The sequence below is a fragment of the Myodes glareolus genome, chromosome 15 (assembly GCF_982192425.1).
Source record: "Myodes glareolus chromosome 15, mMyoGla1.1, whole genome shotgun sequence".
In the NCBI taxonomy this organism is placed as follows: Eukaryota; Metazoa; Chordata; class Mammalia; order Rodentia; family Cricetidae; genus Myodes; species Myodes glareolus.
Window position 1 is genome coordinate 77354343 of NC_142040.1, and position 71279 is coordinate 77425621.

Here is a 71279-nt window from a genome sequence, read left to right on the forward strand (position 1 = left end):
GGCCCTGCAGATGTGGGTGATCCTGGGTGCTATGGATGCAGATGCCTTGCAGAGTCAGTGGGAACCAAAACATCAGACCTGACTGGGAATCCTTTTTGAGTAAAAGCAACAGAGTTTCCCACAGGGATGTACTGGCCACGTGTGAGCAGCTGAACAGAGGGACATATTCACCCTGCATTCAGACACATCTGCTAAGAATACACCACCTTCGAGTCCGGCTGAGGGCCTCAGAAATGTTAGTGGGAGCCTGGGAGGAATTCCATGTGTCTGAGGAATGGCTTCAAAGTTGCTTCTTGGCAAGAAGGCCACGGCTTGTCTTAGGCTTGGCGTCCCGTTGCACTGTGATCAGAGCCTTCCCCCATGATGCCCCCAGAGCCCACGTTGGCTGACTCTTCCTAAAGCCGCAGAAATGGGGCAATAAATTAAACCATGGAAAAGTGGTGGGGAGAATTCTGCCTCTTTTTTACATCAGCTTGCTGGCAGACACACTGAGGAATATTTCTCCAGTGAGGTGCTTACCAAAAAAAAAACCAGTTCTGAGTACCATAAAAATCAATTGTTTAGACGAGAACGCTTGCAATTCCAAGGAACTTTGCTACGAACTCGCAAGGGAAGAGCTTCAGCAAGCCGCAGAGGGAAGGAAAGTCCACAGTGAGCCATTCGTAAGCGAGTACCCCAGCCCTACCTAGGAGGTGGGTTTAAGGTTCTCATGGTATGCCTTTAAGGGAGGTAAATAGTTACAGACAGACAGAATGTCTTCTAATGAACACTGCCCTGCGCCTTTGGAAACACCTGGAACTCAGTAGAAGATCTGCCTTCCTCTGTTAAACACCACCTCTCTGCCAACCAGCCTCTCTCCTGCAACAGACCACCCGCACAGGCTCTCTTCTTCCAGAGATTCCCTAACAAGGACCAGGAACAATGAAGGGGACACCAGAAGACTTGCAGCCTCGAGACACAGGTAGCCCATGTTGACTAACCTCAGCTGCAGTGACCCAGCCTGACCTTATTCTGGTCCACAGCACAAAGTTGCCCCGGCACTCAGCTCCTTCTGTAGTGCTGGGGTTGCACTTCAGGTACATGCCTGCTGGGATGTTTGGGGTTGTACTTCGGGCAGCCTTGGCCTTGTGCAACCCTCATCGTGAGCAAGGGTTGGAGCTGTGAATTACTCAGAATGAACAGAAGGCAGAAAGATGATCAGGGTTTCTCTAGCTATCACAGCAGAATGCTGGGGTGCATTGCCAGGGTGTCCTAAACAGAGTTCTTTAGATTTTTAGTTTCCCTTTATGCTACTGTATCCCCTTTGTGCCCTTCAAACCGCAGACCACGTCTGCCCTTGCATCCACCTCCGCAGCACAGCAAGCCCCACATTCGTGCATGAAAACTGCAACACCTTTCCGTGTGCTCCAAAGTATGCCCAAGGCACTGTGGTGATTTGTTCCATTTTTAAAGAAAGCTGTGCCAGACTTGTGAAGTAATCATAAGAATAAAACTCTACCGGCCTCATTCAGATGGTGGCAATAGAATTCACTTTGAGAAAAAGGGAAGGCGTATTTTCTCAGTCACTGCCTTGAAATGATCTCCAATTCATTAGCACCACAGTGTCTCCGTTGATTACAAAGGTATCCAAGATAAGTCCAGAGAATCTTGTTCTCAAAAGTAGATACTATCAGGACCCCAAGGGCCTTCTTGTCAGAAGAAACCAGCAAACAGAGTGGCAAGGCTTCTAGTCCCCCAAGAAGGTGCTGCCGAAGCTTCTGTAAGAATAGGAATAGATGGATCAAATGTGTATACCATTTGGATCATATTAAAGTCAAAGAAGGGACAGAGTCTCAGCAATCTCTGACCATGGAACCCAAAACTGCTCCAACTAGCAGAAGAGATGTTGTTAAATGACACTAGATTCTCTGAGCCCTACACTCCATTTTCCAGACAGAATCCAAGTTACAGTTAATGTGAGAGCCCTCCTCGCCCTCTGAAGTCTTCTCTCAGCAGCTTGGTCTCACGGGGTGGATCTTCTAGGAAAACCCTGAGTTGCTATGACAATCCCTGGAGCCCCATGGTACAGGGCAGGGGTCATAGTTCATCTGCCTATCAAATGTTGTTCTGCCTTCTCCTTTGTGAGTTGTGTAGCCCAGCCACTCAAGAGACACAAGACCAAGATACAACACATGCAGACTTCCTGGCCAGTTCCCTGACTCTCCAGGCTGCCTGTAATGTTAGCCTCTTGTCCACAGGAAGCTCACTATGAGGGAGGGTATCCAAATAAAGCGGAGTCAAAGGTGAGCACTGGATGGATACAGTCTTTCTCTGTGCAGGTAGCACTCTGAGACAGCCTGGTGCTCACGAACCTCACTCCGCCACTTAATGCCAAGGAGATGCGAGAATCCGCCATTTGGAACTGAGAAATGAGAGTTTGAACTAAAGCCATAATCCAGAGACAAAAGCAGACTGTGAAGATGACCAAAAAACACACATCAGAAGATGAGACTCCTGGAGGCAGTGAGGCCAGGAAGATGTGCATTGATTTCCTGTTGGGCACAGGCTTCAGGGATCCGCAGCCAATAAAGAGATCTTGCTTCTACTATGTGACAATAATCCAAGCTGTCCAGGACTCACAATATTGAACCGAGCTGCCATGACTTACAGGTGAGCTTAGAGCCATCATCAAATTGAACAGTCTTTTATTTCTGGGCTTCCTGTGGAAACTGCCCCTCCCCCATTCTACCTGCTTGCTGTTCCCAGGACATAAGCCCCATGTGGCTGCTTCTGCTCCTCTCTGGGCTTCTGTCTTGTCCCAGCCACAAAATGATATTAGGGCAAAAATCCATGTCTGCAAACCAAATACTCTGTGCTTCTCAGCATGTCATCCACAGAAATCTCTTTGGCTCATCCAGTGCTCAGTTGGTACAATAGCTCTCAGGACTGAAGAAAAGGGAAAACACCCAATGTTTCTGAATGCTTTGAGGAGGCAGCTCCAAGTGATGAAGCTCTAGGACCTCAAATAAAGTCATTTCTATACCAATGGATAGGGTAGCCAGGGTTTGAACAAAATGACAGACCCATTTACCTACACAAATGCCAAGTGAGCTTGAGCGAACAAGAGAAAGAGAGAAAGAAGTCTCTTTCTGCTGTTACTACCAAGGCATCCCCTGACAGGACAGGAGTGCCAGCAAGTGGGTGGGTAAAGGGCATGGAGATAAACCACTCTGGAGACAGTTTCGGGGAACAGTGTCTACTTTACATAAACAGATCCCTGCATAGTGGAAGCCTATCGGCTGTGTTTGGTTAGCCCATTGTCTCAGATTGGACAGTGAGCACCCATACCACCAGGGTCTCTATGTGCTCACATGAAAGAAGACATGGAGAGTATAGACTCGTCTGCAGGCCAGTACCAGCTACCCACACTACTTCTGGAACCAGTGTGCCAAAGAGGCTGGCCGCCAGGTTACACCTGCGTTTTCTCCTTCCTCTCTCAAGGACCCTCGAGCGAGTGTCATTGTGACAAATGAAGAATAGGTCTGAGGGACAGTGTGAGGCCAGGTGGAGTGCCCAAAAAGAATAGACCAAGGACGCCTAGTAAACAGCTCCTTCCGTACAGCACAGCCAGAAGGTGCAGCCCTTGTCCCACCAGCGTCTGAGCCAGTAGACCCAGGACCCCAAGATCTCTGGGAAACTCAGGAAACTGACAGCCTACCATGAAACTTCAGCTAGCTCACCAACCAGAGTCATTAGTTACCTCGTCTCTCACAGCCTCCTTGGATGTTAGATGCCTCAAAATGCCAAGCAATTTCTTTGTCTTAAAGCAAGAGGCAACAGTGTAGCTAAGTTGGAAGGGGTCTCTTCTCAGGAGCCAGCCCAGAGCTAGACATTGTTTCTTTGTTTCTTTGTTTGCCTCCATCCTGTTGTCAGGCCTGCCCCGTGTCCTGGGCATAGGTGGGAAGTCTCTTGCTAGCCAGAGCTTATCTAATCTTCAACACGTAACTTGTCAACCTGATTGAACCCATTTGTTGGAACTGGAGCCGGCCACTAACGCAAACCTTGTGTCAGCACTTTGGTTAGTCAGTGTCTGACATCTGCAGAGGGAGCCACTGGCCTCCTTAGCCCTTGTGTCCTTCTCCCCAAGGAAAAGAGGATGAGCTTCCCATACCAAGCTACCACATTGATGTCTCCTGGAATGCGGTCCCACACTCAAAGCCCATCTAACCAAGTGGTGTCGGGGGTGTATGTCCCAGAAAGTTACGTGTCCTCGCCATACACAGTTAACAAATGTATATTGTGCAGCATTGCCACGCAGAGGCAGACTCAAAGGACTGAGATTAAGGGGAGTACCTCACCGAATTCAGCCACCTTAGCAAGTTCTTTACTCTTTCCCCCAAGTAGTGTGGCCACCAGCACCTTTCCGTGTACATTCCATATACAGGCAGTTCCTGTCACAGAATGTGTGATATTGGAAAGTCAGGGGGAGCCTCACCTGATACTCTCAGACCCACCAGCCCTTCATCTGTTAACCCTGGGAAAAGTCTCACATCTGTACAGGTACACCCACCCCGGATGCTGTCCCTGGCCAGTTGCACTAGCTATGGATGATGTTTCTGTCCAAGTACGCCTGCTCTGCAGGCTACTTCTGCACCTGTACACCCACCCTGCATACTGCTCCTACCCATGTACGTACATCATGCATGTAGCTCCTACTCAGGTACACAAACCCTGCATGCTGCTTCTGCCCAGGTATACACACCCTGCATGCCACTCCTGCCCAGGTACACACACCCTCGTGCTACTCCTGCACATGTATACCTACCCTGCATCCATCTCCTACCCAGGTGCAAACACTCTGCATGTAGCTTCTACCCAGGTACACACACCCTTCATTCTGCTCCTGCCCAGGTACACACACTCTGCATGCCACTCCTGCCCAGGTACACACACTCTGCCTGCTGCTCCTGCCCAGGTACACCAGCTGTCGATGCTGCTTTCTTATTCCCTTTCTAAGTACCCACATCAGCCTCTCTTATCATTTAAAGCATCTTACCTGCTATAAGACAGGTACCACATGTGAGGCTGCAGAGAAAAGCATGTCACTCCTCTTGTAAATGAGAGCAGGCACAGGGGTCAGAGTTCATCCAGAACACCAGCTAGGCTTGCTCAGCAGATGGACCTCAACCCTTATGATTTGAATGTGAAATTTCACTCCCATATGTCCATGTATTTGAACACCGCATCCCCAGTTAATGGCACTGTTTTTGGAAAACAAGGCATAGTTGATTAAAAGAAAAAAGACCACTAGGGGGGAGGTCTTGAGAGCTATGCTGAGCCTCCAGCTCTCTAGTTCCAGTTCTTTGCTGAGATTTAGCAAGCCACACTCTCAGTTCTTATTGCCGTAGACAGTCATTTTGGCTTTCCAGCTATTGTGGTGGACAATATACTCTAAACCAAAGTGAATTTAGCCTGCCTTAAGTTGATTTTGGTGGGAATTCATGACATTAAGAGAAATGTAATTGGTACACTAGAGGAGCAGCAAAATGCTCAGTGAGGAGAGGCACTTGTGCACAGGACTAATGACCTGAGTTTGGTCCCCAGATCCCACAAAGGAAAAGAGAAGAATTGATTCTTGAAAGTTATTTTCTTATCTCCATGTGTGTCATGGCATGCCCACATCTTCACAACACATACACACAAAATAAAAAAAATAAAATTAATACATCAGCCAAAGGGTAAGTCGGAATAAACAGTGAACTACTTTCTTTCTTTGAAGTCATATCCATGTAAAAATGCAATCATCACTTCCCCCCACATCTCAGTGGTGAGCTTCACTTCAGAAGCACACGTAGCTTCGAGAGGCTAAACAATGCAGTCCCTCAGCTTTCTCCTTATAAAGAAGAACATGGGGACACATAGCAGTGAACACAGTGGCTGGCTTACTAGAGAACCTCTGGATCTCTCTAATGCCATCGCTTCCTTCTGGGGTCATTAATCTCCCCCACACTCCATACAGAGCATCTGTTATTGAATCAATATACCGTGTGGACAACTGAGAGGTGACAGGGTTTACAAGCTCCTACAGTTGGACCAATCACTTTATACATTATAACAAATTTCATTGTAAAAGATTTGTTCTTGAATAATATAAACAGGAATGTCAGATTTATGTGATAAGAACAATGCCTTTAGTGGTGATCAGAGGATCAGTCATAAACAAAGAGATTCTGAGTCCTGCCTTACACCATGTCCCCAAAGCAGAAACATCACAGATATCAAAGACCTGCGTGTACAAACTGAAATTAAAAAAAAAATTAAAAAGTAACAGGGAGCAGATAACTTAACAGGAGGTAATGGATTTGGTCACATTAAAGCAAAACATTTCTGTTAAACTATTAATGTGAACGATTGTTATTAAAGCTATCAAATATTAAATGTTTTTACTTGCCTTAAACTACAAAACAGAGGCTTGGAATTTGGGGATCATATTAAAACATCTCTGGTCTTCTACACATTGAACCAGCATCCTGAGTTTTACTGGTGTTTTCCTAGACACACTGAAGAATCCTTCAGTGCACACAATTTGCTCACAATTGTGATCCTAGAATAGCCTCCTGTGGAGAAGGTCAAAAGAGATAAAAACAACCTTGAAAATGATGTTCAAGGTTCCTGTGAGAACAAAAGACTAACTTTTGGTTTTTCAGTCTTCAATTAGCATGCCGTGTGTGTTTTCATACAAATGTGTTGTTGTTATTGTTATTTTACAGTGTTGACGATCAAACTCAAGACTTTGCGCATGCTGAATGAGAATCCTACTATTGAGCTATGTCTTTGACAATGAATATGTTGTCTTTGCATTCTACTTCTCCTTTAAGATAGTGTATGTGGTTGGACAGAGGTCCCAGACTAAAGTACTCACATGTGCCTTGTACTGTGACCTTCGTGTATGTGTGTGTGTGTGTGTGTGTGTGTGTGAGAGAGAGAGAGAGAGAGAGAGAGAGAGAGAGAGAGAGAGAGAGAGAGAATAGTCTGAGCTGAATGTGGTGGCATGTACCTGTGATTCTAGGTAAGTAGAGACAGGAGGATCACAAGGTCAAGGCTACCCTGAGCTACATGGCAGATAGAGCAAACCTTCCCGTGCCCTGCTGCAGGACCTGCTTGATAAATATCCTCACCACTCCTCATCAAGGAAACTTCTCTTTGAAACAGGAGGAGACCATTACAGAAAACCATAGCCAACCAAAACGCAGAGCTGTGGAGCCCATTTCCAATGGCTGCATCTAGAAAACAACTCCCGCACCTAAGACCAAGGAAACGTGCGAGATGTCCCAGGATTGTAAGAGCCAGAGTGAACCATGATAAATAAAAACTCAGGGAGAGAAAGGGAGTTTGCCGTGAGATGTTTGTCTTCTGGTAATGTCGGAAGCTGCACTCATGGAGTCTCACGGACATGACTACCCAAACATGAGCTGAGCAAGGACAGTAACAATATGAATCCAAAATGGGCAGAGGAAAGCCCACAAGGCCTCCACCCTGCACAAAGAACTGCAGAAAATTAAGGAATGCTGAAAGCAGAAGAAACAGTCTTTCCCGGGGAAGAGGACATTGGTTGGTTATGCAAAACCAAACTGTCTTCCTTGATCTGAAAACATATACGTACAAGTAACATTATGCAGACTAATCAGGTTATAGTTAAGAATATACGTGTATTCATACATACACATGCATATACATTTATGCATGTGATAGCAATGAAAACAGAGATCATGAATTTGAAAGCAAGCAAGGAGGAGTATATGGAAGGATTTGAAGAGAAGAAATGGGAGGGAGAAATGATATAATTATAATCTTAAGAATAAGAAAAAATATTTTAAGAAAGGAAAAAACAACAATAAGAACTTAGAGTATAGCTTAGTCATTGAGAACTTGACTAGCAAGCTCAAAGCCCTGGGTTCCAGACCCAGAACCACAAAATACATATAATACCTCTGCCCAGTTGTTTCCTCCATGGTAGAGCCATAATATACAGTAGTCACATAATCTACAATTGCACTATAATGTATAATTATACAATTCACAACTTTATAATAGTATAATCCCGCAATGATATATCACTTTGTGATCGTTATTTATCTAGCTTGTATCGGTGGGGTGGAGCAGGCTGTGCTACTGTAACCAGCTGGCCCTGTGTCACAGAGGCGGGCAGAGGCTCTGCCCCATGTCACTGTATCAGGGAGGCAGACTGCAGGGTTCCCGCTGTTTGGAACACTGCTTGTCCCAATAGGGGAAAGGGCTGGGGTGTACTGTTCAGTGGCTCTTAAAGGCTTCTTCGTGGGAGGATCAGACATCATCCACCTTCATCCCTCCAGCCAGGGACATTCTGAGGCCGTGGAGAACGAAACATGGTGAGCTGCACTAGGGCCTCACACAGCTCCCTGGCATAACAAGCATGGGGCAGGCCTGGCAGGGAAAGCCCAGTGTTGCCCAGCACGGGGGAACGTACCAGAATCATCTCTACTCTTGTACCTGTCCTTCTTTGCTGCCTCTGTCCTCAGTGGCACCCTAGATCTCTGCTTCTTGGTTCTCTCCATCACTCCCTGTGAGCCACTGTCTCTGGCTAAGCCACGCCTGCTACAGCATGGAAGACTGGGAGCCTGCTTTGCATTTATTTTCCTGGTCACCTTTGCGCATTTATCCACAATGTGGTGAGTGCCGTGGCCTCTCTCTGGGTGCTCGTACACCACAGAATCTACCTTCTCCTGCTGCGTGCATGGAGTACATCTGGAGTCTTTTTCACATCAGGAGGTGGCGGGCACTCAGTATACAGCCAATGCATAGGTAAAATCTTAGGCCCCATCCAGAATGACCATGTGTTTCCTTGTCTAAGCCCCTGCTAAATGTGCTCTTTGCTCTCCTTTCCTGGAGGGTATCAGTTGTGTTTCTTTGTGTATCTACATCATCAAATGCCTACCACATCCTCTGCGCCAGGAGAAAATCGGAAAACAACAAACACAGATTTTGAGGAGCATCTATTCTAGCCTAACAGGGAGAAAACAGATGGGGCTGGAGAGCTGGCTCAGAGGTCAAGAGCACTGACTGCTCTTCCAGAGGTCCTGAGTTCAATTCCCAGCAACCACATGGTGGCTCACGACCCTCTGTAATGAGATCTGGTGCCCTCTTCTGGTGTACATGCAGACAGAACACAGTATGCAAAATAAATAAGCCAGTGGGGGGGGGGGGAGAGAGAGAGAGAGAGAGAGAGAGAGAGAGAGAGAGAGAGAGAGAGAGAAAGGTACTCGGAATGAATGTCAGGCAATGGTCAAGTAAGTGCTGAGTCTTGCTTCCTACGGTGTTGTCAAAAAGCTCAGTGGTCGACTTCATGAAGCTAGAGACCAAGAATACAATGGTGTCTGCCCTAAAGGACACTGGGAAGAGATGGGGAGTGACAGAGAGAAGCTCACCCTCCTGAAAGCCGTCATGCGGTAACTGAGGCTGGGATGGTCAACCTGAAGAAATAAAACGAGTCTAAGGGGTGGCACTACGAGGCACCCATCCATTGTGAGTCTGTTTGTGTTCCTAATGTCCAGCATATCAGAATGTGACCTTATTTGGAAGCAGGATGGTAGCAGACACAGTCGTGGTGATGTCATGCTGGGGCGGGATGGGCCTGACCAATGTGACCACAGTCTTTAAAAAGCACAAGTGCAGAGAGTGCTCCACAGACAGAAAGGGCAGAGAGACGGGCAAAGTGCACAGATGACCCCAAAGCTTGCCAGCAACCGAGGGAGAAGAACCCTGATGTCAACTCCCTATGCTCACGCCTGCAGTCTCCAAAACTGCGAGACACAGTGGTCCTGCTGTCTGAGGCTGAGGCTCAGCCTTCTGCCTGTGTTTCAGCAAAGGCACATGCAGCGCCCTGGCCAAAGACCCTGGAGTCTAAAGCCCAGGCCAGTTCCAACCTGGTGTCAGCCACAGTTTCCTCTCAGGAGACTGAATCGTGGACAAAAAGCGCATAGCCTCACCTTTTCCAGACTGAAAATGAAAAGGTTGCTAAATGCGCAAGTAATTTTAACTGATTCACTCATTGATCTGACGACTTTTAAAGGAAGACAGTAAGTATTTCTGTCATGCTTTGAAGTTGAGCTCCACAGCTCCGTCTCCCCCCTCAGGTTATTTTATAGCCATTAAGAATGTGTTCCTTTTATCTGGGGCCTTCAATTAATTGAATTTCAAGGAAAATGCTACGAAACATTGTGTGTGTGTGTGTGTGTGTGTGAGAGAGAGAGAGAGAGAGAGAGAGAGAGAGAGAGAGAGAGAGAGAGAGAGCGCATTCCTTGGGGACAGCCCTGTGTGATCTACTGCCACAGTCATTAGAGGTGGCCATTACACTGGTCACTGCCTCCAGCTATCCTGGAGTTTTAACTGGGAATCTGTGATGTCCCCTCCACTGGAAAGAAGAGCACTTATCTTTTCAGAGCTGCCTTGGGTCACTGGCACTCTTCCCTAAAGGACCACTTAAAGGAGGCACACCAATAAGAACGGGACAGTCCCCTGCAAACCCAGACCAATCCATAGATGTTCCCTAACGGTAGAGGCTTTTCCCGGGTGTTGATGATTTGGTCCCTAGCTTCCTAGGGAAGCCCTGGAAAAGAGTACAAAAGACCAGTTCCAAATGACAAACTAAAGTGGAAAGTACACTGAGAAATCAGACCTCAGAACGGCAAGGAGAGGCCAACCTCACCTGCCCACCTGTCCGCCCACTCTTCTTATCTCTACACTGGCCCGTGAAAACATCACTGGGTGTCTTGACACCTTCCTTTTACTGAGGTGTTTTCTGCCTGCAATCACATGTATGTATGCAGTAAGAGGCTTTGGAGAACAGTCGTGTAACTTTTTATTTTATCATTGGATGCTGTCTTAGTCAGGGTTCTTTTGCTATAACCAAGCATTTAATTGTGGCTTGCTCACAGTTTCAGAGTTTTAACCCTTTATTATCCTTGTAGAGCACAGGACAGCACGCAGGCCGACATGGTCCTGGAGAAGCAGCCAAGAGTTCTGCATCCGGATCTGCAGGCAGCAGGAAAAGAGAGAGTCGCTGGGCCTGGTTTGAGCTTCTGAAGCTTCAAAGTCTTCTCCCAGTGACACATTTCCTCCAAGAAGGCCACACCTCTAACCTTTTCAAACAGTGCCATTCCCTGGTGCCCGAACATTCAAACTGGTGAGAGTGTGAGAGTCATTTCTATTCGAACCTCCATAGGTAACATTCTTTCTCCTGAAAACCCCAGACAAGAAACCTATGAGGTCCTTGTGTTCAGGCCCCTTATCCAGCTGCTGTTTAATTTCTCTGAGATTCCTTCCACAAATACTGGCTCACTAACATAGGATAACTTTGTACATTTCTTCTCTGACCACTTAAGTTCTTCGATTTTGTGCTAAGTCAACGGTTCATGTGGTATTCACATGCTCCTATATGTGCTGGCATCTTCCTGAAAGATTCAAAGTCAACCTCATGTGACTGGGTCTTTATAATCTGAGGCTCTGCTTGGCAAACGCTCCAAGCTCAAACATCTAGAAGGACAGATGATGTTTGAGTTAACAGCCTTTTGTTGTTAAATTTGCACTGGGAAATGCAGTGATGCATTCTGGTTCTGAGAGCCAGTCTGATGGGCCAGAACAGAGGAGGGGAAATCTAGATTTTCCTCTCTGGTCCTTTTTCCTGTGCTACAAGGAACAGAGGGAAGAAATGAAATTCTGGGCTAGAAGTTGCCTTCACTAATGTCCCAGGTGCAGTCACTCTCAGTGTTGACCACACTCTACAAATCCTGGTCCAGGTCATTGTTACCGTGTCTCCCCAGATGCCACCTTACTCTTCTGCGGGAGGACAACATCCAAGGACAGCTGTGCTCAGTGATCCTTCCAGCCAAGGATGTCTCTGGGCCCGATCAAAAACTTTTCTCCAGAGTCCCCAGAGAGAGCTGGGCAGGAGGACAAAACCCTGGACCCCATAGGGATGCTGGACGCTGGGCAGCTTTGGGGCCAGCCTTTTGTAAGTTCCAGCTGGAGTCTCAGCCCCAGATGCCTGTGCATGTTGTAGCAAAGTCCAGGTGAGGAGGAGGCAGCCACGTGGCCAAGCCCCAAGGGCACAGAGACTTTCATTCCAGAACACACTCTGGCAGCTGCACCAGGAGAAGAGACAAAAGCAGAATTGAAAGAGGATCTAAGGGGCACAACAATGTGGGCAGCGGCAGCCCCATCAGCTGCCAGAACCGCCCACCTGCTCGTCCCCAGGACTGTTCCCTAGAGCCACACCTAGAGCTGTATACCCACTTTCCAGATTGACCACCCACTCTGAAGCCAGAAAAGGGACTTTCCCTCACAGGCTCGCTGGCCAAAACCTGGGGTATTTCCATCATTTCTACAGGATGCCGGTCCAGGAGGGCTCTAGCAAGAAGGCTCGGGGAAGCTGCCCTGCCACTGCAAGCGGAGGGCTGAGGGCAGTAGGTAGTGGCTGATATCTGTAACCACTTCATCTTGTAATCACGGCAAGGTCAGGCCTGGCAGCATTCAGCCAACTGAACTCTAAATTAGGAGACGACACCTGCTCTTTCCTCCCATGAAAGGCACCAGTCACAATTCAGCTCCCATGGTGTTGTGTGTGTCCCACGTGGACTTGAAGATAAAACAGCCCTGTAAAGTGTTAGTGACCATGATTTGTGTGCCCTGATGTTTCTCAACTGTTGCTGGCACTTTGGAAAACCTCGGTGAGCATGAAATGAGTCAAGTCGGCTACGGTTGTAACACTCATGAACACAAGCACCTTGCTTGTATTGGCTGTAAAAAGAGCCTAAGACTTGCAGGAGAAGTGCCCATCAGCCATTCTCTGCCTATACCCAACAAAGTGCAGCCTAAAAGGAGCCCCAGAAGAAGGTAAAACCCAGGGTAATGCCCACTTCTTCCCTGGAGGCAGACATATCCTTCCTCTACTTCCTTCCGGTTGGAATTATGGAAGCTTTCCCACCTTGCAAAGTGGATGCTTCCATCTGTCCCCGTTTGCCTCCCAGGCTTAGAACCAAACAGAAGGGACAAGACCAAGACCCAGAATCCAATAGCTCATTTGGGTCATACTGGAGACCTAGCTCCCTTCGGGTTTCCAAAACAGGCAGAGATTAAAGCCATGTTGCACACAGCAGCACCTGGATCTCCGCTGGCTTTCTCTCTCCCAGTGGGGAAGACAGATGGGTGAGGTTTGCAGTCACAGACCAGCTCCATGCGGCCAGGCAAGCAAGCAGCTTGGAATTACCTCTCCAGCAGCTGCAAAAGGACAAGGAGTAAGGGGGGGGGGGATAACTTTCTCCGAGATTATCTAAATCAACAAATCTCAACTGTCACTGCCTGGCTGCGGATGATGAAGAGAATTAAGTTTGTTCTTTGAAGTGAAAACTATGGGAGGAGGAAGGGGTGTCCTGCGGAAGCCCAGGGGCTCTACAGGCCACAGCCCCTTCCTGCTCTAACCTCTGCAAGTGGGGCTCACCACCCTGCAAAAGGAGTCTGCAGGGAAGCAAAGAAAGGTTCTGCTGCTGAGGAGGAGGTGTGAGGGGGTTTGGGCCTGGACCTTCCTCTCCTGCCCTGGGCTCTAGCCTCAGGTTGAAGAAAACAAAGGCCTTCTGTCCTCTTGTTAGTTCCCAGGGTAGAAGCCCAGTTAACTGCCTCTGGACAGACAGTCCTGAGCAAGCTCCCTCCCTCCCAGAGAGGTCACAGATCCACTGATCCCCTAAGCAGTTCCCAGTAAACTGAACTATTCCGTTCCTCTTGCTCAAGTCTGTGAGGAAGGCCTGCTGTACAATAGTCCCAATCATGGTTGGGACTATTGTGGACACCACGGAGGGGACCAGAACGGCTGCATTACTGTACATGGTGTGTGGAGTACTGGACAGGAAAAGAAGGGGTGGGATTAAGAGCCTGTTCTACTCACAAGGACAGCGTTGTGCAGGGTAAATATGGTCTGGGGAGGGGAATCTCTGTCCTAAAAGGAGAGGAGCTATCTCCCAGCCAGACAGTGGGAGTGCAGAAGGGGGAACCATTTAGAGACAGTCCCACAAGCCCAAAGTCGTTGGATTCACACAGCAAGCCAAGCATTTGGCCAACTCAAGGCCCAGTGTCGCCTGCTGTCCTGGTAGGGTATGGGTGTCCTCTCAGAGCTCAGACGCCCTCGCCCAACCTTCCTGAGGAGGCCAAACCTGAACCCTCACCTTCAGGAACCCCTCATCCCAGCCCCTACACCCGCGCACCCGGTGCGCGGCCAGGGCGGAGGGGAAAGTTGGCAAGCGCTGGGCGCCCGCGGGGGGAAAGCGTTAATGGGCGGCCGGGTGGGAGCAGCTCTCTCGCTCGCCCACGTCACGCCGGTGCGGGCTAGGCTGACGACCGCTGCGCCTGGGGACGCCGGCGCGCTCCACTCTCCAGGTGCTCCGCCTGGAAATGTCTCCATTAGTTGTCGCTTGCTCCCCGCCGGAGCGCGCGCGCCCAGCGGCCGCGCAGAGCCCTAGCGGGCGGCCAGGAGTGGCCCGGCGCCACCTCAGGTAGGCAAGGTCCCCGCGCCCGCCCCCGCCCCAGGGTTCCCAGACCCCTCCCCCCCGTTTCGAAGAGGCGGAGGAGGCAGAGGCTCCGCGCGGCCGCCGAGGGGCGCGGGCGGCGGCGGCGGCAGCGGCGGCGGCGGCTAAGGCGACTCCCCGGTGCGTCCCGGGCTGCGCGCTGCTCCCGGAGGCCCTGGCGTCAGAGCGGCTCGGGCTGGCTCTTTCCCAGCTCAGGTAAGGAACGGGCTCTGCCGCGCAAACTTTGCGATGATCGCTCAGGCGCTGGAGGGGACAAAGTTTGCTTCTAGCGGATAGGGTCTTCGGAGGCCGCTGTATTTGCTGCAAGTTTTAGGAAGCGCAATAGGAAGGATCGGGCATCCAGGTGCAGAATGCAGGGGTCCCCGCGGACCGTGGTGGCTTGCGTGGGATAAGCACAGGTTGTGCCCTTGGACGCTCTGAGTGCGCTCTTTCCTTCCTCGGGCAGCGCCGAATGGACGGTCGGGGCGTGGGGGGGGGGGTGTGCAGTAGAAAAAGAGAGCCAGAAAGGAGGGCATTGGGGGGGGGAGCAAACGGGAAATTCAATGCATGTCCCAGCAGCTCACCACCACTGGCTGGGTAAGGGGAACAGGGACTGAGTGTGAAAGAATGAACTGAGGCAAGGAGGCAGGTGTCTGCACCACCTAGCATCTCTGGCACCTGAAGTGTCTCTCTGAGCCTACACCAGCTGCATGTCCAAAGTAGACCCAGGCATCCCAAGCTCTGGCCTACCCGCAGACAAAAAAAGGTCCTTCCCTAGTATCTGACTTCTGTGTTGACCTTGGGTTGTAGTTAACTTCTCTGTGGACTGGAATGAGCTCCTATGGAGTTCATGGTGTGGTTAAGAAGGTGTTCAAGAATTATTGGAGAGCCAGGATTTAGCTAGTAGCAGGAATATCAAGACTAGGCCTGACCTCCCAGAAGCTCTCACCAGTTCTATGGCCATCATCAACCTCAGAAAAGACCAGCTGTCTCTAGGCTTCTAATTCTTGGGACTAACTGTTCCCTGCTCCATCCCTTTGGGATCTAATCGGTCTCTGATCTTTTGAAGCCCTCTCGGAAGGTGATCAGCTACCCAACCTTCAGGGAGTCAAGTGGTTCTGGCCATCCTGCTGAACGGTGTATTTATATCTAGGGGCCCTTTGAGTTTCTGGGTACAACATGACCATCTATGCAAGTTCTGTTAGCTGGTGGTGCCTGAGGTTCTGGGACTCCTGTCTGCTCTTGGAGAACCCTGTGCCTCGACTGGAGGCTTCGTCTTTAAGGAAGGCACCCTTTTATCAGTCAGAAGCAAGGATGACCTAGGGAGTATCTCATTTGGGCGGGAGAGCTTTGACCAGGTAGCAGATTGTCACCAGGATGTCTGGTGTGGGTGCTGGCAGGTTACAAGACTGAACAGTGTGGCTTGAGTGAGGACAGAGCAGACCCATAAGGGTCCCGGCTGTCCCCTGCACACAGCAGGCAGGGTGCAGAGCGTGAGTCTTCATCTTCCAGCATAGTGAAGTGCAATCAATGTTCCTGATTTCTAGACCCAGGGAAAGGGTCACTAGAGAGCGCAACAGCACCTGGGGCCTGGAAGCTCTGACTGGAAGGCAAACCAGAATCTCACGTTGAGGATCCAAGGAAAACCCTTGAAACCCCTTCCCCAGACACCAGAGACCCTAGGGGTCTCCAACTTACCCTACCCCAGTACCGAATCCACTCAGGAGATAAATGGAAGTCCTCAGGTACAGCATTCCAACCCTGGCCCTACCAGGGCTGAAGTCCCCAGAAGGCCACACAGGGGCAACAGCCTGGTCTTCATTCGCCTTCCCAACCGGCCTGTGCTTACCATAGTCCCCAAGGCCTGCACTTCAGGAATGAGGCGACAAAAAGACCTGAGGAACACTAGTCTACGCTGGATTCCTGTCCCTGCGCCTCCACCGTCCCATCCAGAGCCCTCCCTTGCTAGCATCTCATTATCGGAAGAAAGAGAGTTGTTTGTAAACAATAAATAACGAAAGTAGGAGGATGTTCCACAAAAGCCTCAGTAAAGCCTGAAAACGGAAAGAGGCTAGGAGAAGGGAGTTGGGGGAGGGGAAGAAACAGGAAGAAAGAAAGGCTGAGATTCATTTCTACTCGAGAAGCCCCGGTGGCTAGTTTCTTATTATTTACAGGAAGGTGGTATTAGCAATTCTGGTGAGAAAGAAATAAACACAGCTTGCCATGAAATCAATACAGAATTCAAAAACAATTATTAATGTCATTCGACTCCTGTTCCTTATATATGTATATATCTCTCCCGGCTACCAACGCTAAACTGTTTGAATAATTTGCATGGGGCGACTATTCATTATTTCCGATGGTTTCTCCCTTTGCAAGCAGTTCGGACGTGGCCGGCTGCGGTCCAGCGCGATCGGAGAACTCGTATTTTCATCTGTAAATTAAAGCAATTACGCAGCAGATATTATATGATGTGTACTGCGGTCTCCAGATAGTCATCCATCACCTTCAACCAAGCTGTCAGGGCCGGCAGATTTCGTTTCTGGGAGGCAGCCTTGCAGCTGGGGAGAGGGTGCGAACGTCATCATTAATTAGAGGGTGGCCCTGGGGCGATTCACAGGTCTGAACCCAGGAATCTTTCGGAGCAAGTCTGCACAGCTCCGTGATGAGCGGCTCTGCTGCCGGCGCGAGAGGCTGGCCTGGTGGGCCAAAAGAAGTAGGGGCGAGCTTAACCCCGGGAAGATCAGTGTGAAAGGCGGCCTGATAGCCCAAGCTCCCTGCTCGCTCCACTCAGAGCAGCTTTGAACACCCGGGCAATATTACAGGGCCCAGATTAGCTCAGGAAGTCCTGAGTGGACACTGGGCCTCTCGAGAGAGAGAGTTCCTTACACTCCAGGCAGGAAGCTGTGTGAAGCAGACCATAGGGTACCAGGTCTAGGCCCCCGACGCCCCTTCCCTCTACCCAGCCCTGTGACTGGCTAGGATCAGCGAGCCTTCGGAAAGACCCCTGGGGCCAAGTTGGGAAATCTGCTCTTCCCAGCAAGCTGCGCCGTCTGACGGTCTCTGTCTTGCCTTGGGATGCGGAAGGAGACCACGAAGGGAGACCAGAAGAGGGAGGGGAGAGGAAATGAAGCGAAACCAGGCTGAGCAGTGGGCTGACCTGGAGCGTGGGGGGGGGGGGGGAAGGGCCGTTTCCAGGGACAGCCGTTGTCCAAAATGCCACAGTCAACCTGTGCTAGACCCAGGAAGCTCCGCAGTACCTGGTCCCCACCGATCCTGAAAGTGTGGGACTCTGGGGAGGCCCCGGGAGACAAGCACAGGTCGCCATCAGAATGTGGGCTTTCCTGTGGAGTCAGTTGGTTTTAAAACTCTGCTTGGTGCAGAGTTGGAATTGAAACTGATGAGAGTCGTTGCTGAGATGCTCCTAAACCTACGTGGTGAAGAAGTGTGTGGAGCGCCCAGGCACGCTGTCCTCGCCTCGGCACGAGGGACCTGCGGGGTCTGCAGGGCCTGCGTCCTTCCACCCTACGCTGCATGGGCAACGGGCGGCTGCAGCCTGCGCCCGGCTAATTTAACTGTTGATTACATCTTCACTGAAGACTCACTCGTGTGTCCCTTCATAGGTCTCATTTGTAATTGAGACTAATGATTACAGTGGGGTGTGAAGGAGCAGCTGCTCGTTAATTAATTTCTAATTAAAAGTGCCTTCCGTCCTCCGTGACTAAGGAGAAACACCGTTCGTCGGGGGCGATATTGACTCCTTAGATGGAGTTCATTTGTTAAAGCTCGACGGCCCTCCACCCTGCTGGCGCAGACGCGGACTGTCTCCGCCCCGCCCGGTCAGCAGCCGAGTGAATGACCCTCAGGTCTGCAGCCAGGCCAAGCTGCGGTGTCAACTGACGTCAGCGCTTCTGCCGCTTAAAACCTTGCACGACTGACTTGACAGTCCGCAAGACCAGGGATTTTTTTTGTTTGCTTGTTTTATCTTTCTTCCTTCCTTCTTTCTTTCCTTCCTTCCTTTCTTTCGTTTTGTAAAATATGTATTTCTGTCCTCGTGGTGAGGCCAGCCGGTCCCAGAGGCCTCTAAAGGGTTCAGATTTTAAAACTAAAAGGACCACTACGAGCAAGGCCACTCACTTTCTTGCCCGGTTAGGAAAGTTTGCGCTGCACGTGGGTGAACTGACCTCCTCTCGCTTCGCCTTCCCAGAGCCTAGACGCCTGAAGCCCCGGAGGAGTGGCCACACCGTGCACAGGACCCTAACGGCCCCTCCAACCTTCCTAGGCGGTACCGGCCATGTCCTACCCGCAGTTTGGATACCCTTATTCCTCCGCTCCCCAGGTAAAGGGACTCCTGCAAGGGTCTGACAGCAGGAGTGGGAGAGAAAAGAGCCACCCCTGGCTGCCATTTCCCAGACAGCAGGGACCTTGCCTGGTGGCCCCTTGTATTAGCCAAACGAGGTTAGGAGATGCTTAGGGGTGCTAGGAAAATCCTGTAGGTGGGTCTGAATTCCCTTTTCTTTAATCCATCAGACTGTGCCCTGGGAGACCCTAGGAAGCACTTGAGTCAGACACTTGGTGAGAAGGCATGCAGGGCCTTGGAACCCAGTGGAGGATTTGAACAGCTGGCTGGGCCCCACGTGGCCAGAGAAGGCAAGGCCTCTGTTGGCTGTTGAGGGAAGAACTCAAGTCGGAGGCCCTTAGGGACACTTGAGGCCCTTGAGGGTCCATCCCACTAGCCTCTGTCCGGGTGTCCATGCTTCTTTGTGGTCCCTCTTTCTCCAGTTCCTGATGACCACCAACTCCCTGAGCACGTGTTGCGAGTCAGGCGGCCGCACACTGGCTGACTCCGGGCCTTCGGCCTCAGCCCAGGCACCTGTCTACTGCCCTGTCTACGAGAGCCGGCTGCTGGCCACCGCACGCCACGAACTCAATTCAGCCGCTGCGCTCGGCGTCTACGGGAGTCCCTACGGCAGCTCGCAGGGCTATGGAAACTACGTGACTTACGGCTCCGAGGCGTCTGCATTCTACTCGCTGGTAAGGGGACAAATCCCCTCCCACCGCCCCGCGCCCCGCCCTGAACCCTCGGTTTGCCAAGTCTACTTCCGCTGCGGGCGCGAGAGCCCTGGGTCCCCTACAGGTTAGGATGAGAGGAAAAGAAATTCAACGGTGCATCCGGGCCCGAAGCCGCAGAACACCCCTACCCTGGTTCAGATTCAGGGTGACCTGCGAGGCCCAGTGCCTAAGATGTTGCTGTGATTTAAGTTTGCCATTGAATTCTGATCAGGTTTCCGGTTCCCGAGGCGGGGGGGGGGGGGCGGGGGGGGTGTCCTCACAGACTCTGCCAACCTCTCTCTTCTCACCCAGCACTCTCTTCTCCTTCCCTCTCCCCTTCCCCTTCGGACCTCATACCCTAGCTCCTCACTGCTCAGCCCCTTCCCTCCCATTCAAGGCCTCTTCTCTAAGACTTCTTTATCCCCTGGCCTGGCGGCCTCTTTGGAGTCCTTACCAGTCTGCCCTCTTTCTCCCGTCCAGGCTGGGGAACTGAGTATTGAATGAGACCAGCAAGAGATGGGTGGGAGTTTGTGAGCCTTCGGGGAGCTTGGGGGAAAATTCGGGGCTCTGAGCTAAGTTAAGAAGACTTAACGGAGGGTTTCTAGCTGGATCCCCAGAAGCTGTGATCTCAGACACCTTGGTTTTTACAGAACAGTTTCGAGTCCAAGGACGGCACCGGGTCTTCACACACCGGCCTAGCGCCCACTGCTGCTGCAGCCTACTACCCTTATGAGTCAGCTCTGGGCCAGTACCCATATGACAGGTGAGGGATGAGACCTCCCTCCCCCACTACCAGCCACTTCACTCTTCATCACCACCACCAGCCCCTCCCCCCCGCCCCAGGTGGGGTGACCAGCAGAGTGGGCAGTTCCCTCAGGCAGGTGTTCTATCCTAAATTCTCCCATTGCTGTCACTTTCAAGCAAATGGATTCTAGAAAACTCAGTCCACTAGGCTGCTTCCTTGAAGAGCCTGAGACACCTCCATGCACCCCAAGAAGCTCAGCCCAGATAGGTGTCTGAGCCAAGGCCACCAGCCCTACAGTGGGCATCAAAAGTCCTTAGCTCTCGGTGCCCGTGCTGGGAACAGCCCATCACTCTGTCTTCTGGAACTAGTTCAACCAAAAGCCCTGAGCCTGGTTCCCGGGTTGCTCCTCCCCTCTGTCTCTGGGTTCAGGTTCCCAGGTGCTGGTTCACAGGTCCGTGATATCTTTTCATGGTTTGCGGATCAAGGTGATAAGAGGGAAACCCCACAGTGGAAATCAAAGAAATCTGTCTACAGAGTGGCAGAGGCGTGACCTACTCCCTGTCATTTTAATGACATTATCTTTGCCCTTGGCCCACAAAAGGCAAGCCAAAGTGCAACCCAGCCCAGGGAGACACAGCCTGTCCCTATGTCCCGCACCTGCTCGCTCCACGTGATGGGGGGGGGGGCGGGGAGCGACTGGTACCCCATTGCAGAGTCTGTCTCCAGGTACGGGACCGTGGACAGCGGCACGCGGCGCAAGAACGCCACCCGGGAGACCACCAGCACGCTGAAGGCCTGGCTGCAGGAGCACCGCAAGAACCCTTACCCCACCAAGGGAGAGAAGATCATGCTGGCCATCATCACCAAGATGACCCTCACACAGGTCTCCACTTGGTTCGCCAATGCGCGCCGGCGCCTCAAAAAGGAAAATAAGATGACCTGGCCTCCTCGAAATAAGTGCTCAGATGAGAAGCGGCCCTATGGGGAGGGTGAGGAGGAGGATGCTGTCGAGGAGGAGTCAAGGGAGGAGCCTCTCAAGAGTGCCAAGAGCGAAGGTGGGTTGGAGATTCTGTAACGTTTGGGTGGGTGGGTGGGGTTCTCTGGAAACTTTTGGGTAGCAAATGGAAAGCCCTTAGGGCCTGCGCAGCAAATAAGTGAACTGGTTTCCAGTCAGATCTTGTGCCTGGGAAGTGGAGAGGGAAGTGGTACCATATGAGCTTGCTTAAAGTCAAGTTAAAAAGCATTCCATACACCGGTGAGTCCCGATCTGCCCAGCTGGTGTTAATGTTACTAGTTCAAGCAAGATTTGTGGTCTCTAGTGATAGAGGAAAACAAAGAAAGGCCTGGACTACAGGATTAAAGGAAGGTAGTTGTACCATCCTGTCTCCCTCCACTAGCCACGTGTTGTCTCCTGACAGGTCCCGTTGGCAAAGACGACAAGGAGTTAGAACTCAGTGACCTGGAAGATTTCGACCCTCTAGATGCAGAGACCTCAGAGTGCGATCTGAAGACGCCCTTCCAACCCCTAGACAGCGGACCAGAGAGGATTCCTGCCTCTTCTGACGGGCCTGGACCAGGCAAGGAGGCCTCCACCACACTCCGGATGCCTCTGGGCACCGCTGGTGGAGCTGCCTTGGATGAGGACCTGGAGAGGGGCCGGAGCTGCCTCCGGAGCACAGTGATTGCGCCAGACTCTGGTGCTGAGGGCGGCCCACAGGCCTGCGAAGCCAAACTGAGCTTTGCCCCAGCGGGGGCGCCGCAGAGCCTCGAGACCAAGCCGCGCATCTGGTCTTTGGCTCACACAGCCACCGCTGCCGCAGCCACAGCTCTGAACCAGACTGAGTTTCCCTCTTGCATGCTGAAACGCCAAGGTCCGGCGGGTGCTTCCTCAGCGCCGCCGGCGTCCTCGCCTGCAGTCCCAGCCCCCTCGGGAGCCCTAGAAAGGCACCAGGACTCCCCAGTAACTAGTCTTAGAAACTGGGTGGACGGGGTGTTTCACGATCCCATTCTTAGGCACAGCACTTTGAACCCGGCCTGGGCCACCGCTAAAGGCGCACTTCTGGATCCCGGCCCTTTAGGACGCTCTCTGGGGGCGGGCACCAACGTACTGACTACGCCCCTGGCCTGCTCCTTCCCGCCCACGGTACACCAAGATGCCCCACCTGTGGGGGCTCCCCGGGAGCTGCTGGCTACGCCCAAAGCCGGTGGCAAACCCTTCTGCACTTAACACCCACTTGCACAGTGGAGAAGGGAACTGGCGCTCAGGCTGCGGGCGCTGACTATGAACTGTTTTTAATGGGTTTCCAAAGGAAGGGGCATTTCCAAGCCAAGGATGCTATTTCATCTAAGGCAGAAGATCTGAACTCAGGCTCTGGGGCAATGGAAGAACCCTCCTGCATTCTATCACCAGGTTTCACCTGATTTTGCGTCCACCTGAACCATCCCTGAACTCCGGAAGACAAGAGAACACTCTCAGAGCAGAGGGGAGCCCCCCTGAAGAGTAAAGTTTACATCCAACGTTTACATGGAGAAGGCATTTGGGTTCTGAGGTTTGTTTTGTGTCGCTGTCTCCTTCTGGGTTTGAGGCATGCCGGTGTTCGTTAGGAAGACTCCTCAACCTGCTTTTCTGCAGACTTCATCCTCAGCACATAAAGCTCACCAACAACACTCCCACCGTGTTTACACTGTTGCACACTCTTGACTCAACAAAATTATGTTTTCTAAGATGTATATCCACACCAGTAATTGCCTGTTTCAGAGAAAGGCTAATACAACAAAACTAATAAATCCCTGTGACGGTGTTTGCATTGCAGAAAGACTGCACTTCACAGCTGGGGGCCACAGGTGTGGTTGGAAGGGTGATTCGTACCCACTAGGGGAAGGAAGAATGGGTGGGCTGACCCAGGCACCGCCCTGCCAATAATGTAGTTGCCAATCCAACTCTAATTAAGCAAACCATTTTTGAGGTGTTAAAGGCACAAGAGGGACACTCTTTTGAGTGTCTCATCATTGGATGTGAGACCCCAAGCTTTAAACTTTCCCCCTGCTGCCAGACACCAGAATTTTGAGGAGATAGGGGTGTCTTTGACTGGATTAAAGTAACGTTTAGGCTTTCTAAATCCCCTGGAGTTTTGCTGTGGGGAAGGGAACATTGCCCGGAGGCCACCATTCTCTGAGCCAAGAGGCTCTTAACAGCAGCTTACCCCATCCAGAGATGCTTGTCTCCATCCAGAGACATAGCCTGAGCCCTGATTACTTTAAATTTAGCTTCTACATCACTCAAGTTCTGAAGGCTCCAGAGGAGAGACCTTAGTAGCAGAAGTCAGGAGCAGAGCTAAAGAAATGTGGGATGAGGACCTAAGGGCTTGGGGCTTGGGTTGGGGGCAGGCCTGACCCCTCACACTCTTCTCAGCAAAGTCATTATTGGAAGCTACTTTGGACTCGGGTCCTCTGTGGCTCTTCTTTACAAGATTCTCTGCATCTCCAGGAGGCACCTGCCCAACATCCATTCCTGGCTCTCTGCTGACCTGCAAGTCGTTGCTCTGGCCTTTATGGACTTCATAAAAGTCCCCAATGCTCCTAGGGAGGTGGCTGTGGCAAGCAGAAAGGTTGTAAAACAGGAAACCCAGGGCAAGCTGCTATGAGACTAAGGGGGTGGTGGGCCAGGGACTAGAATAAATCCTAATAGCCACAGACTCCAGCTGCTATGATACACCACTTTTCATCTCAGAGACTGGCCATTGAGAGACACCAAACCTTTAATAGATGCCAGGTCTTTCTTCTGCAAACCTAGGGGTGGGACTAAGCTGGAGTCTAGTCACACTAATGAGCCTGTAGGGCCAGCTTTAGGGACAGTTTACAGACCCTAAAGAAAGAAACTTAGTCTTGCTGGAACCAGACCCCTAGGATTGGTGGAGTTCCCTGAGTTATGATCCTCACCCTGAATCCTGGTTGCCAGCACTGGGCCCTTGCACACTGAGTGGCCAACTGCCCCACAAGCCGCAGGCCTGCCCTGGCCAGCACTCAGTAATTGGATTGTCCCGGCCTGCGCTGTCACCGCATTGACTTTCGCTCTCCTGGATGATATTATCGGGACGCGGAAGCTTGCCGCTGATGTGCCTGTCAAAAGGCTGCGGCAGGAGCCCCCGGCCTAGCAAGCGAGCATCAGCCAAGATAATTTGAAGTGAAATTTTCATTTTGACAGTAAACCCCTCAATTTCTAAAGGCTCCGCGCTTTGAGAGAGCGCTGGCAGGGGAGGCTTTGCGGAAAGCCCACGTCTTAGACTGAAAAGGGCAAAAGAACTCGAATTAGTTGTAATAGATAAAAGGGCAAAAATAAAGAGTCAAGGGTACTTGACAGTAATAGCGAAAGTGGAGTCTCAGGGGAGACACGTTGCTGCCCAAGCTGGGGCGCGAGGAATTTTAATGCGGCCGCCAAGCGCGCCCCCACACAACCCTAGACAAAGCCAAGTATTTTCAGCAAAAAAATTAGGCTTCACAGATGCAGGCGAGGAGTAGGTGAGATAAAGACGGGAGTCAGAAATTCAAGCTTTGGCCTAAGCCTGTGTCCTAAAAGCAGACAGATTTGCCTTGGGCGCACACACCCTAGGCTCTGATCAGTGCTCACCTCCACACGCCGGCCCTGGCCCCCAAATTTCTCCTCGGAGGCCAGAGGATAGTCGGTTTCTGCACTTGCCCAAGTTTGTAGCTCTTGGAACCTCTGGGCGTGGTCTCTGGCGCCTGCACCAGCTCTGGGAGTCCAAATAACAAGCTTCTAGAGCCCCAGCCCTTAGTGATCCTAGCGACTAAAGGAGTTTATTTGAGTAATCTGTACTACATTATGAATAAAGATATCAAGGGGGAAGGGGCGTTCAGCCACATTTCAGGGCGCCCAAAGACACATCTGACTTAGGGGAACAATCTGAAGGATGTGTGTGCTATTAGGTTCACCCAATCTTGGGGGCGCTGGTCAGGAGCCCCCGTGATGCCCAAGACAAGTGAGGATGAGGGCGCTGGAAAGGGGAAAGGTCTGGATTCCCCACCCCACCCCCGCGCAAGTGGAGCGCTGCGGGGGAGGATTTCTAGCCGCGACTTCCCCTGCGGGATGCTGTCAGCCTGCCCTGGGCGGCCGCGCGAGGCGGCAGCACAGGGACGCGCTCAGTCGCTCAGGCGTGGCGATCGCAAACACACTGAGAGGAGAGGCTAAATTAACGGCGCTCTTTACATAGAGCCAAATAAAACTGTAATCAGCGGCGCGTTACTTTTCATTAAGCGAGTCTGACAGCAGCATATTCAGACTCGACAAGGGAACAGGCGCGGGAAATATACGGCTCCCGGCCGGCCCAGTCTAAGATAATTCCTTAAGCTCCATTAACAACACGTAGCCGCAGGAAACTGGCTCCGGAAACCGTCTCCAAATCTAAAAGCTTTATCGACCCCTCAAACGCGGCTGACGGCTCCATTTTTTTTTTCTTTTTCTCTCCCTTTCCAAAAAATAAAAAAAATAAAAATAAAAAAAGAGTAAGGGAGAGACATACTGCAAGGTAATAGAGTTTGACACGACACCTTCTTAACTAGAGAAAGGCAGAGAAACCGGCCCTTAAATGATATTTAAAAGGCAACCAATTAAGATTTAAAGTGGTCGTCTCCTGAGATTATGCATGCGATTTATGCCACCTACTTCTCCCCGGGCATGCACGCCAGAGAGCTGTGGCAGAGCAGACAGCAAGGTATTCTCCCCACCCCCACTCCTCCCCTCTTCTCTCCACTAGGAGAGCAGGGGAGGCCACTGATTTTCCTCCTCTGAGCAAGGCTCTCCAGGTCCACCAGGAGATAGGGAAACTGTCTCCTAGGATAGGTCCACACACAGCTAATGAAGAGAGACTAAATTGCCTCTGCCCTCCTCACAGACATCTAGCGGCCAGAGCGAACTGGATGTCCTCAGCAGCCCAGAGTGGTCTTTCTCCTACAGGCCTCCATCACCGGAGCAGAGCTGGTGAAAAATATCAGACAGGACCTTCAAGTTGTCACCAAACAGCAGACTTCCACCAGGAGTGGCTGAGGCAGGGGTGTCCCACTTATTCTCCCCTTTCCACACCCAAGTGTCTCTCTTTTCTCTTCCCTTTCCAAAGTTCCAGCAGGATGAGTGGCTTCTCCGTACCCCCGGAAGTCACAAGACAGCTGCCTTCCTCCATACTTTGTTGACCTGACCTTTGTTCCCTCTGGTCTCCCAAGTGACAAAACTTAGGTCAGCACATAAGAAGTCAGCAAGGATCAAGGGCTGAGAAGAGGCTCTGTGACCTTTTAAAGGACCCTGGTGCAAAGCCCAGCTGGAAGGGACACCGAACAATGAACCCAGAGGGAGTGTGTGGAAAAGAGGGAGAAGGAGGAAGGGTGGAAGAGATGAGGAAGCTGAGGCCAAAGGGGTGAAGGAAGGCCGCCGAGGGGAGGGAGATTCATAAGATTCCTTCCCCATGTGTCTCATCAACCAACTTAGAAGCGGTGCATGATGAACCAAAGGTTTTTTTCTTTTAGGGAAAGGACCTCTTCTATTGGGATGCAGGTCAAGAGTCAGACTCTTAGAGAAAAATGTATAGCTCAATAAAATGAATTTTTAACAAAAGAGTCAGACTCTTAACCCAGGGGTCCTAGTGTTCTAACTACCCCTAGCTGTCTACAGGAGAGGACAGGACCTCCTTATTATCTCCTGAGCTGTTGTCAGGAATTACTCAAACCTGTCCTAGACAATCAGAGTCCCCTCTTCCCAGCACCTCGGCGACATGTCTCCTCAGGAAATCAAAGGCCAAGCATAGATCAGAACACCTGCCCCCTCTATACCTTACTAACCTGAAGGAAATTCTCCCAGGAGAGGAGGTCCCAGAAGGGAGGATTGAGAAAGAGTCCCCCAAAACACCTGCCCTGGTTCTTTTGATGCCAGTACCATGACCTTGGTGGGGTGGGGGTGCTCCACCCATTGTCCTGGAGTAGAATCCTGAAAAGAGAAACCCTGTTACCAGGTGCTGTCAACCCCACAGAGAATATCAGCAGACACTCTGGTTCCAGTTAAACTGGTTTATCTTTGCTTTTCAAAGGATTGCATTATTTTAAAACACATCTTCCTCATGTACATAACCACATCAAAACTGCAGCTATAAAGCAGAGGAAGGCATGGGTGCAATACTGTGAGGCACCCCATTTTCCACTGGACCACACTCTTCCTGGCTTATTAGGTGCTCATGCTAGGCACTGAACGATGCTAAGCCACCCTTGTCCAGGATCCGTGTGTCTGTGCAGGATTCCAGAATATTCCCTAGTATACCTCTTCGGTGAACACACCAGGACCTCTGTTTCTACAGCTGTCTGGCCTTGCTCCGTCTCTAGGAAGACATAACTCTGCTGTGGTGAGCAGAAACACACCTGCAGGTGGCCCAAGTCTTGGGTCTTGGTGGATAGCTGTGATTTTTTAAAATTTATTTATTTTGTGTACCTTGGTGTTTTGCCTACATGAATATCTGTGTGAGGGTGTCAGATGTTGGAGTTACAGACAGTTGTGAGCTGCCATGTGGGTGCTAGGATTTGAACCTGGGTCCTTTGGAAGAGCAGTCGGTGCTCTTAACCACTGAGCCATCTCCAGCCCCAGATAGCTGTGATCTATGAGAGACAAAGCTAAGGACAGAAAATAGCCATAAAGAAGACTGGCCCAGGGCCAGAGGCTATACCACTGTAAAAGACAATTCCCACTTAACTGAAGCACAGGGCCAGAGGTGTGATGTAAGTGGGAGCAAGTTGACTCATTTGTGAGCAGAAGTGTAGAGAATCATTGTCCAATAACAAGGGGCAGAAGCCCAAGCTTTAGCAGGATTCTGGGATAAGCTAGGCTAAAAGAGGCATAAGTTTCCAGGTCACTGTGCAGATGGCTGGGGTTATGGGGCACAGGGGCAATTGTTTGGGTTCATTTGGCACAGGGTGCCCAGAGGTTGAAGGAAAGGATACCACCGGCTACCTGAATAAAAACATCCAGAGCTAACAAAAGGACTTCAGGGAGAGGCATTTTCATGCATGATTTAACACCTCAGTCACCTAACCAAACGTGGCAGGAGAAATCGGAGCTAAGATTTTGCGTCAGGAAACCTTCTAGCTAAATTAATAAATTGGTAGCTTGTGGTCTAACAGAAAATGGAGAGCCACAGAACACACGTCCCCATGTGGTGCTGTAAGGGGATCTCCCTAGTCTGGGTTCTGAAGAGGGAGCCTGCCTTCCAGAGCATAGGTCAGGGTGTGGTTAGATGATCTGCACCTGTGCCCGGAGCAACGCGCTCGCTTCCCCATGGGCATCCACCTACTGGTTGGTTCCAGGAGGATTTGTAGGATTGCCCTGGGCTGCCAGGACTCTGTGAAGCCAGGAACCCTGCATCTGAAAGCACTCCATGATTGCTCAGGGTCCTGGGGTATAACCTCTGCCTCCCATCCCACCTCCCACAGCATGGGCGAGCCACTGAAGAGAAGAAAGCAGCTCAACCTCTAGGGGCTACTACCAGCTTCCGTCAGGCTTAGGGGAAGCTCTATTGCTTACACACACACACACACACACACACACACACACACACACACACACACATTCCTCCATGTGCACGCTCACACATGTGTATGTACACTGTCCTTTCTGTCATTTTCTTTGTTTCCTTCCCTCCCACCACCACACACCCCAGCATGTGCACATTCACACACATGTACTTGCACATACAAGACTGTAGATTGTCTGAACTTCATAGGACTGCAGTAATCCCACATAGGTCACATTTCAGAGCAGAAGGCAGGGTCTGCTGTCATCTCTTTCTTAGAAGGTGTTTGTTTTGTCCCTAGAAGCTGCTCCCTCACTCTCAGGAGGGTTGTGGGGATCACGACCACTGCCATCTTACGTAGAAGAGTCCTAGGAGGACAGTGGGGACCACCAACTCGACCACCAACTCTGCCTGGCCCTTGGCTTTAGTCTTATCACCTACTAGGACTAAGGGCATCTCTCAAGGTCTTGACAGAACTTGGTCAGATTCCACAAGGCAGAATTTGCCTCCAGCCATGACTCCTGGGGCTGCTCTCCGTTTTGGAAGACAGGTCCTTCCCCACTGAGACACTGCCTATCCCAACACACAAGTGGTTCACATTCACAGTCTGACTGCAAATGGGACCTTAATTAATGAATTTAATAACAGAGTCTCTTTTCATGGAACATTAGCCCAAGTTCAAGATAATCAGCCCGAACACAGGCCCCAGTTTTGCAGCAGCACATGCCTTGGGCAAGCGTGTAATTTATGTCACAGAGAGGAAAAGTCCAGCACACTATCAGGTGTCCTAGGACCCCTGGTACACTCCGCACAGGTGTCTGTGCATATTCGGCATCTCTAAGTCTCTGGTCATGGGCGTTCAAGGGAGGGATGTTAGGTTTACCTAGTTACCTGGCACCTGGGGGTCTTACCCCATTCATCTTGGATCATAGTCAGCATCCCTAGGCCTTTCTGGGTCTTATGAATGTAGCACATGAGAGAGGAGGCTGTGGTGCTTACGGCACAAGAACCTCAGCATTGAGGGTCTGCATCTGGTCTCCTAGTTGACATGGGCTGTTTGTATGGTGAGGAACAGAGGCCACTGTAACTGCCTATGGTGTAGGAGAGCACCTGAAGGCTGTGGGGGTGGGGGTGGGGGGTAACAAACACCTGGGAGTGACAGAGAACAACACATCCCTTATCCCTGGTGAGAATGAGGACCAGAGACTGGGGAGTCTGACTCCAGCACCCCAGACAGCCCAGGAGTGAGAAGGCATAAGCTACCCACAATGGGCCCCTTTACAGCAGGAAAAGAACCACAGGGCTTGGGAAAAGACATTGCCCACCCCCCCCCCACACACACACAGAGGGATGTAGCCACTGGACCTGCGTCCTCTCACCTCTGTCCCTTACTCAGGATGACTAGTATTGTAGCACTAGCTGGGTTCCTGGTGGCCAATGAGGCTGAGTTTGCTCCTTTTATCTCTATGTCAGCTAGGGCTGGTAAGGGTTATCAGAGCCCTTGCATCTCTGTACCTCTTTGTGGGGTACCACAAACACCAGTGCAGGCTGCAGAGTCTTTAGCAGGATGGCCTGGAGACCTTGATCGCATTTGCTACTTGTGTTTGGAAATCCTCAGAAGGAGGCCTGACTCACGTAATCCCTAAGGAGACCTCGACCCAGCAGGCGCAAAGCCCCCAACTCCACTTTCCCAGCCACACGGATCATGGTGGGGCTTTGCTTTCATTCAAGTGCTTCCAAAAATCAAAAATCACTCGTTCTTCTGGTTTGGAATACAGAGTGAGCTATTACCTTGAATGTTTACTGTTTCTTTCCTTGTACTTTATTCTGAAAAGCTTGTGTGAGCAAGTTCTCATGTGCATGTGCACACATATGCATACACACACACACACACACACACACACACACACACTCCTGTTATGAGAAGCACAGAGGTCTTCAGAATGGGCGGTTAAATAGACATGCTAACCTTTTTGTTTTTCAAACAACCTCGCTAGCTGATGGAATGTTCTCAGAGGGCAGTCTGTCCTAGCTATAGGTTACTCTTGCTGTGATGAAACACTATGACCAAAGCAGCTTGGGAGGAACAGGCTTATTTACACTTGCATGTCGTTGTTCATCAATGAAGGAAGTCAGGACAGGAGCTCAAACAGAACAAGAACCTGGAGGCAGGAGCTGATACAAGGTCATGGAGATGTGCCACCAACTGGCTTCCTCCCTCTGACTTGCTCATCCTGCTTTCTTATAGAACCCAGGGCCACCAGCCCAGGGATGGCACCATCCATAATAAATACATCAAACACTAATTAAGAAAATACCCTAGGGCTTCCCTATAGACCAATCTTCTATAGGCATTTTCTCAGTGGAGGTTCCCTCTTCTCAGATGACTGCAGCCTCTGTCAAGTTGATATTAAACTCACCAGCGCAAAGTCCTTGTGTTAAAAATAGGCTTTATTTTATCAACCTCCCTCAGAGAAGTTTCCAGATAGTAGAGGCATCTGTAGGTTCTCACTGAAGGGTTGTCCTTCACTTGACAGGTGCTGGCCCCACACCAGTCCCTTCCCTCCCAGGCCCAACCCTGCTATTAGGTAGATCTTGTGGGACAAAACTGGGAAATTATAGGGCTGCGTTTCTGGGTGGGAGGTACAGAACACAAAGTCATCAATAGATCAATAGACACTTAGAAATTATAGTTGTGCGTCCCTTAAGCAGACACTGGGGACATACTGTAAAGGCCAACTAGTGTTCCGGGGGCTGTGCTTGTTGACTTGTCAGTTATAATTCCAACATTGTGCTGTATTTCACTTACCTGTGAATTCTCACACCCTCTACTAAAGTAGGAAATATCACAGATCAGTCTTGGTCCTGGAGCCTAGGGTAAGACCCACCGAGATGATTCTGGGAATATTATGTCCTTCTTGCCCCAACAGGGTGAGGAGAAAGGCCTAGCTGGCTTCCCATCACACCCTGAGCCTTCTCCTGGCCCCCTCTGGTTTCCAAAGGCTCCCCCTCACCAATGTGCTCCAAATATCTGCATTACCAAACACTATCTACACCACTTCCCTGGCATCTGGGCATTAAGGGCCTCTCAACCCCCATGCACAGCTGAGTAAGAGCAGAACTCAGGGCAAAGAGCAACTGTGGCTCTAAGTCCTGTGTCAGAGCAGCGTGCGCTCCCAGAGACAGTCCAGGACTTCCATACTCTTGAGGGTCAGCTGGAAAAATCTTCCACAGAACATTAGAGTAATGATGTGTGCCATGGCCATCCCAGTACCCTGCAGAGCTGGACAGGATGCTAGTTATTTGTGTCTGAGGTCACCTGCAGGGCCACTTTCTCTGGGTGTATCATCTCCTGAGGGACAGGAAGGTGAGGATGGAGAGGCAGGCTTCAAGGCCATGGAAAGACAGAGGGCAGACAGGTTGCAAATCTAATGATGGTTGTGCGTGCAGATACAAGCCTGCTAGGCATGGCCTCTTCTTCCTCCCCCTTCTCCTCCAGACCAGTCCCCCCTTGGTTCCTCTCAAGGTTATACAAACACAGACCCTCTACGAAGCCCTAGTACCATTAGGCTAATGCAGAAGATAGTTTTAGGTGACCCAGTCAGCACTAAGTGCCAAACGTTCACCATCAAAGCAGAACCTGCATGAGCCTCCTGAGCTGATTTCAGGTAAAGCACCGGACACAGCCTCAGGATAATTGCTCCATATCAATGTGCGGGGACCTGGCTGCGTGGCTCCAGGCTCTAAATTTCCATGACCAGTCAGCCCCAGCATGCATCTGCACTGACCTGGCCACTGATAAGATCCTATCACCTACAACCACAGGGCTGTGATTTCTGGAGACCAGAGACCAAGCTGAGTCTGTGGCGGGCTATGACTCAGTTTATCAGATACCTGAGTAGCAACTCCAGGGTTTGAGGAAGCAGGTGTGGTACTGGGAGAGAGGGATGGAAGACACCTTACAGTGAGAGCCTTGGGGCTCCCAGCCCCTCCTGGCCTTCATTACTGCCCTCTTCCTGCTTGCCTGGAAGAACTGGTTCCACTATGGTTTCCTAGAAGACAATGAGTCTTCAAACCAGGGGATAGGAGTGAACCGGCCCAAGAAGAATCTCACCAGAGGACACCTAAGATGCCGCTGCACACCTCAAGTCTCTGGTTTTACAGAGTTCGTATGTTCAGTGACTTGTCTTAGGAATATAGAAAACTGGATCCCTGGGTTACCTAGAGCAGGGGAGGACAAAATGTTTGGGATTCAGGATTCCCTGGACTTTTTTATTCCTTTTCCACGTTTTCTGTTCTGTGTCTAAAGAAAACCTACGGTGACCCAGACAGATGGTTGCCTTATTTGGATACAGGGTCAAGAGGTAATTCAGAAAGTGAGGTCATTAGGGTAGGTTCTGAAAAGAATAGAAATTGTGAACAAGACACAGGCAAAGGAACAATGCTGTGAGAACAGAAAGATGCAGACTCTGCCAGCCCAAGGGAAGCAGCCTCAGAAGCAGTGCTGCAGTATTTCTCCCTCAGACTAAGTCTCCAGTAAGAGGCTAGAGCAACTGCAGTCAAAGCACCCAGGCTGTGGTGCTCTGCGGAGCAACTAGGGTGGATGAAGACAGGAAGCATTACAGAACCCTGGGCAAAGCGGTCAAGACCATGATGGGCACACCCACTGACACAGCTTACCTCAGCTAATGGGAGCTCACCTACTCCAGCCTGGCAGGGAAGGAATCAGCACAGGACAGTTGTGTAGCTGGGACAGTCTGTGGGGTCACTGGCAGTGGGGTCAGGATTTATCCCTACTGCTTGAACTGGCTTTTTGGAGACTATTCTCTTTGGAGGTTCAGTCTTGATATAGTGGGGAGGACCTTGCTCCTGCCTCAAAGTGATGTGCTAGACTTTGTTGACTCCCCATACCCTCTCTGAGGAGTGGGTGGGGGTATGGTAGGGGGGGAAGATGGAGGAAATGGAAGGAGGGGAGGGAGTGGGAACTGTGATTGGCATGTAAAATTTCAATTAAACAACAGTAAAAAAGAAAAAAAGAATCCTGTATCCTAACCCAGACAGCCCTTGATATAAGTATATCTAAAATCCACAAAGCACAAATCATCACCAGACCTCACTTGCCACACAGACACACACACATTAAGATACACACAAAAACATGCTTGCTACTTACACACTGTACTTGTTGTACTCTAGTGTCCAAACACCAAGAAGGAGTCGCCCCCAGAGACCACCTCACACACCACAGCCGATGCAAAAGCATGAGGATTTTATTAATTCTGTCATGGAAGGGTCCCTCAGCATTTGGGAAGCCGAGAGACCCCGACTAGCTGGTACAGTCAGACCCCGACTAGCTGGTACAGTCTACTTTTAAAGGAGAAGGCCCCATAGAAACAAGAGGGGTTGTTCCTTGACCATTATGATTGGCTTATTCGAAAAGGGCTAATACCAATAATTGGATGGAGAGCTATTGTCAGATCAGATGAGGTAAGAGGTCATTTTGACCCCGTTTCCCAGGGGACTGAGTCAAAACATACGTGTATGGGTAATTGTTCAGGAACTGAGTATGTGCATGTGTAGCTGTTAGGTCCTTGGTTCCCAGGGGAGGAGAGGAAGCACTAAGGCACAGAGGCTGAGAGGGTTTGGAATTGTCAGAAATGGCTTCAGAATTGTCTAAAGTCTTACATACTGACACATAAACACAAATACATTCATAAATACCACATACAAAATTAGCACCTAAACATACATACGTGTACACAATGCATACACATATAAGCACAAACACCAATGCATATGTGTATACACATGCTAACCACATGTCCCAGTGACCAGAATGTACCAGGACTCAGCAAGCCCTCCCTTAAAATGAGATTAGGGGTCTCCTGAGTGCATTTTCTCTCTGCTATGGCACTTCGTGCAAGAGTTTGGGCAATGGGATGTTTCTGTGGTTAATTGCTGTTTGAAGAGGCCCCGTTGCCCCAGTTTTCTGGGGAAAGTGCTCAGCTCTTAACCCAGTATGGCACCTGCCTCTACAGTGGTCTGTTAGGGAAAGAATGTAACAGCAGACACAGGGATCACAAGAAGTCAGATTTAGTTTAACCAGAGACAGTGAAAGTAAACTTCAGAGAAGATTGACTGTGGGCAGGAAGAGGGTCACTTCTTCCACTGTGCCTGCTGCTAGGTGCTGATTTAAACTGCCCACAGCTGTGGCCTCACGTTCTCAGCTGTGCTCGTGCGATTAAAGAGAGGCTCCCAAATGTACATATGTAGAGCCACAGAGAAACTTACTCCAGGAAGCAGTGAGAACCATCTGTTTCTCCCGGGTGAAGCTAGTCTACGTTGTCTTAAAAACAGAACAGGTTTCTGGAGAGCCGCTGTAGAAAGAGAGGTGAGGACAGAGCTTATGGGGGTCCAATCTCTCCATGACCTCCCAGTCTCAGTTTTCCTATCTTGTAGACAATAGAATCTGCAGCGTGCCTAAGAGAAAATTGACCCGAGTGGTTGTAATTGTAATCCCATCAGCAAGGGTTTCTTGGTGTCTCCGTCTCCCTGTTCCCACACTGGATCCTCCCTCCCCAATGGTGTCACCTGGAATGTTTAGGCACCTGTGTGGCTCTGTCGGCATCAGTGCTAGGAGAGATAAGATAGCTTCTTCACTGGCATTGACACTCCACGTGTGTCCCTGTCTCCTAAAAGCCAGAGTAGTCCTTCTCCTTGAGTATTGGACCATCTACTCCAACTTCATAAAGGACCCACAAGTCATTCTGGGACTCACAGACTTTGCTACCAATCTGGACCTTAGGAAAAGGTGCTGAGTTGAGACCCCTCTTCAGGCTTGATGATGCTATGGATGGATAGGTTCTCATTAAAATCCAAAATGCTATCATGCACTGTTGGATGGTGGCCTAAATGTACCAGTGTCCCAGAGGCTATCAAGGAACTAGAAATCCTTATCGCCAAAGATATCGTAAGTGTTGTGATGTCGTGGTGCACCGTGAGTCTCACATAGGGCAGTACTGAGGTGAACGAGCTGATCATCCCATGAGCTCAGAGCACACACAATTCTCATAGCATCTGTGAATGATTTTGGAGACCGTTGTACACTGTGCACACTGCACGGAGAACTGCCACGTCCAAGCGTGACCACCACCACCCCACCCCACCCCCCAGGTAGGTATCTTGTACCACAGACACCCACTGCAGCATGCCGGCAACTGCCTCACTCCTCTCCTGTCAGTGTGTACTGACCACATCAAGAGGCTGTGTGAGCAGCGGTCTGTGCATCTCAGAACATGGCACAGTTGCTCAGGGATCATGGCTGTGCCTCCGTGACCTCATCTCAGGACAGCTCTGCTCTGATAAAGTCATAAGATCTTCAGTGTGGGAGAGGGTGGTTAGATTATTAGATTCAGGACTCTGGATAGAAAAAAAGTATCCGATACCCCAGGTTCTCTGCATCCACTGGTGACACCCACCTCCCTCTGAAGGTGTTCTTCTCTTCTAGGGTCAAGACACTTTCCCCGAAGTGTATCCACAAGGCTTCTATAGATCGGTGAATACTGTTGTTCTGAGCCTCTGTTGTCCATATTGTCAGTCATAGCACAAAGCAGCAAGCACTGGTCCAGCGGGACCAGGAATGTGGCCTTGAGCTGGGACCACAAGTCAGAGAGCCCTACCTGCCATCTGTCTCTCTGACAGACCGTGGTATCCTGCATTTACTCTGGATGTCTTCCTGCCAGGACCTCATCTCCAGGGATGTGTGACTGCATTCCTGGCTGTCAATCCCCAGGTGGCATATGGACATGTATGCCCTTGGTGAGGGTCATTACTTGCTCTGCATGTTCTTGCGTGAAGGAGGAACTTGGATTGAGCTGTCACATGGAATTGCTCCATCTGCTTCAATGGACGATCCATCCGCCGGAGTGTCAGGGGGTAATAGTTCCTTTAGTCAAACTTTCTGTCACTATCTTGAGTCACAGGCAGGGAGTAGGGTAACCAATATGGAGGTGACAGCAAGTGTGTTTGAGAGAAACTTCAGTTTATAAGAGGACAGCATACTGCTCCCTGCTAAAAAGAGCCTGGCGGAACCCCCACCACAGTAGTTAGAGGGCCCCTGTCAAGCATGAGACGGGATTTTCAGATTAGCAGAGGACATTCAGGTGTGACTGGTTTCTGCTCTTGCATGAGCAATGTGGCTGCCCAGGCAGCTGTTTATTGTTAATTTTCTTGTTGATTCCCCCCCCCCCCCCTTGTTTCTTCTTTCCATATATCTCAGCTTTCCTGGCTTGGCACATCATCCCACAACCGGGCATCTGCTTCTCAATTGCTTCTACTACCTGATGGCTCATTGTCCAGCCCTCATTTGGTATTTGAATGGCCCCTCCCACGAACCTGCTGACTTGGCTGATTTTTCTCAGGTCAAAGGAACTTTGTGGGCCAAACCATACTTCTAATTCAAACTTGATTATGTAATTACAGTGTGAAACATATTATTTTTTTCCTCTTTATTTTTCCTCTCTCAGTTAACGGTATTTTATTGCATAAATAAATTATACATCCTGTAATTCATGCCTTGCAGCCTACACACCAATTAAACAGAAGCTGACATAGTCCATACACAGTGGCATGGAACTGTTTATTTCCTCTGAGCTAATAGCACCACCATTTAGCTACATAGTTGTCGTAAGCACTGGAGGAGGAGGTGCATCTCCCTCAGAGAGAACCCGCAGCTCTCTGCAGGGCTATCTACAGTACGTGTCCTCATGTCCCTAAACCCACTCAGAGCAGCAACTAGGCAGGACCCAAGGACACTGTCCCTCAGAAGAGGGTGCAGCTTCTCTCTCCCACTCTAGGGAAATTCCTTTAGACAAAGATTACCCAAGCAAATGGTCACGTGGCCTCTGACTCTGGCTACCTAGCTATTCTAGTTTGCTTTCTACTATGGTGATAAAACACTGACCAAACAAGTTTGACCAGGACAGGGTTTATTTAGCTCATTGGTTACAGTCCATCATTGAGGGAAACCAAGGCAGGAACTCAAGACAGTAACAGAGAGAATCAGGAACTGGAGCAGAAACGGTGGAAGAACAGGCCCATTGGTTTGTCACTCTGGTTTGTTCAAACTCTTTCTTTCTTTCTTTCTTTCTTTCTTTCTTTCTTTCTTTCTTTCTTTCTTTCTATCTATCTTCCTTTCTTTTTATTCAACTCAGAACCACCTTCTCAGGGGTGTACACAGCACACTCTGATTAAAGATGCCTCTATCCTCCTGGCTTCTTCCTAAGTTCTGAAGGCTCCTGGAGGTACAGAGGGATGTAGATGTTAACCCCTCAGAGGCAACATCCTTTGAGGTCATTGCAGGGTCCAGTCCTGTGAGGTGGATGAAAATGGGTAAGGGAGGTCCTGGGGTCTGGAAAAGTCATGCTTAGAGACAGTGCTCCAGCAAGTGACCAGTGACCCTCCTGTGATGGGGAATGAAGGGAGCCTTCCAAGCCCCATCAATTAGCAAGCAGCAGAGAAGCCACAACAGGGCCGGGAAGCCCAGAACATAGATTTATACCCACTTCCGGGACAATGAAATGAGCTTGCACACTCCGCTCTGACCACAGGCCATAATCAATCGCATTCTATCGCACGCAACTGTTGTCTGTGGATGAGAATTATACACAAAGATGCCTGCTCTCCTCGGCTCAATTCCTCCCTTGATAGTTATAAAATAGCTGCCCACTCTGCAGTCAGAGTGCCCCAGAGACTCCATCCCTCCATCGGAAGGGTACTCAGCTACGCTTTCGCTCACATAAAGTCTCAGACAGATGGGATTCTAGGAGAACATCAGGGAAAGACCGCTGACAAATACCTTCAGCTGTCACTCAGGGGAGGGCTTCCATACACAGGATCAACTCTGTCTGAGACAAGGGCCAGATACTGCCACCCACTGCCACAAACACGCCACCTGCTTCATTCAGCAGAAGACGTTGTCCGTGTGCTCTTCAAACACGTCATTCCTGCCTTTCTACTGACAGATCCCTGATCACTCCTACGTCGGTGTAACAACAATGGATCCTCCACGGTTTCTCTGAGCAGACCTATGGAATGTGTGGCTCCGTATCCCTGAAGACAGGATGCTTCTCAAGGAGCCTTCCTATCCCTTGGAGAGGCTGCCCAGCACCCAGGTGATGGCACTGCTGACCAGCTAGTCCCACCTTCCCCACTCCACTGCTATGTTGGAATTGATCATGAAGGTTTACCTGTGAGGAAAAAAGAAGAAGCCACAAACACCTCCCTAGCTCCCACCATGAATTCTGAAACCCAATTATACATAATAATTCACCTCAGACCTTTGGCAAGAATTAAATGCATACCATATTGGTTTCTCTTAGCCCATCCAATTCTACTTTCTGTAAGCTATTGGCATAAAATGATTATTTAAAAAAAAAGCCAGGCTGGGTATGAAAAAGTACACTTTCTGTGTCCATGTGATGTAACTTTCCTAAGGAGAAGGAAAGTCTTGGGATGGATGCTGTCGAGCCTCCCCCCCAAGCCTGAGGCCCCGCACACACACGCTGTGCAGCAGTATCCATGGTGGTCCCCTGCACACTCATCGCTCCTTCTGCTGATGGCAAGGTGCACACAGTTCCAGCCTGTGGACCAAGCTCCACTCACCTTCCCCTACTCACCGACTTTCCACTCCAGCCTTGAAAGGGTCACTTCAGTTCGTTTCTATGACAATTTGGACCCACGTGCTGTTGCCTGCAACCACCCACTTCTTTCTTACATGGAGGAAGCTTGTACCCTAAGGCATGCCACCTGCAGGAGGATACAAGTCCTGCCACCCAGACTCTGATTGTTGCAGTCATGTTACCTTCTTTAGCCAACAGGATGTGAGCAAGTGTGACATGAACCACAAGAGACCAGCAGCTCTGAGAGCTGTGAGCTTTCTCTGTGTCTGTGACCGAGAGAAGCTCAACACAAGAACTTCTCATTTATAGAGGTTAGGACATCAGCACAAGCAGCAGCAGCTGGCCGAGGGTTGAGGGATAACTGACTTATGCTGTGTGAAGTTGTGGGTGTTGGAATATTTGCTGTGTAGCAAACAGACAGATGCAGCCCTTGTAGCTTGGGCAGGGCTGGGCTGAGGAACCCACCTGAGTCCCCCAGCACTAGGGTGAAAGCTCAGGCTGGCTATATAGCATGTTGATGTGAGCTTTGGATGCGGCATTTGACCTCAGGTCCCCTCTCAAGAGCTCTGTGTGTCTACTGTCCTCCACCCCAGCCTCCTGCCGTTGTCTGTCTAGTCAGTTGTCTTCCCAAGATGTCAGACTGCAGACACCCCCACTCTCCAGGACAGTTCCCACAGGTTCCTAGCTATAGAGAGACAACAGCCCTGCCTCTACCAGCCATAATGTAGCCCTTTCCAGAGGCTGTAAATAGCAGCCACAGACACTCTGCATGCCTCTCTGCAGCAGCTGAAGTGTGTGCCCCAACCCTCGGCTCCCAGTGAGGACTTTCCATGTAATTCCCGTGTCATGATATGTGGGCTGAGTGGGCACTCTAGCCTGTTCTGACATGACTGTAGACTCTTCTCCGTGGGGGCAGGAACATGGCCCTGCTCCTTTTCAGTCCCTCTAGGGGACCACTGGATACAGAGTCTCTGGACTGAGCCATCAAGAGTAGGATCTCATTTTTCAGCCAGTCCCTGAGTTCAGAATGGAAGCCAGTCCCAGGTGAGAGGATAAGAACCCTGAGAGAGCCATGTGCGTGAAAGTGGCCAGGTGCTCCCCGAGGACAACAGAGCCGTCCGTCACTTTGTAGCCATCATACCCAGCCACAGAGCAGGGCACCCAGCAGAGCCACATACCAGCCACAGAGCCACCCAGCAGAGAAGCTGCCCTCTGAGCCTATCATATCCGTTCAGAGTGGACAGAGCAAGGACAGGGACTCAAGGAAGGAGGCTCAGAGGGCAGCTCCTGCTGACGAATCCAGAAGGGACAAAGGCTCACCCTGCCCTAGAGGGCCACAGACTCCCGTCTGAGTCCAGGAGACGGGTGGACCCATGGGGGAATTAGCACATTCTCATCTGTTGCTCTGGCCAGTGCTCTTCTTCCCAAATTGACCCCTTCTCAGGCTCCCTCAGGCAGCAGGCATGCTTATCTCAGGAAGTTCCTGGATCTGTAGACAGAGTGGTGTAAATACAGGCTTCAGCAAGGTAGTTAGACCTGAATCCCAAAGTGATTCCAACTGGATTCAGCTGGAGACAGTCTTTGAAGGTGTCTGGACCCCTGGCTGGCAGCCACTCCGTGGAGACAGTAACTATTTTATCCTGAGGAAAATCTCATCGCTCAAGGAGCCTGGGGGGACACCTGGGCAGGTACAGGATGGAACAAGTGTCACCATGGAGCAGCCCACAGGCAGGGAGATAAAGGCTGAAAGGTAGCAGAAGCAGGAAAACACAACTCAGTGAGAGGGGCCAGTCTGTAACGACTGCAGGGTGTACGGGGGCAGGGAAAGTGGTGACCGTGGTGACCAAGGGCTAAGGGTGAAGCACAAGGTATTGCAGCCTGTATGGCTGAAACTTAGGCACATTGATTATGCCTTTGATCCAATACGTAGCCTTTGCAATGCCGAATGACTTTAAGAACAAAGGTAGACCTTGGCTATGCATCCACGTTGGAATACTGCTCTACTGTGACAGGTTAGCAATAGAGGACTCATGGAGAGGAAGTATGAAGCTCTATGCACTCTCTCTTTGTTTGCTTATTTTGTGACAATGTCTCACTGCATGACCCAGGCCAGCCTTGAACTCACAACCCTCCCACTTGGGCTCATGAGTGCTGGGATTATAGACCTGGGCTAGCAGACCCAGCTGCCCTCTGTAACTTCTCAAGTTTTCATGAAACAATAAACTCCCCTAAAACACAAAGTTACCTAAGGTAAAGGAAGAAGAAGGCAAGAGAGGAATAATGAACTCACATGAGAAAGTCATCACTTCACCTTCCTGGCGGCCTCGGAATCAAGACTGACTGCTGGAGAATCTTTACTGATCTTGAAATCATGATAAGACATTCTTACTCGTGAACATGTGAGGAGCTGAAGGAAATAGGCCTTGCGTGTCCAAGATCTGCTCCTGGCAAGGGAATCTCTCTGAGCTGCACAAATCCCAGCCATGCCTCCAGCACCCAGCACACAGAACAGTGGTTGCAACAGAGTAACACCTCTCTAACATTCTAGAGTCCTGCACTGACCTGGTACTGTGTCTCATGCAGACAACAGGAGTCCACACCTGACAGGAGGCACCTGAGCCCATACACAGCACTTCTGGGCCTCACTGAATCTGAGGATACCAAGAATTCCCCAGACAACTGTACTTTTGAGGATATGAGGGCCTCAGCCTGGGCCTGCATCTCTAGGAGGAGGTGGCTCCCATCACTAGGCCAGGGCTTCTGGAATGTACCAGATGACTGTGGTAGATGCCTTCCCCAAAAGTCAGGCGCCCGCTCTGACTGGCTGACAGGTGTCATCTGGCAGCCACTGGCTCACACCCTGCAGCCGGGGCTGTGGCAATAGAGGCTTTCAAACAGCACAGCAGCAGGCAAAGGTGAACAGAGGTGACTGACAGCCCTGACACTCCCGACCTCTCAGCTGCTGGAGGCTAGCAAAGCCGAGGGAAGAAATACAGGAGACAAGGGAATGGTGCCTCTCTGGGCATCTCAGCACCTTCTCCAGAAGTGTCACAGCCCAAATAGGTCTGGAGAGGGATAAGTTGAAAACAAGGGCCACCGAAAATGTGGGCTATGTATGTATGTGTGCAGGTGTGTGCCGTACACACGCCTGTGTGAGCACCCCCTCCCAGGAAGTTCAGAGTGTCTAATCTCTACCCAGTCCCTGCCTTCATAAGCTCAATGGTAAAATGTCCTAGGCATCAGCAGGGACTGCCCAGGTTCTTCACAGGCTGACACTGTGCAGCTTCTCTGTTTCGGAGCTTCAGGGCTGTATGCCCTCCAGTGTTCCTTGTTTGAATTCTCATCAACAGCGCAGTGCCCTTCCAGCCACTTGTGCAGAGAGGACCTACAGCACACACAGCACACACTCACACATGGTGTCAGAACTGGACCTACTCGTCAAAGACCAGGCCCATCTGCTCTCAAGCCCCGTCTTCCAAAAGTTGTGTGGTGTCTGGTGCAGTGGTAGAAACGTAGGCCACCTCTCTTGCAGCTCAACATACGACACATGAGACCATTGCCAGGGCCCTTTCCCCATGCCCCTCCATGCCAGCCCCTCTCTGATATTCAGAGCCTTCTCTAGCTTTGACTTCATCCTGCAGTCCAGGAGGATGCAAGGGGCCCTCCCAATGCACCCCAGCTCACCCGTGGCCTCCGCTTATTTGGCCAAGTTCTTCCTGTCCCACTGAAGACAGGTCTGCCACAGTGAGACAATGTCTTGTGGGCGGCCGTGTATTTACTGTCTCTCTCTGAGAAGGTAGCACTAAATACACAAAGTAGACTTTACTCTGCCACATAGGTGAAGGTGACCTCAGAGCTGAGTCACAGAGAGGAGTACTGGAGCTGGAAATGGCCGTGAGATATTAGCATCAGGAGGCAGGAAGTAAGGAGTCAGCCGTGATTCTGGCTAATAGGCAGTGGGTTGCAGGGAGCAGGGCAGTGCAGAGAAAGAACTTGGTAAAAGGATGGAATGTCGTGGGGATCCAGATTCGTCTTCTTGAGATCCAGCTCCAGCAGTTCTGAATGCTGGTTGTGACAGGGAGACCCATGGTCAAAGACCTATCATGCCCTCCTCCTCCAGATACCTGGTCCCCAGGACAGGCCACACACCCCGTCATGAATCTGTGTCAGAAAGCTTGCCTTCCCAGTGACCTTTCTGGAAACTCTCCAAGGAAAGGTCCTCATTCTGCCCCTTGTGGAGCCAAAGGCCACCCACCCTCATGAAACCTCACAGTCCCGGGCACAGAGGCAGGCAGTATGTTTATCTTCTTTATGCCTACGCAACAGCTAACTACTTGCCCTGGACAATTTTATGTCAGCTTGACACAAGCTAGAGTCATCTGAAAGGAATAGCCTCTACTGAGAGAACGCCTCCGTAAGATCCAGCTGCAGGGCATTTTCTTAATTAGTGATTAATGGGGGAGGGCCCAGCCCATTGTGTGGGGTGCCATCCCTGGGTTGGTGATCCTGGATTCTGTAAGAAAGCAAGCTGAGCAGCCCATGGGGACTAAGTCGGTAAGCAGGTTCTTGCCGTGTTTGCGTTCCTGTCCTGACTTCTTTCAGTGATGAACAGCAATGCCAAAGTGTAAACCAAATAAAGCCTTTCCTTCCCAACTGGCTTTCCAGTCGTGGTGTTTAGTCACAGCAATAGAAACCCCATGACAGGGCTGGAGAGATGGCTCAGAGGTTAAGAACACTGACTGTTCTTCCAGAGGTCCTGAGTTCAATTCCCAGCAACCACATGAGGGTTCACAATCATCTATAATGAGGTCTTGTGCCCTCTTCTGACCTGCAGGCAGAAATACAGGCAGAACAATGTATACATAATAATAATAAAAAAGAATATGACAAAAAAAAACCCCAAGACACTACTCACTGCCACTCCATTGCTGACGCCATTCCCTGTGGAGGAAATAGTTAACAAGGCCCTGGAGGAGGCACTGCCATCACCATTTCTTTCATGCATCTCAGGTTTAAGACACAGATAGCCAGTTGCTTTGTAAATCAGCCTGTGGGCTGGCTTGCTCTCCAGGAGTGGGGAGTGTCTTGGGCCTCCAAACCTTCCTCTAGGAAGTAGACACAGCTGCCTTCAGGAGTCACCAAGCACACTTTGAACATGTCAGTGACTCTCTCGATGGCCAGAACCCAAGCACACACCCAGAGAGTGGTGTTCCTATCGTTTACGGAGAGAGGTTTTTATAGGGAACATGAGAGCCAATGGGGAAAGACAGGTTTAAATTCAGGCTCTGCCATAACCTGGATCTCAAGAAAATTGCTTCCTTTTCTTTGAAGCTGTGGGGCAAGAAAGCTGCATGGCCACTTGAGTTTTATACTCAGTAGGAAACTAGTTAGACATTCTTGTATAAAATGTCACAGTAGATCCAGCTGCAAAGAACACTGTATTTATCCCATGTCTGTGTCTCAGGAATCAGGGCAGCAGAGCCTGCTCCTTGCCTTCTCAGACTGCAGACCACACATGGCCCTACTGCCTCTCATCTGAGGTTCAGAGAGGAGGCTTTGTCTCCAAGCCCACCTGCTTGTCGACAGCACTCACCTTCTGGATCTATGGGCTTTCCAGGCTGTTCATGAACCTCCTCAGAAGCAACAAAGGAGGAAGACTCCAAAACACGCCATTATAGTCCTATGAAACGGAATTACACATATATGATTATATACATCCAACCCCGTGCACATAATCAGACATGAAGCCACATGCCTGTAACTACAGGCATGAGCCATTTGTATCCAACCACATATGTATGATAGTGTACTACGATAGCACACGTGGAACCACAGGTAGATAACAAGCATACAGCTCCATGCATTTGTATGAATAAGCATATATTAACAACATGGTTTAACTGTGCCTATGAAACTCAAGTTTTATAATGTAGTTGTGCCACATGGACATGTAGTCACACACAGTCACTAATGTAGCCATGCACATACAATCACGTATGTAACTGTGCACATGTGATAACATAGCACCCCCATCCTAATTGTACTTCAGTTTCCTACTTACCCACCTCATGGGGTCCCCACATGCCGACATCTCAGCTTTAGTTTCTCACCCAGGAACCAGGATGTTGTTACTATGGTTTGTTTTGCTCCCACCACCAACAGTCCGGGACACTGAAAGGCAGACTCTCCTTTCGGTACCACAATGACCTCACCGTACTACCACCCACATCTCCTATGCTGGGTATTCTATTTTCATCTCTGTTGCTGTGGAAAATATCCTAATGAAAGGCCACTTAGGGAAGACAGGTTTTGTTTTAGCTCACCATTTTTGGTTACAATCCACAATAACAGGAAAGTTGAAGCAGTGGGAACTTGAAACTCCTGGTTACCTCACATCCACAAAAACAGGAATGCAAGCATGGTGGTTGCTTGCCTGTGCTCAGCTCTCTCCGTTTTTACCATTTAGAAACCTCTGCATAGGGAATGATGCTGCCCACAGTGGGCTAAGTTTTCCCACATCAATTAACTTAATTAAGACCTTCTCCCACAGACACACCCACAGACCAAACCAATGTAGATAATCCCTCATTGAGACCCTCTTCCTAGATAATTTTAGGTTGTATCAGTTAAACTATCACATTGGGACTTCCTATGCTGAATCCAGGAGCTATATGGAGATCCAGGTGGCCTGAATGTGTGTGAAGAGAAGTAATTAGAGTCCTGCTGGGAGCCAGGAGGCCATCACTTTGGGCTTCTCCTTGGGGAGAGCAGGAGAAGAAAATAGACATGGGCAGGAAAGGCAAGCCCAAGGTTAATCAAATAGAAAGAATTCAGGGAGCTGAGCCCAGCTTGATAAACTCTCTCTCTAACAGAACTGCTCCTGGTACCCTTTACATTGGGGAAGACAGGCTTGGTTAATTAGCATCCCACATGCGGCAGAGATGAGGTCTGTCTGACCCACACCGGAAGGAACTGGGCAGAATTGTTGCTTCAGGTGATGACCGGTCACTTTACCAGTAGAACATCCTGGTGACAAGGAGGTTGTACATAAATCAGGTAGCATGCACATAAGCATTCCTGTGTGTATGCACATGCATATATATATATCCATGGGTACAGATGTATGTGCATGTATGTGTGTACATGTACTCTAGGGCAGGAAGGTGTAATAAGTCCTTGAATGGGGAACTTGTCCTATGACAGTGCCAGGTACAAAGGAAAACTCCAGGAATATTGACCAATGTCTGCCCTGCCCACATCTCAGGGTGCCCTAGGGTTCCAAAAGACAGTGAGAAACAACTGGTCCTCAAGCCCCACACTGTAAAACCTCGGGTCCCGTGGGCTCCAAATAATAGGAGAGGAATTGGACAGAGAGAACATGAGACCTTGAAGGATGTTAGAGAAGTTTTAATGATATTTTCTAGAAGATGGAATTGCTTTACGAATGGCATGGTGGGAATTCCTGAGGTTTGCTTGGTAATGCCCTCTGGCCTGGGTTTCACATAAATACACAACATCCGAATTTCCAGAACCCTCATAAGAAAGGTCCCCGAGCCAGCACAGAGCAGCTGCAATCAGCTCCAGCTCCAGACGCAGCAGGTGGCGTCTCCACACATCACACTTGGACAGGGGTAAGGAGGCTACTTTCATGGGCAGTTTCTGTAGAACAGAAAGTGAGCTCTAAGAAAGCGTACATCGGAGTCCACATAGACAAGGATGGCCGTGCACAGTAGGTACCTTGTGAATAGGGAAGGCAGAAAGTGCCAGGAAAAAAAACAGCATCATGGGTGAAATAATTGATAAGTGAGTGGAGCTGCCCTCTTGTTGGGAAATCTCTGACCATAGTGTCTGTCTTTTTTAAAGGACACTGAGAAAGGAAATGTGTACAACCCTGCTAAGCATTTGGTCCCCTTGCTTCCAGAAGGTCAGAGCCCAGCACATTACCAGAACCCAGAAGGATCTTCTTATCAGCACCAACTACAGGAAGGCATGAAGTCTTCAGGAGAATTCTCCTGAGGGGAGGCAGGAGATGGCACCAGGTGCTGGAACACCTGTGCATCGGTACTTGCAGCCACAATACCGTGCTAATTAATCCTGCATTTCTGTGTCTCTGGCCAGCATTCCAAGTTCACAGCACGGTCTTCACATGCCACCTTGAGTGTGCTTTGGATGCCCCTGAAAGAAACAGACAGTGATTTTTGTGTTCACACGAGGGCATACTGACACAAGTTTGAACACATCACTTCTGTTTGCACCAGCATTGCTCCCATAAGTGATGCTTATACCAGGGCATCTTCCTAATCCATGCAGAAAAGGATAGAAGACAGGGAGAATTCCACCCACCAGAGCCCTAAGATATTCCAAAAGCTCACAGTGTTTCCATTTGACTCCCTAAAGGTCTTCTCTTTCATTGATTGAGATATCATTTTACAAGCAAGGATCCCCAGCGAAGGGAAAACTTCAAATATCACTTTAAGAGAACATAGCCCCAAATGGTTATGTGTAGTCCATAGAAAAAGCAATAAAGCCCCCCCCCCTTTTTTTGCTTTTTTTTGGAGTCCATGAAACACGGCTTCCCAAAGCCAGCCCCACCAGGTTGACCCAGGTTTTCTCCAAATCTGCACCCATGTCGCTAAGCACCCACCCACACACACATACCATAAAAACAGTCTCTGATGGATCTATATGTTTATACAGTGACTTCCACCCCTTGATGGGAGGCAATCCAACTGCAGTTTTGACTACAGATAACAAAGACATTTCTTGGTTCACTAGACTTTAGTTGTTTTTGTTTTTGCTTTTAAGATTGTAGAAAGTAATCTGAAGATTTGTGTTGATTAAAAGCCCTTGTCTCCTTCAGTTGCATAGCAGTGTATGCTGTGGGATATTTTACACAGTGAGAAGATGTGTTGCTGTGATTGGTATAATAAAAAAAAAACTCAATGGTCAATAGCTAGGCAGGAGGTATAAGCAGGATTTCCGTGCAGAGAGAGGACTCTAGGAAGAAGAAAGTCAGAGTCTCCAGACAGACACGGAGAGGAGACAGGAGTGCAGGATGGAAGAGAGGTAACCCCAAGTGGCAGAACGTAGATTAATATAAATGGGTTAATTTAAGTTAAAAGGGCAAGTTGAGACAAGCCTAAGCTAAAGGCCAAACTTTCATAATTAATAATAAGTCTCCGTGTCATTATTTGCTGACTGGCAGTACTGACAAGAAAGCACTACCACAAATATATTTTCTTTATTTATCGTTTTGGTAAGTTTTTAGTCTAAAGTGGGAAATGCATTCTGAGAAAAGCGTCTTTAGGTTGAGCACGTAGCTGCTCACTGATACAGAGACTTGGCTGTTGTGTGCAGGGTCCTCGGTTCTATTCCCAGCACCAAAAATACATCTTTAAAAGATCATCTGAGTCAGACATGGTTATACTTACCTCTAACTGAAGCACCGTGGTAATGCCTGGAAGATCTCTATAAGTTTAAGGGCAGTCTGGTCTATGTACGGACCAGCTAGGACTATTAAGACTGTATCAAAAACAAAAAAAAAAGTTATAAATATTATAATCACACCCTTATAAACTGAACACTGCTTCCCACTTTGGTGACATGTCTGTAGATAGATACAAGTTTTGGCGGCACATGTGCAGACATGAACAAGGACACATACTTGTGAAATGCTGCCGGCTATCTCTGTGGTGACATGGAACCTCGTTATAGCTTTATCAGCAACATGTAATCATTTCATCAAGAAGCATGTAGTAGTCATGATCAACCTGAGTGCACTCCCAGGAGCCTCCTACTGCCTTTGGTGCTATGAGGAGGATTGTCCTTCCCATCCACTGCCTATACTCCCAGAATCTTTTGCTGATGTGAGCACCAGCATGTGGACGTTCTCAAGCTTCATGTGGATCAGGATGCTGGACAGTTTCTGCTTTCTAGCCAACCACAGGGACTTATACAGCAATGACTTCTGGAGAGAGCTAGTTTTCTGGTTCTTTTCCATCAGTGAAATGCTGTGTTATGTTTCTGGTACTTGGTGTGAATAGAGATTACTTTAAAGTCTTTTGGGTGTTCACTTCTTCGTCAATTCATGGAAATTCAAAATTTCAATTTTTAAAACACAGAATTTGCTCCTTCCCTCTCCGTGTTCTTGGTACTGCTGAAAGACATAGGAATGCAGACTTAATCAAACCCAAGTCCAGCCTGTTATTCGGCAAGCACCCTACAGCACACAATGCCCTGTCTGCACTGAATTAAGCAACTCGTTTTCTTCTTTTCTGCACAGGTGAGAGACTGCTGTTCCTGGGCCTGCTAGACGTCTTTGCAGGCCACATTCAGTCACCCTTGCTTCCTCCTGAAGGCCAAGTGACTATGCTACCCACAGGGCTGCTTGGCTGTCTGTGTCAATCATGAGGTAGGAGCATATCCTGAGGAACAAATGCCCAGCCACGAAACTTTCAGAACAGACAAACACAGTCACTCATATATGCCCCAGAGCATATGAGACCTGGTGTGTCTGGGTGTCTGCACTAATGCGCTGACAGGCCAAGCGAGGGCCCCAATCCAGGCTGCCTTTGCATGGCCTTGCCTCTGACCACTCAGGATGTCTGATGGCAGCTTCCAGCCAAATGACCTCTGTATCTCTGAGGGTGACAACACTCCCCTCTCAGCCTCTCCAAAGGTCAAGCCTGATAACCAGGGACCCCAGGAGGCTTATCTGCATCCTTCCTCCCCCACTGTTCCTGAAAAGGGACAGATGTAGAGGGGCCTCTGAAGAGAGCAGATAGCCAGGTGAAGACAGGTTCAGAGGGCCCTGCAACGGGACTCAGTCCGCAAGTCTGCAGAGCTCTCACTTCCAGAATGGCAAGGCCCTGCATCCTGTGCAAACAGAGTCACGTGCTTCGTGACTGCACACTTCTATCAGCCTCAAGCCAAGCAGCTGACAGAGCACAGATCAGTGTTCTTCCTGGAAATGGCAGGGAAACTCTAGCCACAATGAAGAGAGACACTCAAGGTGACCTTTCACAGCCTATAGCTTTCTTCTTATCTGGCCCCCAGAGACATGTGTCCCCCCACAATGTAGCCTATAAGAGTATATAACAGGTATACACGGAACATGAACACCCATCGAGTTACCTGGCCTGTTGAGGGAGTAACCTTGTGGCACTATCTTTCCTAGTTTGGAGGTAGCTTAGTAACAGCAACAGATGCTACCTGGGCCTTGTGTGTGCCAAGCATGGTGGTGGATGGATCCCTTGGCTACCCTTCTGATTTGACTGCAGTGAAATAGGCAGGTCTCAATGTGACCATTGGAAAGCAGTGTGCCCAAGCTGGCCCAATCAGTCTTCTCTCTCCATTGCTCCCCTACTTTGAGTGGTGTGCAGAGAGAGAATTCTCACTCCACCCTCCCTCCCACTGAGATAGCCATGATAATCCCTTCACCCTCTTAAGACTGACCCCCTGGGCCTGCAGCATCAGAGCCCTTCAGATGGGGTGTCCTAACTAGAAATGCTCCTCATACCTCTAAGCGGTTAGTCTGAAACTAGGGTTCAGCAAGGCTGCTCTTCACCCCGCTGGCCTCATGCCTCTTCCTACTCCCAGAAACCCTCAGTGCTGCTTGGCTTCAGATACATCACCTTGTCTCTGTCTTTCCACAGTGTGCATCCTGAGAAGCTGTGTCCAAACTGCCTTCTTTCTAAGTCCTTGGTCACATGGGACCAAGGCCCTAAGCTAACTTGACTTCATCTTAGCCTGACTATACACCCAAGAACCTGTTTCCAAGTAACCCAGGGGAGAGAGGTCATGCTCAATTCACCTGAGGCTCCAACAAACTTGTCTTGGCTCTCTAAGAAACCTCCGGCACCCCAAAATCTGCCCACTGTTGGGTCCTGAGATACCGGTCTCTGCACCCTGTTTTTAGCATCACTTTCTCCTTCTTTGGAGGCCTCCACAGGCCTGGAGTACACGTCACCACCTGAGTATGTGGAGTTAGGTCTTCATACTAGAGAGACACTAGACACAAGCTATCACCACATCAGTGATTCCTGGGATAAAGGTTTGACCTCTAGGCCCCGTGCCTCACTAGAGGCCCATCCAAGGCATGCAAGAACCTCTTCCCTGCAGGACACGGAGCTGCTTTCTGAACCTGTGTGGTCCCTGAGCTGTAATGTGCCAGTTGAGCATCTTGTCATCCTCAGGCCTGAGGAGGCTGTCAGCTTCCTCATGGAAGAAGAGGAACCTCTTATGTCCTTTGGTCCCAGTGTCTTGGGCACAAGGGGCCCTGCTCAGATGAACCCCATAGCACATCACTTCTGTGCCTAAACAGACACTTGCCTGCAAATTTTCAGGAAGCCAGGGTTGTGACAGCCACTGCACAGTGCTCTGTGACCCGGTTTGGGTGGCAGAGAAAATATGATCTAAGGACAGTGGTTCAACAAGGAAATCAAGGCACACGTCTTGTTTCCACATTAGAGAGCACGAAGAAGAGCACGTGTTAATTACATGAGGGACTAAACAGGACAAACCTTTTGAGCAGTAGACATAACATTTAAGAATAAAATCGACATGGCGGGTAAAGGTCGCAGAAGATCAAGTAAGGCGCTAATAGTTGTGCTTTTTCCATTTTCTTATCGATCAATATTACATTTTTTCCAAGCTAAAACGCAGCAGCAGAGTTATTGCTGACCTTTTCCTCACCCTTCCATTGTGTATAAAATCACAGCAAAATAACAAACGACTTTATAAGCAACAGAATTTTTCTGAAACAAACCCCCAGGTGAGCTAAAATCTTCCTCAAAATGTATTTCTTTGGAAACTAAGAGGAAGGAGCTGCTCACAATTAGCAGTGGAGAAGCCCTCACTTTTGAAATGTGTGCTCCCCATTTCAAGCCACTTTGCGATGGCGCCAAGAGCACTGTTGGGGGGCTGCACGTCTTAAAAGCTGGCTGGGTAAAGTTGGGAGTGCCTACTTGCACACCCAAGCTCCAGTCCTGCATTAGACCTGGGCGTCTAATCATAAGGCAGCTTCTTTATTCTGAGGGACCAGATCTCCCTTCCTGAGAAATTCCTCAGGTAATTACCTAGAAACTGTTTTCTGAGCCTGGAAAGGAAGGACAAAGTAAGTCCCCAGAGTTACCCTCAGGCCGGATCAAACACACAAACACACGTGACGAAAGGCCCGTGGCTCACGTCTGGCATGTACATGTTCCGCTCACTCATCGGAAGTGAGTACTGGAGCATCTTTGCATTGGAAGCAGGGCAGACGCTTCCAGAAGGAGCCTATTATAGTGGGTGTGAGCAGGTGACAATGGCTTCAGATGCCAGAGACAGAGCTTTGTCAGCCCTAAGGCCACTAGGAAGCCCTCTGTCTCATTAAGGCACTTGTGTCCACAGATCTACATGGGCTCTGTACCCAGGCGCTGCCCCCAGTCCCCTGAGGCCTCTGGCAGAGTGGAAATGAATCAGAATTGATTTGAACAAGGACTCCTGATTCACAGTAAATCAGAAATGTGTGTGTGTGTGTGTTTAAAGTGGATTTTCTTCAGGCCTTTGAGTGACAACTGAAAGACTCTAGAGTTCAGCAACATCACAGCAAGCTTGCTCCTCCAGGCTTCTGGAAATTGTGAGACCACTGCACGAGCATGGCTTTTACCGTGGTTACTGCACATTACGCATTGGTATCTAGTACTGCTCTCTCATAAGGAGCAGTTGAGCTTAACTCCCATATGTTAAAGTCCTAGTCTGATTACCACAAAGTCCATCTCCCATCGAGGTAAGGCCCATCCTATAATCCCATTAAAGAAACCTGGTTGGTTTTTAAAAATTCTGCTCCTTCAGTTATAGGAGGAATGAATGGGGTTCACAGTAATAGTTTATTTTAATTTTTAAAGATTAAATATATGCAGGCACAGCTTCAAAGGAGACATAACTGTTAGTGGAAGCTTCCCTTCCTTTGTGTTTCTAGCCTTTGAGTTGGGCTAAAAGGGAAGGTTTCCTACTTCATGTGGTTGTATGTGTGCACCGACTGTCCAGACTGCATGCTGCCCTCCGTTGTGTGTTGACTCATCCTGCAACATGTAAGAGATGGGGTCACAGGTTTGCAAGTTCACCACGTGTGTAAGCAAACCTTCCTGCCCAGGTCTGAGAAGTGAAGGGAACAAAAGTAGATATTGAGCGGTTAGGCTACAGCCATAGCTAGTCTAAGCCAGAACCCCAGAGTCTGGTAGAAGGGAGGCTGGGGCTGGGAAACAAAAGTAGACTGGTGTCCTTAGATTACAGAGTCCTCAGACAAAATAGAAGCCTCCTTCTGCCTGTAGATCTGTGAGAAAAGAGATAGTCCTGCAGAGAAAGAAAGAAAGAAAGAAAGAAAGAAAGAGAGAGAGAGAGAGAGGGAGGGAGGGAGGGAGGGAGGGAGGGAGGGAGGGAGGGAGAGGGAGAGGGAGAGAGAGAGACTCCCTACACCTGGGCCTGCTGGGTCTAGGCTGGGTTTTGGATGAATCATTAAAGGAGCACTTGTTCCTTATATCCTAGGGTCTGAGCCCACAGGTCTCTATGGATCCCTGGGGATGGGGATGCACTGCAGGCCCAGTGCCAGGATCTGAACCTAAGCATTCTGGGTACCACTGACTTTGTTCTATAGGAGGGTGAGACAGATCAATACAGCCCATCCAGGGCCCAGCCAGGGAGATTAGAGACATGAAACAAGGCAGGAAAAGCCCGGCAGCAGACAGTTAGAAATAAGTGACATGGTGGGCTTTAGATTGACCAGACCAGAGCAGGGTACCCGAGCGTATTAAAATTGATGTTCCTGGAGAGACTGTCATCAGGGCCGCTGCTCCTGGTTTAGGTAGAAGCACAGTGCACTCTCTCTTGGCCTTCAGGCACTAGCTGCCATGGCTTCCAAGAAGGGCTAATTTTCACTCAGAGTCCATTGTGGCCATGGTGAGTGAGCCTACAAAGTAGCTCTGTACTGTCCGAGGCAGGGTGCGGGCAGGGCGCAGGAGAATTAGGAGGCCAAGCATCGTGATCTTTGCAAGGACAGCACACCATATCCTCTAGGCTTAGGGTGAACTGGTGATGTTACCACTTGTCCTGTCATAACCTGTCACATGCTAAAGGGGGCCATCTCCAGGAGTCCCACAAAACCTTCTCAGGGGTCCTCATTGGCGACAAAGGTAGTGAGAACCAGCTGAGCAACTGCCGGGTCCTGGGAGGTCCTCTGCATAGAATCCACCCTTCCTTCCCTGATGGAATCAAGGAGAGGTGTTAGGAAGTCCCTTTTGCCCTGGAGACTCTTAAAATTAAAAACAAACAAACAAACAAACAACACTCTAAAGTACCCCAGAGCAAGGACAGGGAGCCTGAAGAATGAGCTAGCTCTCTGGGAAAGTTGGAGGTCATCAGGACAGAGGACCTACCTAGAAGACTACAGGGTGGGGAAGGAGACACCCTAACAGAGGACTCATTAGAGAGCCTCAAGAGGCAGAGGGAGTGGGGAGAAGCCTGGCTCAGGGACCTGAGTGGCCACAGTGTGAAGACAGCCTAGGAACAGTGCTGACAAAATGTCCCCTCAAGCCTGACCAGCATGTGGGCTCAAGGGGCCCAACTATGGCAGCTTTTGCAAAGGGAGAGTAAGAGGAGGCCCAAAGATCTCCGACCAGCAGAGCTGGCTCAGCCCAGAACACCATCCCTGGAGGCCTTTAGATTGTCATCCGTCACCTATTGCCCCTGTGAAGGAATGCGTGGGGCTGATACAGAGGGGGCATGGGGCTGCAGAGGAGGGGTGGCTTAGAGTCCTCAAAAGTGAGTCCCGCGAGCCTCTGCTAAGAGAAGTGGGCCAGGCACTGCCCCCAGCAGCTGTGTTAACACCGCTATCAAAGGGAGCAGGCAAATCAGTACTGTGTGCTCAAAGCCTGCCTGCGGCTCAACTAGACTAGCCTGGCTGGGGCGCCGTCTGTCCTGGAATGTCCCCTCACTAGCTTTTACCTTTCCCAGAAAACTCTCTCTGCCGTTTATCTTCCTCGGAGGTGGAAAAGGATTTCACCCGCAGGTGGGAGGAAATAGCCTTGCAGATAAAAGGAGGAAACTTCAAACTGTGCGTTTCTTGTGTTGATAAAAGGTAGTAGATACCAAAATTACTGGAGAAGGGCCCCGGGGAACAATGGTCTCTCTGGCACAGCATTTCATTTTCACATTAAAAAAAAATTAATTTAATTCAATTAATAAGCATTTTGGTAACCACACCCCCCAAATCTCTATTTCAATGTATATTCTTTTTTTTAAAAAAAAAAGAGGGGGGGTAAAATTAATTGTTCTACTTACAGATTAAATGAGCCTTGTGAATAATTACACTTACCACAAAAATATATCTTAAAATAAAGGCATGGAATAATATGACATGGGGAGGGGGAGCTTCAGGTCTCTCTTAAGACACTTGCTAGGGACACTTTCCTGTGTTGCTGGCAGCGAAGACAGCAGCCTCAGGTAATTCTGTGACCAAAGGACAGCAGAGGCCCTTAAAGCACAAAGAAACCACCCAAGCATCCAGAGCACTGAGCCTCATAACAGCAGCAATAGGGCCTTTATTCAGAGCCTGGTAACATCACAGAGGCTTCCACAGCTGCAGACAGGTTCTCCCCAGCCTCCCAGCCTCCTAACAGGACTCGAGAACGTGCCTGTGTCTTGCCCAGAAGTTGGAACTGGTGGGAAGTTATTAAACTATACAAATAAAAACAGAAGTTTCTGTACTGCTGCGTTTTATTTGATAGTGCGACATTTTACCTTCATTTACAGAAATGGCGAGGCTGCACGGTGCAGCTTTCGTTCTGATTTTCCAGCCCCTAGCCTGTGGGAGTGGCATCCTCTTCAGCCTGCCAGCTGAGCTGCAATCTTCCCCTGCGCACTGACTGATGGGTAGTCCCCATATATAGCAATGGGCCAGAATGCTTTGTCTGGAAAGGCAGAGGGGCCAAGAATGTGGCCAGTTTTAATCCCTTCTGCTCATCACCAGAAAAGTCAGGATCGTAGAAGACTGTCTGCCAATCCCTCCACCTGTTTTTCACCAGGTAAACTGACTTTCTGTGGGGCTTATGCTGTTCTTCTGATTCTTTGGGGAGTACCCAACCTGCCCAGGGCAAGGCTGTGTTCCTTTTAATAACAAAGACAAGGGCTACAAATGCTCACTTGAAGGGTGTTTTCCTCTTATGATGACATCATCATACTCTGGCTCACCCTCGTTTTAATGATACTGTGAAATTTCATTTTTAATTACCTGAGCAGAAAGGTTCTGACTCCATCCAAATGCTCTCGGCCACAGAAGCATCAGCGCTCCCGACCAATTACCCACATTTCCATCTTACTTATTGCAAATGTGACCTTTCGTTAGAATTTGATTGTGAGCCTCCTGCTGTGAGCGGTGGCCACGTCTTGGAGGCCTGTTCTCACTGCCTCCTGACTGCTGTTACTGCTAATCCCCTTTGATGGCTGGAGGACAGCCAAGTGAAACTCACAGGCTGGTGGCACAGGGAGCCTAGGCTGCCTGGTCTCCCAGACAATCCCACACCCATTGCAGAGACAGAACCAAGGAGTGGGTCTCCAGCCTGTGTATGGAGCAAGTATTCTCCTGTATGAGGCGCTAGAACTTCCTCAGCCTCTGAGGACACACAGGTGGGGTGGCGAGCCCATCACTGCCACCCACATTTGACACAGGACTTTGGGGAGGTCTGGAGACTGGGAAACTTGGGGAAAGCAGGATTGTGGTTGCCAGGTAGGGTCCTTTTGATGCAAGGAACACTTCAGCGCTTTAAAACCTGAGGCTGAAGGGTACACACCACAAACAGACCACATGTGGTGTGGGGTCAGGCCTTTCCAGAGGAGGAGAATGGTGCCAGGGGCTGAGGCCCAAAGGGAGGCCAAGTCTTCTTCTGAGGCCAATCAAAAGAAACTTGAAGAATAGGGAGCCAGCCCTCTATGGTAAGGCTGGCTAGGATTGGGTCAGGTGGGGTCTCAGAACACTGTGTGAGACCCCACATTCCTTCTCTCTTCCAGCCCACAGATCAGAACCAAGTTCTTACTATGCTGGAAGCAGAAAGATGATGGGAACCTGGAATTGTGGCAGGAAGTGGAGCCGCCTCTGGCCTGGGAGACACCAGGTGCTCCTGCTAATGCCATGGACAAGAAGAGGGCCTCACAAGCTGGTCTCCCAGAAAGTGACCACAGCAATATGTCCCTAACTGGTCCTGTGGCCCACGAGGCTCGAGGGCAGAGGTGGAGAAGTTGCCTGATATAGGGTGATGTACATCAGTGAATGATCCCAGGGTCTCTGGTCAGGGCGAGGATACAGGGAATAGAGCAAACTGTAGGCTGATAGGCGACAGCCACAATTACGAACATTCTAACCCGCACTGTCAGGGAATCCAAGACCCAGACACAAAGGCAAAAGGTCCACCTTGGGGTCTGTGAGTCTCATCAGGTGTTCTGGGCCCTAGAACCTCGAGAGTTCTCAGAGTTTGCCAGACGGTGGAGGCAGACAGGAGGACGAGAAGCAGAGGGCAGCCATGCTGTGAGTCCTGAGAATAGTGGTCGGTGGTGGTGGTGGTGGGTAGATGGGAGGAGACGACAAAGCCAGGAGCAGGGACACTGGGGTGCATAGCAGGGATGGAGAACCATAAGAACGCGTCTCCCCCAGAATGCTTGCCTGAGTCAGCTGCTTCTGCCCTGGGTTGCCATTCTTGGCTGCAAGACAGGTGGGAGGCACCGAAGTACCAGGAAAGACACGTTTCTGGTGAAGGTTCATATGGACCTGGAGTAAATTTCACTGTGAACCGTCTCATGTAGGTTGATCATCACTGAAATGGTGACACTCACGCAGGCTGCCTGGCCTTTCCTTTGGAAAAGCCCTCAGGACAGTAAACAACAGCCACATGCAAAGGAAATGCAGGCCATTCCCAGTGCAGGGCAATACCGACCCTGTAGCTCCCACAGAGCATGCATATGTGTGCAAGGGAAGAGGCCTGCACCTCAGTCAACTAAATCCAGAGATGCATCCACAGTGCTGTGGTACCGAAGAGGGAGGCTCCTCCCCCACTACACCTCCCCCCCCCACACACACACACAATCACTCACAGAGTCAGGGAGAGTCAGCAGCAACTGACAGGCTCTGCACACCACACTGCAACAACCCTGCCCAGGACAGGTTCCTGCATACAGCTTCCAAAGCACAAGAAATTCAAGGGAGAAGCAGATGGGCTAGCACCTACAAGGGCAGGACCCGGCTGGAAGCCGGGCCCTGGGACACCACACACAACTGTGAACAGGCTTTCTATTTCTCTTCTCCATGTGTCTACTCAATTTCCCATCAAGTAGGGCAATCAAAGTCACACACGGCCCCCAGCATAGAGATGGGAGGATGCAGGGGGGAGGCACCATAGTGGCTTCTGCTGGTCCAGTCTTCTCTGACCCCTGTAATCAAAGTCAGGTAAACTCCACAGCTGATCTGGCCAAGGGGGCAGGCTCCCACCAGCCCTTCTTCCGTGGTCATCTCTCCTGAGGATGCCTCATGAATTTTATTGAAGCCTCTCTGTGAACTGATGTTGGATGGCTGAGAACCTTGGGAGGACAGAAACAGGGCTCTATCCATCTAGGGTTTATGGTTCCACAAAGTCTCAGGCAACACTAGGAACCTAAGGACACCAATCTAGTAAGCAAAGAACTAACAGGGCTGGAGAATTTTGGTCATGGGCAGTGAAGGACTGTCTGATAAGAGACCAGAAACTGAGGCAGAAGGAAGAAAAAGTGGCCATGTGAGGTTGACACCAGGATTTTCCCAAACAAGGCTCAGGAATCCTGAGGAAGAATAGGGCTAACCCAGGAGGAGGACCAACATGCTCATATCCTCCCCCAGAATCTAAACCTCCCAAGGGGTGACAGTCCACTGGAAGGGCCACGTTCTCCAGGGACACACCCCATGGAAACCCTACATCCCTCCCACGGGCCACACCACCACGAGAGCCACACCCCAAAAGAAGGATCACAATTTACAGGGACCACACTCCCAAGAGTACAACACAATCAAAGGAAGCAACCCCCAAGAGGGAGAAAGACAAATTCAGGAGAGTAGCACACTCAGGCAGGAGGTCCTAGGCTAGCTGCAGACAGAAGTAGTCTGTGTGGGAGTGTGTAGGTGCAGAGAATGAGATGGACGGGTCTAGAGCCTCCAAGTGGGAGGCTACAGAGGGAGAGTGGATGATGGGGGCAGATGGTCAGTGTGAACAGGAACTAGAGAACCACAGATGCGGAGTGTGGGATGGTGACCAGGGGTTGGCTGTGGGCAGGTAGCGGTGGGTGGGGATGGATGGTGATGATGGCAGTGTGGTGGAGGCGGTGGGGGACAGGCAGGCAGTGGGGGACAGGCAGGCAATACAATGGCAGGTAGTGGTGTGCAGGCAGTGGTGTGGAGGCGGGCAATGGTGGGCGGTGGCAGTGGCCAAAGGCAGTGGAGAGCAATCATGGGCAAGGCTGTGACAGGCAATGGAGGGCAGCGGCAGGTGGTGGTGGAAGGTGGAGAGTGGGGGTGGGGCTACGGTGACAGGCGATGGTAGCAGTGGTACAGCGGCTGTTCAACACTGGCGAGAGTGGTCAGCAATTCCAAACGGCCACACTGGATGGCAGCAGCTGGGCATGAAGCCTGTGTAAAACTGCCTGTTGCCTCAGTGCCTCTTCCTTCTGCTGTCCTGGTAGAGTTTGGCCTCACCACATCAGGGCAAGAGCCTAATGGAGGGATGAGAGAGTCTCAGATGCCAGCTCTTAGAAAAGGTCCTCAGCCTGGAGCGCCAACTGTAGTTGTCCTTATGATGTGGGAGTCCCCTCTGTTTGCTGAGAATACCATTAATGAGTAAAGAAACTGCCTTGGCCTGTTGATAGGGCAGAACGTAGGTAGGTGGGGGGCGGGGGGCAAATGGTATGCTGGGAGAAAGGAGGCCAAGACAGGGAGAAGCCATGTAGCCCCGCCGGAGACAGATAGAACTTTAGCTGGTAAGCCACAGCCATGGGGCAATACTCAGATTAATAGAAATGGGTTAAATTAACATGTAAGAGTTAGCCAGTAAGATGCTAGAGCTAATGGACCAAGCAGTGGTTTCTGTGCGATTATTTTATTTCTGGGTGGCCGGAAACTAACAAGGGGCCTCCCTCCAATGTCCTTGTACCCCAAAAGCAAAACATTAAGTAACAAAAGGAGTAGGCATAGGCTCTCCACAGGAACCAGCAATGCTACTGCTAGACCTCAAAGAACTGAGGACAGGGAAGAGATCCTATCCACCCAAACTCACAGCAGCATCCTTCATGGACACACAAAGTGCAGTAACCAGGTATCCAACAGAGGATCATGGACAGGTAAACTCTAGGCACACTGCAGAGTATTATTTCACCTTGAAAAGAGGGGTGTTCTGGCTCTTGCCCCAACACACTGGTTCTGGAGACTTTGTGTCCCATAGGATTAGTTAGTTGTAAAACGCAAACACTGTGAATGACTTCTTTGAAGTCTGTGGAGTCAGGAGACTCGTGGGAACAGAAGGTACAGTTTGGGTACCAGGGGTCGGGAGACTTGTAGAAACAGAAGGTACAGTGGGGTACCAGGGGTTGGGAGACTCATGGAAACAGAAGATACAGTTGGGGTACCAGGGGTCAGGAGACTCGTGGAAACAGAAGTTACAGTTGGGGTACCAGGGGTGGGAAGACTCATGGAAACAGAAGATACAGTTGGGGTACCAGGGGTCAGGAGACTCGTGGGAACAGAAGGTACAGTTGGGGTACCAGGGGTGGGAAGACTCGTGGGAACAGAAGGTACAGTTGGGGTACCAGGGGTCAGGAGACTTGTGGAAACAGAAGGTACAGTTGGGGTACCAGGGGTGGGGAGGCTCGTGGGAGCAGAAGGTACAGTTGGGGTACCAGGAGTCGGGAAAGGAAGGGAGATCCGAATTTCTTGGTGACAGAGAATGTTCTGGAGATGGACAGTGGTAACAGTTGTACACTGTGTCCAGAGTGTCATGAAATTTAACATGCAAAGATGCCTACAGGGCGCACTCTGGGGCTGGACTCTAGCCTGTGTTTGCCTGGCATGCATAAGGCATTATAGGTTCAGTACTCAGAACCCTAGAATAAATGTCTAAATGGTGAACTTCGTGTGTATATTTACCATAGTTTCAAAAAGTGATATAACTCGCGCAGCTTGGTCTGTCTGAGGGCCACTGGCAGTGGAACCAGTGTCTTTCCCTGGTGCGTGAGCTAGCTTTTTGGAGCCCATTCCCTATGGTGAGATGCCATGCTCAGACTTAATGCAGGGGGATGGGGGACTTGGTCCTACCTTAACTTAATGTGCCAGGCTTTGTTGACTTTCCATGGGAGGCCTTATTCTATGGAATGAGTGGTTGGGGGGGGGGGCTGGAAGGGAGGTGGGGGGGCAGGCGAGAGAACTATGGTTGGAATATAAAATGAAATAAAAAAATAAAAATAAAAATAAAAAAGTGATATGACAACTCAAACTATTGAATATGTAATTTAAATCTTGCCTTACCAGCCAGGGAGTATAGCGGCTGGACAAAAGTTCTTTCTGCCTCTGAAGGGCCACATTCCCACCCAACACAGTTCTTCCACAGCCTGCCTTCGCTTCTATTTCCAGATCTTCTGTACAAACCCTGCCCTGCCCATCCGGAAGCCATCCCTGACACTCCTCAGAGACTTCTCACCTGGAATGGAAGCTCTGAGCTATCCAGACTCCCAAGGGTTTATTGTAGCAGCCTGAGCTCAGTCTTGAGCTCCCCACCCTGGCTGAATCTCCATTACGCAGGACAGACTCAAATTTGCAAGTCCTCTGATGGGCAGGTGCAGTCATGGTCTCGCCTGTCTACTGCCTGACCTGCTTGTCTCCCTTTTGCCAAACCTCAGGTGGGACCACTGACTTTGCTGCACCCTGCACTCTGCAAATGCAGCCAGTGCAGTGGAACCAGCAGGTGGGGCTAGCCACAGAAGTTGAGCAGGGTACCTGGCTGGAAAGACCCAGAATGAACTTAGTTTGCCTTTGATCCCTAGGGTTTGAATGCCAACTCAGTCAGTGAGACCCATGTCTCTAAGATGATGTTCTATTCTGTTCCTAAGAGGCTTGTTTCTTTTTTTTTTTTTCCTGGTCTTAAGCTACACAAGGTTGAATTTGAAGACTCTGAGTCACTTTCTAAGAAAACAGCCTTATAAAGCATCCACATTGAGAAGCCATCATTCTGTATGAATCCCAGGGCAACCAGGGTTGTTCTGAAATCACAGCCTCTTCGTGTGTCATGGTGGACAACCACTGACCACAGACTTGGGAAAGAGCCCCAAGGAAGAGCCAAGCTTCGCCTCCCACAGAGAAGTCAATCCTAGAAAAGTCAGGGCAGCCTCCCAGGGCCGTTCTTGAGACTCGACTCTCACAGTCCCGCTAAGTCCCAATGTCCCCTCCTAACACCATACAAGAGTAAGGATCCCAACATGAAACTGGGTATTGGAACACATGAACAACTTTGCTTGGTGTGGCAGTTTTGCTGGGTTGATGTGGGCGTCCAATGGAGCGAGCACAGCTTCAACACTCCATCAGCCATGACTCAGACATCCTGAGAGCAAGCATGGAAAACAGAGCCCACATTCAACAACAGCTGTTACTAGTACTCATACACAGAGATTGCCCTGGGAGGCCACATGTAATGGGTAAGGGAGGGGAGATGCCCAATGTGGTCAGTTGCCTTTGAAGGCTACTCCCAAAGTGTGCCCTCATCCTGTCGACCAGCCATAAGTTCTGAATTCTGAATGTGCCAGAAAGTCTCGTGAGCAAGGCAATGAGAAGGCTTCAGCATGGGCTGGGAGTCCCCATCCTCGAGCTGATCTGGTGGAATGTGTCTGTCTCGCTTTGCTCCTTTCTAGCTCCGACATGGTAATCCCAGGAGCAGAGCCTCGGCGTGGAGATTAAGTTGTTAAGGAGCGCGGGGACACCTCATTCATATTTCACAAGACTTAGTGCATTTCGAGCACGATTGACTGGAATTTAATTGGGTTAGACATTATCAGTTTAAACTTTAAATAACCGCACAAAAATGAAATTTAAAATCCCCCGTGTCTAGTGGATTAACACTGTAATACTAGATTGGCCCCTGAGGAGAGGGGAGGTGAGTGTGACCACAGGGCGACTGTGCTAGAACTCTCAGCCTCCACTCTCATGAGTTGTTTTCCACTTAAGTGGCCAGCGAGGCTTGCCAGCAAGCAGTCACAGGGATCTGCAGCTCACCTGATCACCTTGGTGCAACAACAGGCCACCTTCGTGGCAATCTAGATGATTAGGTGCTTGGAGCTTGGAGGCTGGGAAGATACAGATGCCCAGGGGTCTCGGCATCTGCCTCCTCTGCAGGGGAAGCTGCTGCCCACACACCAAGCTGGACAGCTCTCAGCCACATGTGGACAGGACTGCTCAGAGCTGAAAACTCAAACGCTAGCACACTCTGCATGTGAAGGGTTTCCTTTTCCTTAGGTTTATCATGTTACAGGAGGGGCTCCCTGAGAGCCCACGTCTGCTCTGTGGGGCAGAGCCTTGCTCCCCTTGACCTTCAGATATCCTCCCAAATATCTGCTACTATTCCTAAGAACAGACATTTGTAGAATCTGGGCCTCTGCACTGTGGTCATCTCCAGGGGCTTGGACCCCACACCCCAGGCCCTAGAGTCCCTATTTCTAAGACCAGAAGGATAGCTGTGCGCTACTGCCCTCTGGTGGGCAGGCAGGGCCCAGTTAGACTTGAGTCCTGGCCTCATCCCCCTTGCTTGACCTATTCAGGGAAATGGGGCCAACTGCTCCCTGCAGGGACCAATGGGGAAAGATCAAGGCCTATTCCTGGGAGCCTGGGTGTTCAGGTATTAGGGCCACCCACAGACACTCTGCGGGAAACATTAGTACACATTCCAGCCTTTTCACCATATCCCATGACTGATGGTATTTTCCAGAATGTTCTGCCTGGTGGTAGAAGGGGATAGGTGTCAGAACCATAGCAGGAGAGATCAGGGACATCCAACGCGTCCTGCTCAGCATCCACCTCACATCTTGGAGAATATTCCCGTGATCGCAGATGCTGCCCCTTGTCCAGGACTGCGCCTCCTATCTATCTAGGAGCTGGAAGCTGCTAGGCTGACGACAGAGCTTGTCACTCATCCACCGAGGACCTGCCCTTATCCTCTGCAGAGCCCTGGGAAACCCCGATGTTTAATGTCCTGTTATCTCTCTTATAGTCCTGAAATTATTTTTCATTTCCAATACCGCCACCACCACCATATCCCAAAAGGCAGTACATGCTCGACCCTAAGACAGTGAATTGGGGGTGAAGGTAAACCATCCACGGCTGGCAGCTCAGCTAGGGGATTGCCAGGAGTGTTCACCCAGATGCCTTCTGAGCTGGGGTGAACATGATCCTCCACAGAAAGCACCTGCAATTCAGACTTAGAAACTAACAGGTCAAGAAGATGGAGAGGTAGCTACACAAGGTCAAATTTGAGCAGCCCATTCTGACCCTCGGAAAATCCCAGGGTCACTGGGAACCTCACAGAGCTCCTGACTCCTCCAGCTCCAGTGTTAACATGGGATCACTCCCCAGAGTCCTGGCCTCTTCTTTCCCTTCCTTCTTCCTTTCCTAATGCTTCAACTTCAACTCTGAATAACTTCCAGGATGTTCACACACATCCTGGCAGGTTGGGAAGCACACATAGTTGGGAGCCCTGGGCAGTTCATGAGCTGTGGTAGGGACTGCTATGCCATCAAGCATGGTCAGGTGGGGCTCTTGGCCAACTATTGCCTGTCTTGAAAGATCCCAGGGTACTCATGGAGGGATTCACCCTGTTTATTCATTCCAGCCCCAGGATAGACAGGAGGCTGGGTGACGGCTGGAGTATCAGAGCCCTGTTCCCAGGGCAAGGCTGGCATCTGGACATGGTGGAACCTCACAACTGTGCCTGTGGCTCCGGGGCATGGGTTCAGGTGAGGCTACGTAGATGTGTGCAGTCACCCCAGGAGTTATGAACAGCCGTGCAGATGCAGCACAACGTGGCCTTGCTGACCCTGCCCCTTCCCAAACCTGCTGTGGGAGAATGAGTAGTCTGAGTGTGCCTTGGCCTGCCGGTGAAGGTGGGGCTGTTGCCCCTTTTCTGGGAAGAACCAATTTGCCCAAAGTGTCCTGCTTGCTACCAGCCTGCTGATGTTGTGCCAGATGAGAAGCTCTGCTTGGCAACCAACCAAGAATGGCCTCTAACATGAAGGCCACTCCCATATCCTTCTTCTGCCTCGGAAGTCCTGCCACCTGGGTACAGGCTGGGTCCTGACAGGAGGTGAAAAGAGCGAACGTTTGCCACAGTCAGCAGCATGCTCTGGACGACTCAAGCTTTGCCTTGTCTTGCCCAACATGTAGTACTGATGCTTAGGGTAAATCAATAACCCTTAGATTGGCTGGGGTTTAAAAAATGCCAAGAAATGCTGGCATGAATACAGGGAAAGATAAACACGTATTCACTGCTGGTACAAACTGGTGTAGCCACTATGGAAATCAGTATGGATGTTCCTCAAAAAGCTAGAAATAGTTCTCCCATATGATCCATGTGTATCACTCTTGGGCATATTCCCGAAGGACTCTATCCTGCTACACAGATACCGCCTCACCCATGTTCATTGCTGCTCTATTCACAAAAGCCAGGAAATGGAAACAGCCTATGTGTCCTTCGATTGATGAATGGATAATGAGAAAGTGATGCATTTGCATAATGGGATTCTACTCAGCTGGAAAGAAAAATGAAATTATAAAATTCACAGGTAAATGGATGGTGCTAAAAAACAATCATCCTGGGTGAGGTAATGCAGACTCAGAAAGACAAACATCACATGTCTCCTCTCATATGTGGATGCTAGCTTCAAATCTACAGATGTGTTTAAAGTGGAGTACCCATAGGAGCCAAAAACAGTAAGGGGCCCTCTAGGAGATGAGGCAAGATTTCAAAGGATGGGGGATAGAACACAGGTGGTGTGAGGTGGGGAAAGGGAATAATGGAGCAGGAATCCTTAAGTGGGACAGGGATCAGAGGCCAGGTGTGGTGGTTTGAATAGGAATGGGCACCATGGGCTCATACATTCGAATGGCTGGTCACCAGGGAGTGGCACTACTTGAGAGAGATTAGGAGGTGTGGCTTGTTGGAGTGGATGTGGCCTTACTGGAGGAAGCATGTCACTGGGGATGGGCTTTGCAGTTTCAAAAGTCCAAGCCATTCCCAGAGTCTCTCTCTTCCTGCTGCCTGTGGATCTGAAAGTAGAATGCTCAGCTACTTCTCCTCTGGCACATTTGTGTGCATGTTGCCATGCTCCCCGCCATGACGATAATGGACTAATTAAATGCTCTCTTTATAAGATTTGCCGCCGGGCCGTGGTGAAACACATCTTTGATCCCAGCAGAGGCAGAGGCAGGCAGATCTGTGACCTTGAGGCCAGCCAGGTCTACAGAGCAAGTTCCAGGACAGCCAGGACTGTTACACAGCAATAAAACACTGACTAAGACACCAGAGTAAAGAATAGAATGTAGGGAAGAAAAATAAATACTAAAAGACTGTAGAAGCTTCCTAAACACACACACACAATCAAGAGAGTTCGAATGGAATTACCTGATAATGTGAGAGGGCAATGCCTCTTCCAGACACTGTAGATAACAAAACAAACAAACAAACAAAAAACCTACTGCCAGGTATGGGTCACCTCTTTTCAAGTTCTTGTCCATGAGGTCCTATAATATAACAATTCTCAAATATTACAGGTTATTACCACTGCTCTTAATTCTCCTACAGAACTTGATGGTAAGAGAGACCCCGAAGACACCACATCCTTGAGTCAACAGCGTACAGAAATTAAGCTGGTACTCACCCGGAAGCTTTATCCCTACTCGATAGCTTCCATGGTGCTAAAAGGTGCTAGGCACACTGCCAGGAAAGGAAAGGAATCAAGAACCGTATCCACCTGTGAATCCTGTGACTGGGCAGGTGATGCCTCTGGTACAAAAGCAGCACAGTGTTATATGGGAGCAATCAACTACTTTCTGGTTGGATTTAAGGTCCACTACATGGTAAGGAACTCATGCCTGGCTCTATTAACTGGGCCAAGAACCTGAGGTTGAGTAGGTCACAGACCATAGAAGAAAACCTACTATTCTTCTTCTTCTGATAAACTGACATAGTATTAAATTGCTCCTAAGTTTTTAGTCTTATACCATTAGAGAAGCTACTTATGCAGTAGATGGCAATCAACACTGAGACCCACAACTGTCAATGTGCAGAGCATAGGAGACTTCAGAAGGCTCGGTCCTGCATGGGGCAGCTATTTGACACTCTCACCTAAGAGAAAATCAAGGGAGGGGGCTCAGGAAGATGCTAAGAGTCAGAGGTTGTAGGCAACTTGAGTGAAATAGTTTTCTAGATGCGGTGGGATGAATGCACACATGAACTCACCACAGCGGTGACTACATATCCAAGGCCTGCACCAGATCAGCGTGGATGGGGGAGGTTGTCACAAAGCCCCACCCCAGTCAAGGAGCTGTTAGGAATTGATGGAGGTGAGACAGTTTTCTTCAGGGATGCGGCCTCTGAGAAGCTATTCACATTCTAGCAGGTGGTCCCATACCCACACACATACAGGCAGCTCTAAATGGACTCAGTGGATTTTTAAAAAGAGTACATAAAGTTGGGAGGGAAAAATAGAAGGAAATGAGAGAAAAATCTGAGGGTAGATGATCAAAACACGTGGGATGCATGTATAAAAGTCTCAAGCAATAAAAAAAAATGACTCAGGGGGATACAGTTTCACTTTGCTTAAAGAATCTGTTATGGTTTTAAAATTCAGTATTGCTAGCCACATCTATCTAGTTCCTCCAGTATTAGGGGTATGTTGTAGCTGGTGGTGATGGTTGAACACAAGCAGATATGTGCATTCAAGTACAATTACTGCCAACATCAAGAGGACAGCAGACAACTCAAACACTCAGACTCAAATCCTCCAGGGCGAAGCCTCACTTGGTGACTGCAGCAGGGCACGGTGGGATGCAGAAGTCTACGTGAAATTTACCAGAAGCTGCAGCCACTTCTCTCACCATCATGGACTACAGTATGGACATAGTGATTGATACCAGTATGTGGATGGAATGTGGGGATTTTTCTCTTCTCTAAAACTTTTAGTAATAAGATATTTTCCTGTGTAAATCTTTTTCATGGGAACAGTATTTTCATATGACATGTATACTATCAAAATTTCAAAAAGTATACAAAAGACAGTCAACACCCCAAAAACCTCATCCCAGAATTTTCTAGCCATGATTCTAATAAAAAATATCTGTAAATAAGAGCATACATGGCCCACGAGGATACAAAGCTGTCCAGGAGCAGAGCCATTTTGCTGTTTTCTGAACACTCGTTTTGTGCATATATTATAATCAACAATGAACTGTACTGTTTATATGCCTTTGTATCATTGAATTAGCAAAGGAATCTAATCAGGACAGTTTTATACGATTGGCCCATTGCCAATAGTCCTCCACAAATAGACTTTTATGTAAGTCTTCATACGTAGTCATCGTAACTCAAGATAAATTCCAAATTAAAACCTGTCCATTCAGGTATATAACTCACAGTGCGATCTGATGCCAGCTTGCTACAGAGACTAGATCCGTGTCCTCTCACACGCGCTGGCCTGTTTCTCTCTGTGCCTTCACTACTTCCCTCATGTCAACCTTTCATGTCAACCGATGTCATGCAAGACCAGAAACTGTTTTTGCCATGTGAACTTCCAACATTTCCTCCAGCTTGCATGTGACTTTTCTGTCTTGAAAAGAAGTAAAGTTCTGAGATGTCACCTCAGGCTTGAGCCACCCGGTCCCACATGCGTGAGGACATTTTCCTGTCTAGTGACCTTGAAGTCTGATCTGTCAGATGTGAGAACAGCTGCTGGCAACTGCTTTCAGTCTCCAGCGACTTGGAGTCAAACTGCCTGAGTCAGAAGTTCCTGTTCTGAGGGAAGACATTCATTCTTTGCACAGTGCTCATTCTAACACCCTGTCTGTGTGTTGGCTAGGAGCTGGTATGTTCTCTCAGCAAGCCCTCTCACTGATCAAACTTTGGGAGTATGTGGGTTGCCCTATGGTGCTCATACAATCAGTTCACAGACCTCAGTCTGCGTGCATGACCATGATATTCTCAAAGCAGCATGTACCATGGAGAGGAACTACACGACAAGTACAGTTTTGCTGGCAAAGCCCAACTCCAGCTCCGGAAGGCTGCTTTTGCCGCTATTTCAAAAGTCTCCATGATCCCTGGATGGTCCTGCAGCTATGTCCAAACAGGCTAGAAGGAGAAGACTGTACAAACATGGTCCTTCCTTTGACTACTTAGACCTCTGCCTCTGGCTTCTAAAGCCTGGAACTGGAAGCCTCTAGGTTGGCCATTCAGCTACGGGGCCTTGGGCGCCCAGAGGTCCAGGACAGCCGGCACTGCAAAGCTTTTCCTGGACTACATGATCAGTGTACAGACAGAGCAAAAGAACCTCAACCAATGCAAACATCTCTCTGGGGCCCCCACCTCCTCCCTCGGGAGCATCCTCATCCTTGTGAACGCCTTTCCAGCCAGCTACTGTTATTGGTGCCATACTGCTGCACTACAACCCTGAGTTAGTATACAGCACACCTTTCACTGGATCTGTAACCATAAATGCCTTCCAACAGGGTCTGAAGATGCTCTGCTGGGGTAAGGATGAGGAGGGAGGACCCTGACCTGAGGTGAGGGTACAGCTCTGCCACACAGACTGAGGCCACTCAGACTTGGTCACATGGTGTGGGCATACAAGGCGGAAGTGATCCTCTCCTCTCGCTGATCCTTCACTTGGCCATTTCTCTGGTCAGCCCACATGAGAAGAGTTGAGGAAGTGCCTGGTACCCACGTGCAGCAGCCAGTACTAGAGGGGTAGCCGCTCCTGCCCTTGTTTGCTACAAGAGCATTCATTTCCGGAAGCTCACACTGTGAAAGGAACAAACACTTCATTGTCCACGATGGTAGCATCTTTTATTCATAAGAAGGGACACCGTTCATAGAGCAGTGACCTCACACCTAAATACCTAACGTGGAGATGGATGTTGCACAGGTGTCAGAGGACCAGAACACAGCCCATGCTAATGAGGGTGCTGCTTGAATTGCAGGCCACAGTAGCCACACGTCCCCGTTTTTGTTTCTTTGTCCTGAAAAGATTCAAAAGGAAATATCTCATACTTTTATAATTTACCTCAAATCCCAATTAGACAGCACACTGAACCAGGCTGAACTTGAAATACAGTGTCAACCAGAAATGCCCGTGAAAATACGAGGCAGAGAAACACGAGACTTCGGGCTGTGGCTGTTATCTGGGTCCACCCCATGCATGGTGAGGACACCCGGAGAGCCAGGGCAGTGGATGGGAGGGAAGGTGAGCATCAAGAAACAGCAGGTTGCTTAGCTCCATACCAAATTTATGTACACCTTGGGGTGGCCCAGGGCACCACCACCGCCATCGCAGGCTATGATCCGATGGTCCACCTCATTCACAGGCTGCTCTGCTATCAAAT

General features: G+C 49.8%; 2 protein-coding genes across 3 annotated transcripts in view; one reads left to right on the top strand and one right to left on the bottom strand.

The window, feature by feature from the left end:
- Positions 1 to 14328: 14328 nt before the first annotated feature.
- Irx4 (iroquois homeobox 4) lies at positions 14329 to 23183 on the top strand. The gene is made up of 6 exons (XM_087897025.1): positions 14329 to 14786; positions 18778 to 18909; positions 19353 to 19604; positions 20273 to 20385; positions 21094 to 21422; positions 21786 to 23183. The coding sequence occupies exons 2-6, from the start codon at positions 18865 to 18867 to the stop codon at positions 22592 to 22594; spliced, it is 1548 nt and encodes a 515-aa protein (XP_087753151.1). The 5' UTR covers positions 14329 to 14786; positions 18778 to 18864; the 3' UTR covers positions 22595 to 23183.
- Positions 23184 to 70721: 47538 nt separating this feature from the next.
- The window catches only part of Ndufs6 (NADH:ubiquinone oxidoreductase subunit S6), a 9423-nt gene continuing 8865 nt past the window's right edge, over positions 70722 to 71279 (bottom strand). The window contains exons 3-4 of one of the 2 annotated variants that reach the window (XM_085676568.2): positions 71179 to 71279; positions 70722 to 70909 (exon numbers count right to left, since the gene is read on the bottom strand). The exon at positions 71179 to 71279 is cut by the window's right edge and continues 22 nt beyond it. In XM_085676568.2, the coding sequence (XP_085532694.2) occupies positions 70826 to 70909; positions 71179 to 71279 (185 nt within the window). In that variant the 3' untranslated portion in view covers positions 70722 to 70825. Of the gene's footprint in view, positions 70917 to 71178 lie in introns of both variants that reach the window. The other variant, XM_048458807.3, reaches the window with a different exon arrangement.

Coding starts and splice junctions, on each gene's coding strand:
- Irx4 (XM_087897025.1), top strand. CDS start 18,865: ATGTCCTACCCGCAGTTTGGATACCCTTATTCCTCCGCTCCCCAG. Junction 19,605..20,272: donor CGTCTGCATTCTACTCGCTG/GTAAGGGGACAA, acceptor TGGTTTTTACAG/AACAGTTTCGAGTCCAAGGA. Junction 20,386..21,093: donor GGCCAGTACCCATATGACAG/GTGAGGGATGAG, acceptor GTCTGTCTCCAG/GTACGGGACCGTGGACAGCG.